The sequence below is a fragment of the Arachis ipaensis genome, chromosome B9 (genome assembly GCF_059453495.1).
Source record: "Arachis ipaensis isolate K30076 ecotype BB chromosome B9, ASM5945349v1, whole genome shotgun sequence".
Taxonomy (NCBI): Eukaryota; Viridiplantae; Streptophyta; class Magnoliopsida; order Fabales; family Fabaceae; genus Arachis; species Arachis ipaensis.
Window position 1 is genome coordinate 126545110 of NC_142444.1, and position 72089 is coordinate 126617198.

The following is a 72089-nucleotide window of genomic DNA, read 5'->3' on the forward strand; positions in this document are numbered from 1 at the left end:
CATAACTTGGCTTTGGTACTTTTGAATTCTACAATAATTGGTTTAAACCAGGCCAATTCATGGATGAATGGGCTAGCATTTCTACTCATTCTGGTTCCCTTCTTAGTCAAATCGCATTATTGATGATTTTATTCATTTTACACTTCTTTTATTTATATGATTAATCATCATTACTCTGCATTCTCTGCTTGAATGTGAGTTGCTTGTTCTTCAAGTTTGTGCAATTTTTGTTAATTAGGAACTCTAACACCATGCCACTCACTTTAACTTCACTTTTTAACTCTTAACTGCATTAACTTTCTAACTGCTCTCTTAGTTTTCAACTAACTACTTTTATCCCATTTTAAGGCATGATTGTTGTTGTTCCTGATAAACAAGCATTCCGCATATCATAGAACTTGGATTGTGATTTTTATTTCAATTCTTTGACTTTTAGCTTGCATACAGTCCAAAATTCTACATCTATCTAACTCACTTCATGCTTATATTGCTATTTTATTCCTCTTTGGTCCATTTATGCTTATATTGCTGAAATCCTATTTGCTTACCTGTTTTCCTGCTTTAGTTTAATAAACTGTATCCTGGAACTTTTGCTTTTCAGGATGTCTGACCCAAAGGGCAAAGGAAAAGCCAAAACAGGCACAGGCAAAAGGAAAAGAGGAGAGTCCTCTATGGCTATCCTGGATATCCTCCATGATGATTCCTAGCGGGAGAAGAATTTTACTCCGCAGGAAAAGGCTGATCAGTTAGTGCCTGCAACTGACCCAGTCAAGTTTGCAAACCGATACTGTGAACTGAAGTATCCAGTTTTTGCAACTTCAAGGAACCTATATCTAGAAAAGACCCTCCAAATTCCAGCCGAATTACTAGAGTACACCACAGACCAAATCAAACAAAGAGGCTGGTACTTTCTGGAGAGGAACTTGACTAAGGTAAATGCATCCTGGGTTAGAGAATTTTACTGTAACTACTTTAAAACGACCCTGGATGCCGTGCAGCTCAGAGGCAAATAAATTCTAGTTACTGAGGAGGCAATTGAAGATATCCTCCAAGTCCAGCCCAAATCTGATCAGCCAGATGGTTACCAGAAGGCTGAAGAGGATATGAGATTTATGCGTTTTGATTGGGACGCAGTGAAGCGCACTATAGCTCTCGATCCTACTGTCCCATGGGTCATGAGTAAATCAACAGTGACACCAAAAGGCATCAAAATTATTTATATGAATGATGAGGCTCGGCTATGGCAGCAAATTCTTAGCAATTATGTGATGCCGAGCACTCACGAGATTGAGGTGCCAGCTGTCATGATTACCCTTATCTGGTGCGTGATGGAGGGCAAGGACCTGTACCTTTCCAGATTTATCTGGTATTCCATATCTAGGGTCCATGTCCGAGGCACTCTGCCCTTCTCCTACTTGATTACTCAGCTGTGCCGCCGAGCTGAGGTACCCTGGGAGCTTGCGGATGAGAAGCCACCTGCCGTCGACTGCAAGAAGATTATCCCACATGGCAGGAAGTTCCAGGCTCTGGGCTACAGACCGCCCTTTCTCACTGCCTCCGCTGATGCAGCCACATCTTCTGCTGCTCCTTCAGCACCTGTTGCACCAGCCACCACCACAACACCTTCACCTGCTCCCGAGCCCATTTACCACCTTGTGCACCACCTCTTTGAGCGACTCGACCAGATGGAGCGCCACAACCAGCGGCGATATGAGAGGTCTGAGCATCGCAGTAAGCGACGCTATGAGTATTTAAAGTTGATGATTCGATCGGGCCACCATGACATCCCCTCCGAGCTTGACACACCATCAAAGCCATCTGAGGAGGAGGCAGATGACCATGAGGAGGATGATCGAGCAGTGGCTGAGCAGGCAGGACCCAAGCAGGCTGCGCCACATCATGAAGAGCACCAACAGATACAGCCAGCCGATCCACATGTCCCTTTATAGACAGAGTCCCCGCTTCAGCAGGCAGATCCCCAGCCACCCATACAGACTGCAGCACCTCAGGCCACCATTGAGACACCAGCAGAGCACCCTTCTAGAGATGCCACTTCTTCACACCCTGCTTGATTGAGCATCGGGGACGATGCTATTATTTAAGTGTGGGGAGGTCACCATCTCCAACGAATTCTATTTTGGTGAACTACTTTCAGACTCTTTATCCTATTTTATTTCTTTCTCTGTATTTTTATTTTATTTTATTTTATTTTCCTTTTTCAGTACTTGCACATTTTCTTTTGCTGTATTTCTGTTTATTTCGACATTATTATATTTTGCATTTTGGGCTGTATATATATCTTAGATATTTAGCTTAATTTGCATTCTTAGCTTATTAGTTGTGATATAGAAAATATGGATTATTTAGTTTAGTTTACCCTTTTAGCATATGAGAATTTGGTTTAAAAGAAAAGAGTAAACTAGAAATTTTAGTTTTTCTGAATCACAACAATCCACCCACCATATATATATAGCAATAAATGTTGGTAAATTGACAACATTTTTTTAAAGAAAATACCTATTTTTATAAGAGCCATTCAAAAATTCATATTGAGTTGAATGGAAACTCTTAATTTCTACTTGCATGATATACATAACTGATATATGGTTTTTGAGCCAAAGAACACACAACCCGTGAGTTTTTGAGCTTAATTGCATGGTTACATTATTTAACCATAGTTTTCATTCCTGTGTGTTTCGCCCTTCTTCACTATAATTGCAAACTTTACTTTGTTTCATTCTATATGTCCAATATTTAATGTATTTACATTCATGCATATGATTGAGGCCATTACTTGTTCTTTGCTCACTTTTTTCAAAAATAAACCTACCCTTTTATGTCACCCTTGTTAGCCCCCTTGAGCCTTTTAACTCCCTTCTATTCTATAATCACATCACTAGCCTTAAGCAGAAAAACAAATTAAAAAAAAAATCCCAAATTGGATCTTTGGTTAGCTTAAGATAGAGATTGTGTAACAATTAAGTGTGGGGAACTGTGGGAACATGGGCTGATAGAAAAGGATTAAATGGATAAAATAATCAGAATTTGGGAGCATACTCATGCAAAACTTAAATAATTAAAAGAATCCATGTGCATTGATAATGTTATGTTTTCTAAAAAAAAATTTTCTAAGTAAATAAATAAATAAGGGGACAAAATTACCCCAATAATAAGTTTAGTAAAAAGATCAATGCACATAGGATAAAATTAAAAATAATTTGATGCATGAGTATGTGAACAAGGAAGTGGGAAAATCATGGGAAGCTAGGCATAATTTTAAAATTATAGAAAGTATGTATATGTTAGGTGAGATCTTACACTAATTAAGGATTCAATTTATAGCTCACTTAACCTTATATATATGCCCTCACATTTACCTTAGCCCCATTACAACCTTGAAAAGACCTCATGATGTTTGCATGTATACATTGAATATTTGTTGATTGGTTAGATGAAGAACAAAGTTTTAGAAAGCATGACTAGAGAAGAATAGAGTGATTAAACCCCAAACACTGAGTGACTAGAGTGTATACACAAATCCAGTGAGGGTTCAATAGCTCAATTTCCATATATCCATATTTAATCATTGATTGTCTTGCAAGTTTGTGAACTCCTTTAATTAACTCAACTCAATTGTGAATGTATTTTAATATGATTTGGCCCTTAGTTATGCATATGTGATTCTTTGAAAATATGAATCAATTTAACCACATGTAAGCTCTATATATATAGGTGGATAATAATTAGAATTGCATGATTCATTTAGGTAGCTTGCATTTAGATAGATTGTATTGCATAAGATTCTACCATTCTACCTTCACTCTTTTCTCTTGGATTTAGCATGAGGACATGCTAATGTTTAAGTGTGGGGAGGTTGATAAACCCCTATTTTATGATTTATCTTGTGCTCAATTAAGTGTTTTTATCAATTCTTCACCCACTTATTCATAAGATTTGCATGGTTTTACAATTCCTTCCTTATTCCATGATATATGTGAAAACATGTTTCCTATGCCTTAAAAATATTAATTTTAATTATCCTTTATTACCATTCGATGCTGTGATCTGTGTGTTAAGTAATTTCAGGCTTCATAGGGTAGGAATGGCTTAGAGGACAGAAAAGAAACACGCAAAAATGGAAGGAACGCACAAAATAGAGTTTTGAAGAAAATGGCAGCGACGCGCACGCATGGATGACGTGGACGCGTGCCTAGGCGTAGAGCACAAATGACGCGAATGCGTGACTGACGCGTACGCGTGGCAAGGAAAAACTCCAAATGACGCGCACGCATGACCTACACGCACGCGTGACCCACGCACACGCGTGACGGACGCTACGTGCAGAAAATTGCAGAAGTCGCCCCCAGTGATTTCTGGGCCCTTTTTCAGCCCAAATCCAAGCCCAGAAACACAGAATAGAGGCTGGAGAATACGGAAATTAATTCATTCATTCATTATTCAATTGGAGAAAGACAATTTGAGGTTTTAGATGTAGTTTTAGAGAGAGAGAGGCTCTCTCCTCTCTCTTAGGTTTTAGAATTAGGATTTCTCTTAGTTTATGGTTATTTCTTCATTCCAAGTTCAATGTTCCTATACTTTAGTTTCTCTTCTACTTTTATTCATTCTATTACTTTAGTTGATTACTTGATGTTGTGAATTTGGTTTATGAATTCCTATGTTTAATTTGATTTTCTTATTTAATACACATTGAGGTATTTCAGATTTAAGATTGCTTTGTTCTATTTATGATATAAAAAATTTGGATTTTTCTCCTTTTGGCATCCGGTTGAGTAATTGGTGACACGTGAGTTGTCAAACTCAGCTGTTGATTGAAAATTGGAATTTGCTGATTAATTTGGATCCCTCTAAAGCTAGTCTTTCCATAGGAGTTGACTAGGACTTGAGGAATCAAGTTGATTAGTCCACTTGACTTTCCTTTATTTAATTAGTAAGGGTTAACTAAGTGGGAGTAATAACAATTTTTCACACCTGATAAGGATAACTAGGATGGGATTTCCAGTTCTCATACCTTGCCAAGAGTTTTTCTAGTTATTAATTTACTTCCTTGCCAATTTATTTTCTTGTTCCTTATTTCAAAAAACCCAAAAATGTACCTTTTTTCGTAACCAATAATAATTCATACTACCCTGCAATTCCTTGAGAGACGACCCGGGGTTTAAATACTTCGGTTATAAATTTTATTGGGTTTTGTTACTTGTGACAACCAAACTTTTGTACGAAAAGATTCTCTGTTGGTTTAGAAACTATACTTACAACGAGAACTTATTTGTTAATTCTTTACTGACAGGAAATCCGTTCGTCAATTATCTATTAGTTATTATTAGGGTAAAGTATATTTTTTGTCCTTGAAGTTTGGAAAAAATTTTAAAAATACCCCTAAGTTTTATTTTGTTTCAATTTTGTCCCAAAAGTTTTCGATTTGCATCAAATATACTTTCGACGGCTAAATTTTCAAAAAAACTAAGACCAATCTAACAATAATGCATGAAAATTATGCTTGATTTGCTTGTATTGAGGGTTGTTCTTGTGAAATTGTTGCTGAATTGGTCTTAAATTTTTTGAAAAATTAGCCGTCGGTGGTATATTTGATACAAATCGAAAACTTTTGGGATAAAATTGAAACAAAATAAAACTTAGGAGTATTTTTGAAACTTTTGTCAAACTTCAGGGACAAAAGATATACTTTACCTGTTATTATTACTATTCGGGAGTTTAGTAAATTAGATTTAGTAAAATTATTTGTTTTAATTGGATTTAGTAAAATTATCTATGATAGTTGTGTGATTTCAATTAATATGTGTTGTTTAGTTAATTGTGAAAATTTTTTAATAATAAGAGTTAATTAATTGGTAGGTTAGTCATATATGGTAATTACTAAATTTGGTAATTAACAAAAAGTTTAGCATGAGTTTAATGAATTAGTTTCTCTAGTTAGAAAATTATTATTTTTTAGTAGTAAATTAGTACTTGTTAATGATTTGACTAATAATTTGCTATGTTTTTGTAGAGTTCACTGATGTTGACATGTGATCATCCAGTCCCTCCAGATCGGTACAATGATAGGGTGGAGGGGCATTTACGGTTGACTGGTTTTTATCATGTTTCCCAGATTGGAATAGTTCAATGTTAGAAAGTACTGATAAATGCTCTGGTCGAAAGGTGGCACCCAGACACACATACCTTTCACCTTCCAGTTGGTGAATGTGCTGTGACACTGGAAGATGTGGCTGTTATTCTTGGTCTTCTGACGGACGGCCTTCCAGTTATAGGGATGACTATGAGTAGTTTTAAAGCTTTAGAGGCGGAGTGTTTGCACCAATTTGGGGTGTCACCGAGAAAGTCGGACTATAGAGGAAGTTGCATAAAACTGACATGGCTTCGAGATCTAAAAGAACGTTTACAGTTGACTAATGAAAATAACATGCAGAGGTACGTGAAGTGTCACATTATGTTGTTATTCGATATGATCTTGTTTGGAGACAAGTATGGGGCATTTGTGCACTGGAAGTTTCTGCCTTTGCTTCGTGATTTTGGCAGTATCAGACAGTACAGTTGGGGATCGGCATGCCTAGCAAACTTGTACAGGGCATTATGTAGGGCATCTCATTTTGACTGTAAGGAAATCGATGATCTACTAACACTTCTGCTCAATTGGGCTTGGATCCGCCTACCATATCTAGCGCCGGTTCCTAGGGAATCCTGCAGTTTTTCGCTTGCAAACAGGTAACCTTATCTTACATTTACATCATATCTTCATATTTAGAATCCAATTGCGTTAATGAAATAAGTCATATTAGGTGGCGTAACTGGGAGTGTGGAGACCGATGCTATAGATATCTTACGCTTGCTCACTTTAAGAAGGCCTTAGATGATCTTCAGGAAGGCCATGTGTGTTTTCATTAAAGAAGTATTTGTTTCGGGTTTAGTGTTATTATTATTTGGATTGTAATCATATGTTTCCTTTATTTTCCCCAATTTGTGTGGGTTGCTTATGCTGTTGATCATGTTGATCCGGACATAATTCCTGCAGACATCTATATGCACTCGGTTGTGTCGAGCGTGACGGTGTTGTTGGTGTCTTTTGAATGCATTGAGTGGCATGCAACCGATAGGTTTAGGCGACAGTTCGGTTTTGTTAAGGGAGTTTCTCATCAGGAACAGAATCTAGACAAGGCACACGGAGAAGTCCTAATTGGTCCTAAGAATCATAACTAGGCCACAGCCACGACTCATTCATTTTGGGGAATGCAGTGGATAAACAGGTATAGTCACGTTTTTACTGAACTTCCCATGCCTCCACAACATCCCTTAGATATTTACATGTACTGATACCGTACAAAATATGGCAACCACTTGAACTTGTCGGATCTTGTGGTTCAAGAGAATGATGAAAGTAATCAGGTTATGGATGATGACAATCAAGAGCAGGAGCCACAGTCACCGCCACCTCCACCTCCACAAGAACAATCTCAGTCCTCAAGCCAATACGTACCTCAAACACAGTTTACCCTTTCATACCCAATACATCAGCAGTATTGGAGTACACCACAGTTTGACTCAGGAGACAGAGCTTCTTTTAGCCAGTTGCTTGGATTCATGGTTGCAGATGCAGGCAAGCACAATATGGCCATCAGCCTGATTTCATGGTGGTAGGTATTCCTTGGACGCGAGGCATCCATGCCGCACTTCCTTGGGTGCTTCTGGAGGGTTAGTATCTGGTGACTCTAGTAGGAGTGACGGTGGTCGATGAATTCTTAATAGTTAAAACCATAACCGTGTTTTAATGGGTCTAATTGAAGAAAATTCTAAGACACTTGAGCAAGAGACTGATGAGTATCTAGTAGATAAACCAGATGACAGGGAGGATGAAGATAAGGACATGGACGAGGATGAAGAATCCCGTATTGATGCTTTTGATGATGGTGATGATGAAAGTCCTATTATTGCTTTACCCATTGGTCATATGATTATATTATATACTTGTTTGGTCAATTGTTTTTATTATATTGATGTTAGGATGGTCTATTTAATTAAATTGTATACAGTTGAGGCACATACTCCAGATGAAACAGGCAAAGGCTACAATCTCAGGGTTGATCCGTCATGTCATAGCGCTAATTGATTCACTCTGTCTGTGTTCAAAAAGGCCGTCAAGAAATGCAAGATTCTTGTGAAAGATGCAAAGTGGGCAATGAGAAAGTAGTTGTTGTGTAGTTAACATTTTCTATGTATCAGTTAACTTTTTTATGTATCAATTAACTGCTCTATGTATCATTACTATGCATGTCATGGAGTACTTGGACAAGTTATAATGTTTTGAATATCGTAAAATGTTTAGACAAAATCTAAAGTCGCATATGTCATAAAGTAGTTTGATATAAGTTACAATTTTTCAAATATCATAATTTATAATTCTACTCCTGATTATTGTCGGCACTTGCACCAACAGACTGATGGCATCTATTACGGCTGTGTCCCTCAGCCTCACATTGTGTACATCACCTAGGACGACGTAATATTCGCGTGTCCATCTCGTTCAAGAAGTATGTCATCCTTGGGCGACCTTTAGTAACGCGTCTCAGGTACGGATTCGTACGAATCGAGGCCCGTTGTAAGCAGGCCATGTAGTAGGATCCCCAGTAGCCTAAACCTAGCTCAGTAAACCCTTCGAACTTAGTCCATTTATAAACATCATAAACATACACTTGCCAATCTAGTGGTTGATTTGCACAACATGCAAACACATGTTGACAAGGAATTTTGTCCACCTGAAACTCACCACAGTCGCATCGTTGATAACGGAGGTCGACATCATACTCCAGTCCACTTGACATCTCACGCACTTCAAATACCTCATTCTGCCTGTCGAAACAATTAACCTGGATGTTTCCTGATGCAAGTTAATTTGCATACAATTTTGAGGTCACAAGCTCAGAAAAAAATGGCCAGCATTAATCCGAGCCTCTGCCTCGGCTCTTTTTCAGGTGAACAACTCATTAAGCCTGTAGAATGTTGCTTTGACAAGTACAGTGATGGGGAGATTGCATGCACCCTTCAAGACTGAGTTGATGCATTCCACTAGGTTCGTCGTAAACACCATCAAATGCCACATGGGGATTCAGTTTAACCAGTTACTGTAAGCCTCGCCATGTTCTCGTAAACGCTGGTAACTCACCTCGTACTCGCAAATCGTCCTCGAATATCCTGCACAATAACAAAAAACAAACAGAAAAAAAGGATGACAAACACTTATTGAAGGTAACTCTGTTAATAACGAACTTCGAATGACTCAATGTTACCTATATTGACGAAAAGTTTTTGCAGGTATAGTGCCTTGAATTTTCTCAGAAAATTTGACTCTATATGCCTGATGCAAAACATGTGAAAAGCTCTAGGAGGTGACAAGCTCCGTTACTACGAGTCACAACATGTTGTTGCAGGTTACTAAGAAAAAAGTGCTACGCATCAGAAGTCTCTCCCTCCACAATAGCAAATGCAATTGGGACGATATTGTTGTTACCATCCTATGAAACTGCCACTAACAGACAACCCTTATACTTTCCGTACAAGTGATTCCCATCCACCTGGACAACTGGCTTACAATGTCTGAATACTCTAATGCAGAGGTAGTAACTCCAGAAGACTCGATGCAATACCTGGATATCAGTTACCAAGTCATCGTCTTGATATGCAAGAATAATCTCAAAATGGATGACAGTTGATGGCTCCTTATGACACATGGCCTCAAACCATATGGGCAAAGCTTCATACGACGCTTTCCAACCTCCAAATATTTTTTCTAATGACTTTTGCTTAGCCAACCATGCTTTTCGATAGCTGATGGTGTAATTAAACTTTGATTGCACTTCTGCAATAACTGATTTTACCTTTAACGAGGGGTCAGCCTCAACCAATGGCTTTATTACTTTTGCAATTGTGTTTGAATCCAGCTTCGAATGATCCTGAGAAATTGTGGCTCTGGTACAAGTGTGACTACCATTATACCTCCTTATAACCCAACAGTACTTTCTGCTGATCATGCTAGCCATGATAAGCTAATCACACCCTGACCCATACTATGTACACTTGGCATAAAATGTCAACGGTTCCGACTTATACACCCGGTAGTCTACACCTCTTCGGATGGTATAATCTTTCATCGCCATAATAACAGTTTTTCTGGAACTGAATTCCATTCCCACGGCAAATTCACCATCTGCGACAATAGGAATTTCTGCCATGACGGCAGCCATACGATAAATATTTAATACACAAATATTTAATAACCGAAATTAAAAGTAAATCATTACTCACTACATCAATATTGATATAAATAAACTTTACATTAGGTTATTATCTTAATCTTAACAAAATAAAAACATAAACACATAAATAAATACTGATTAATAAATACTAATTAATATTTAACTAAATTAATAACTCACTAAAAATATTATTATCTTAATTTTAACTAAATAAACACATAAACAAATGCTAATTGAGTATATTTTTAGATGTCACTTAACTATTTGGTCCATCGATCAATATAAATTATTACAAAGTTCTAATCCTTCTTATAAATATAGGCAATTACGTACCTACACTCATATATTCCGGAAACTCTGGAGCATGCATGGCTTCCAAATCCAAAACTTGCATGAAAGATGGAACCTCAAACGGCACTTCGTTTGCGAGTGCATTTGCCACGTCTGTCACATTTGGAGCCATAGTGTTGTCACCTTGATCTTCATCTCCGTCTGGACCAATAACTTCGTAATTGCTTTCGAACTCTTCCTCATTGTCACTATTGTAATCTTCCCGTACAATATTTCGGTCGGCCTCAGATTGTTCGAATTCAATGTACAGCTCGATGAAGGAGATCTAAGCACGACTTTCAATATACATTGAAAACATCTCTTGCATACTCGCTTTGTCAGTTATATATTTGGTTTGAAATTGAATGAATCCACCAAATACTGGTATGGGATATCTGTATAAAATACATGATAGTTTTCTTGACATCTCATAATCTATCTTCTCACAAATCACACCTTTGAGCTCTTCAAATGAGATTGTGAAGGGAATAACAATATTTAACGGATTTTCACAAGTAAATTTTACTCCTTCAGATGTTTGTACCAAAATTTGACCAAAATAATATACTTTTAAAAGAATTCTATCATCCATTTCTCTTACTCACATACATAAAAACTTCACTATTTTTTTAGTTCATATGAAAGAAGAGAGACATAGCAGCTGAGGGAAGAAGAAGAACAAGCAGAAAAAGAAGGGGAGATATGAGAAGTGGTTTACGAGTTACACACACTTATCTATTACTTGTATAATAGCCGTGGCTCATTCAGCCACACGTCAGTCTCACATTCATTTGAGTTAAAAAAAAACAATAAAACGTAGTAACGCTTAACGCGTTTCTCTATCATCTCAGCTTCCCCCTTTCTCTTCTCTCTTCTTTAGTTGACGCGCCCCTCTTCCGCCCACTACATCTCAAAAAAACCCAAACTCTTTTCTTCCCTTGGTTCTCTCTCGATGGGGTTTGCTGTCCATCTGAGTCGGATCTCCTCTCTAGTGGTGGTTGATGTAGCTCTCTGGATTACGATGTATATGTGGTCGGGTGCGCTCTGCTTGTCTCTGCGCTTTGGGTAGCTGGAGTTTAAAGCACTGGGGTGGTGGTAGGTAAGGGTTTATAAAGATGATATTCCATTTCTGGGAGTGGATTCTGAGAGAAGAGAATAGATGTCTTGATCTCTGAGCGTGGTCATCTCTGTCGCTGTGTCTCTGAAACCCTAGGTTTTCAAATTTGATCTCCACAATCTGGTTTGTATGTTGTTTTCAATGGTTGCTACTTCTTCTTCATTTTTGTTGTTTCATTCAATTTAATGCCAAGGAAACTAACCTAATTTCATTGGTTGCAGCTCAGGTTGTCAAAGTCGAAAATTGAAAAGGCGAGTTGAATATACCCGATTAGCCGATTCGGGTAAGTAGCGTGGGTTGTTGTTCTGTTGTAGCTTATTCATGCTTATTGTGTTACTTGAGTCATGTATTAGGGCAAAGAGCTTAATTTGTATTTGTTCTTATTCTGTTTCTCTAATTCTTTGGTTTTTTATTCTTTGCAAGTGCTTTCGTTTTATTTAATTTAAGTTTTTTATGGATTGGTTATGTCTAAGTGTCATATTGCATTTTTGACCCCGGAAGGAAGGATCTTTGGATTTTTGGCTCAGATTTTGTGTTGATGACCAAAGATAGTTGACTTTCTGATTTTTACAACTGCAGATGTTAGTGGAAAATGGTTGAAATGGCAAAGTCTAAATTGGAGTCGTTTAAATTGGCATTCAGGGAAGGAGAAACTGTTGAGAGCACAAAATGCACTTGAACAAGGTACTCTTTATCCTGTAATTTGGACCGACGTTGTGTGGGAAAAAAAAAAGAAATAATGGTGTCACATGATAAATTCTTTATCCTGAAGATAAAGGTTATCATCGTGTTTTCTAGGATTTATTTGATTGTCTTTCAAATAAATGTGAATTTAGTATTATTTTTTATTGTGATATGTTGGTATATGAAGGTGTTTAAAAGATCAATTGAGGATCCTTGCTAGATTATGATATGAGATTGCAGCACAGTTCTTCTGGACACGAAAATGGGCTCAAAAAGTTTGTAAGTTAAGTTAAATAATTTTTCTTTCTGCCTTTTTTTTCATAGAAATTATGTTTAATTTGTTCCTTTTTTGTGGTTTTAATTTATTATTTGAGATAATATATATTTTAATATACATATTTATTATTGCAAAAATGTAATTAGTCTGAGCAAAATATGAACCCAACTTGCTTAATTAAGAGGCCTGCTTAAAGTAAAAATATAATATGGGAGCTCACAAACTAGATACCTCATGCATCCATCCGAGGGGCCATTTTTGGCAAACTAGACCCTTTTAAGTGTGGTTCAACTCTTTCATCCCTCTTTTTTTATTTTCCAATAATATCTTTTGAAGTCGTTTTAATCATAGATAAAGCTGGTATGGAATCTTGCATCATATTTGCCCTTTTATATTTGAAATTGATTAAGTAAAGAATCTAATTTCCTTTAACTTATGCTAAACATATCCTAGGAAAAATATGACAATACAGTTAAAGAATGCACAAAAGCATTAGATCTGAATCCAGCGTACATTAAAGCTTTAGTAAGAAGAGGAGAAGCTCATGAAAAGCTTGAACATTTTGAAGAAGCCATTGCTGGTAAGTTCAGATCTTATATTAGGGGTTATTATACTTTAAGCAGGACTTGACTTTATTCTCTTTTGCACAGTAAGGGGGTAAGTGTAGTTTCTCAAACTGGAAAGGTGCCACTGTTATGTGGTATTTGCCAACCTAGGGAAAGCCAGTATGAGTATCATTAGGCATTCCTTATTGTTGGATCTTAATGAAGAAGTACATGTTTTGCATACTGATGCCATTCTGATTTTTTTTCTTTTCGCATCATTGAGTTCATTCATACCATAATTTTTTCACTTCACTAATTTTAGTTATTTTTTCAAATATCAATTGACAGATATGAAAAAGATCTTAGAAATTGATCCCTCAAATGATCAAGCTAGGAAGGCCATCAGGCGACTTGAGCCGCTTGCTGTAGAAAATCGGGAAATGATGAAGAGATGATTGGCAAGTTTTTGTTATCATGTTTATCTTGGATTTCAATTATAGTTGCTATTGTATTATGTACTTTGCGTAGAATAGTGCATGGACATTATTTCCTTACATTACCTTGATTCTTCATGCATACATTTATAATTTGTTACCCAATATGATGCTCTTTTCTTTATTTCTTCTTGCTGCTGCAAAACTACCATCAATGATGGAAAAACATCTTGTCTTAATTTCTGTGTATTTATTGGCACATTCATCTAGCTTTTTCGTCCATCCTTAAAATTTATTTGCAATCTTGTGGTTGAAATTGGCTAAGTCCATATGTTTGTTTAGTCAGATGAAACCTTTTTGAAAGAAATTATTTTATCAAAGGAATTTATGGATGCCTTATTATGATATTTCTAAGCATGGGATACCTAGGTGATAGAAAGATATACTATTATTTTAAGTGATGTATGCAACTTTGGGTTTTCAGAGATTGCTTCGTTTTCACTTATGTTGTTGGAGCTCTTGGTGGCTCTCTTTTTGGTTATGTTCTTGGTGTTTTAGGTCTCTTTCTTTTCCTCACCCTTATTTTTCTGTTTAATAGTTCTGTTTTTATTGAATTATCGTCTCTGAATTGTATCTTCTAATTTTCTTTCTTTGTCACGCAAGGGGCCACCTTCAAATGTTGGTTTTTTTTGCCTCTCATTTTGGAATCGATTTTTATGTTGATTTTCTTTGGCCAAGGCACGTTTATTTCTCATGATAGTACAAAGAATTCCAAACTGTATCATTTTCTTTCTTTGCAAAATATAGTCGCCAAATTAATCGTCAATGTTTCTTCAAGAAATGGTTTTGGTATTATTTAGACCGATAATGATAATAATACAACAACTCTATCTTTTTATTCCAAATTGTATATACCTTTAAGGTGAATCATTTTGATCCTGTTTATGTATGTGTAAATTATTTTTTGCCTGTTATTTTTTTGTGTGTTTGTAATAAACCCTCTTTTGATTCAATGCGGTCCAAGAGTTGGAATGGCTCCGTCCCATCAGATTCTAGAGCTGAAAGGTACAATTTTTGGGGATTTCCTTTCTCCTTTCTTGATTTCACGTCTTGAGTGACTAGGATTTCTTATGCTTTCTTTAATATTAATATTGCAAGATAAATTAGGCTTTAAGATCTCAGATGTTCTTATTTATTTGAATTCTTCTGTATAATTTACTTTGGCTTTTCTTTGCTAAAAGATTTAATCTCTAGAATAGAATTATTTTCCTGGTTGGATTAAAAAAAGAATAATATTTTAGAATTTTGATCTTACTTGATGAATAATTTTGGATTAAATTGACTGGTTTTTCATTTGTGATGTGTTAAATGTGTATTTTTTTTGTTGGTGTCCTGCATTTTTTTTTCACACTTTGGTTTGCACTAGAGCTCTCAACTCTTATTATTCTAAAATGATATACTTTTATGCATTTAATTGTAAAAAGCTTATGTGGTAAAAAGTAAGAAATTCTATAAAGGTCAACCCAATGCACTTCTCTCTGTTGCATCTGTAACCATCAAAGATCTCATATGTCTTTTCATCGTCTCCTTTCATATCACTTACTTTTTTATCCTTTACTTTGTTATTATTATTAATTTTTTTAACCTTTGGTTTGTTTTTTTGTGTGTTAATTGGTAGATGGAAAACAACAACGCATTGTTGGAGATTGAGGTGAGTTTCATTATTTCTCAGTTTTGTGTTTTACCCAAAATTTTATTCTGCTTAGATGGGAGCAAATTTTTTATTTAGGAATTCTACATCTCTCTGAGAGTTTTATTTTATTATGTAGATAAATAAAATCTCGTGAGAGTTTGATGTTATTGATTTTTGGTATGGTGTTGTTGGTTGACTCGTGTGCAGTGAGATGATGGATCTTATGAGTTTAGTTTTTTAGTGTTGTTTTTAAATCTTTTTGAGACGTTAGTTTTGTTGTTGGATTTCTTTCTGTTGTGCTGGTTTTGGAGTTAAAACTTGCCCTTATGAGAAAAGAAGTGTCCCTATCCAGCAATAGCAACAGCATCTACTCCTCAATGGGAAGGAGATTAGGAACTCTGACGAGTTAAGAGCGATAGGCGTGAAGAATGACAATTTGCTTGTGATGGTCCGCTCTGGTGTTGGTAGTAGCGGCGGTGGCGCTGCTAGGTATGACTCTTCATTTATATTACTCTGTTGTTATTTTTGTTTTACTTTGTGTTTTTATGGAAAGACAAATTAGATAGAGGTTGCTATGTAATATTATATGTCTATGAAATTTCTGGACAAATTGTAACTGTGGTTGATTGATTGGCTTTTGAGCTGGGTATAGGATTCAGAGAGATGGCCCCCCAACTCTTACCATCTTTCCGAATCCTATAACCAGTTGAGAAGCCAAATAATCCATTTTGAGTTTGTTTCAAATAATTAATAATTTATTGTATTTTGAATTGTCATCAAGTGTATGGAAATAATGAATCATCCACCTATTTTTTGGGTATTTTTTGTTTGTAATGATTTTTCAGCTGTCTTGTAGATGAAGAACTCTCTAAGAAAGTTAAGGTAAACAATATTCCTTTTTTATTATATTTTATATAAACTATATTAAATAATCTTCCTTTTTTATTATGTTTTATATGGGTATGTGTATTTGCGTATTTTGAAAATAATTTTTGAGATTAGAGATACATTTTAAATTTGCATAACAAATTCTTCCTGAATTTGAAGTCTTAATTCTCATATTGGCCAATTCTCATATTTGCCAGATAAATTAGTCTTTAAGATCTGACAAATGTTATTACTTTTTTTAATTTTTTTGTGTAATTGACTTTAGCTTTACTTTGCTTAAGGATTTTATCTTTAAAATAAAAATATTTGATTGCTTAATTTTTTTAAAAAAAAGGAAGAATAATATTTTGGAATACTGAAGTTGATGAATATTTTTGGATAAAATTTACTTTTTTTTTTGTCACATTTGATGTGTTAAACGTGCATTTTTGTTGGTATCATTGCTATTGTTTATTAATTTTATAGGTGTCTTTTTATTTTCTTTTAAATTCATATGAATTTATTGTTATTTTAGTTGTAATCTTTTAGTGTATAGCTATGTTTATTGATCAATTTGTTAAAACTTAATTTTTATTTAATATATATTTCAATCTAACTAATTCATATATTTTGTTAGTTAAAACTATATTTTTAGTTAATATAATATATATTTCAATTTAAATATTTTAAAAAAATGCATTCTCTTACTTTTATTTTTTACTAATTTATAGTATGAGGTATATCTATTTTGTTTTAAATTTGTGTCTTTTTGTATTCTTTTATTTATTTATAAAAAAAATAGAAAGAAATATATGATGTGATAGAACAAATCTCTCTTGGATCCTTTCTCAGAGAAACACTTTACCCCCACCTCCCTCATGTTCTTCACTCCCTATATCATTCCATCAACAATCTTATGGCTCTGACTAATCTCATTTTCCAAGCACAATCTAGGCCTCCATGCATTTTATTTTGCAGAGCTATTCTATTTTTCATATTCTTGCCCCATATCCATTAAACCCTTTTTCATTCTACTTCGTATTGCAGGGTTCACATCCTTTTGAATTAGTAGTCTGGTTTTTGAGTTCTTCTTTCCAGTCTTTGGGTTCCATATTTCTGGATAATTGTACTATAAACCCCGGAAAGGTTATGAATAATAGAGAAGATGGAACTATTGAGCCCTATACTTTTCACCTCTGGCTGCCATAGTTCTGTGGTGCAGCGCTCTCTTCAATCTGATTATGGCGGCGATGAGAGTTTGTTTGGATTGATTTTTGTCATGGTTGTGTTATTTATTTTAATTTCAGTTATGATACTATATTAGGTTTTAATCTTATAATTATTGATGCATTATTTCTTCTTGGATATTGAACTAAATAAATAATTAGTGTTGCTGTTCTGCTTTTTTTTTCACTATTTGCTTCGCACTGGAACTCTTTTAACTCTTATTTTTTTTTAATTCTTAGGTGTTTCATTTTTATGCATTTAATTTTAAAAAATTTTGTCGTAAAAAGTGGGAAGTTGTATAAAATTCCATCTGGTGCAATTCCAGTGATTTTTTTGTTATTTATCTTGAGTATTTATTTTGTGAATGCATATTTTGTTGGCCTGTTTTTTGAAATAAGATTAGTAAGTGCTTCTCTTTTTTTTTGTATTATTCTATAGTGCTTGAATTGTACTTGAGTTATTCACATATTCATTTTTCTGAATTCTTGCACAAAAAAGAATTGAGAGTCAAATTTACCTTTGTGCCTTTATTTTTTCCTTGGGTGTTGTTAGTAACTAAACTTCATTTGTATAATAAGCACTATGGTTGTGAATGTGATAATCTACATAATCTTATTTATATATAAGTGTACACCACTTGAGTTTTATTTAGAAGTTATTTTAAATTCTTTTTTAATTGTTGCTCCCCCTTCTTCAATTGTCAAACAGCTTTTAGCTTGGAAAAATAAAAGCTTCTTGATGAAGTTAAGTCAAATAATAATAATACTATTATTACATTTTAATAATTTACATTTGACTCACAAGAACATCTCTCAGAATCATAAATTTCAAACAATTGGACTTGGTATGTTTGGAAGGCTATATCATCGTATAACAAAATGAATGTTATATTTATGTATATCATGGAAGTGATGTTCACTTTCCCATATCAGCAGCTTTTGTACTTCTTCCTTGTGTTACTCTACATCTCTAATCCTTATTTCAGTGTTAATGGTACTTTTCTTGTGGCAGGTTGGGCATTTACTGATTCTGTTCTACATAGATTGGTACCTCTTTGGGTGGGTACTAGAGGATTATAATTTACTTGAGATTACATTCTACAGGGCCTAGAGGCTAATACAAATTTGGTACGTTATTTATCTTAATACTATAACTTCGGATAGGTCAAGCTGAAAAATGTAGTCAATATTCTCCATGTAGTCAATATTCCTGTTCTCTTGAATCTTAGATTGGATTTTCATATCAGATTATGGTTCCAAATTGTGTGTGTGTTGCTATTTTATGATACAAAATTATGTGTTTGTCTATAGCTTTGCTTTGCTTAAAAATTTTATTTTTATAATAAAAATATTTTATTTCTTGATTTAAAAAAAAGGAAGAATAATATTTTAGAATTCTGAACTTATTTGATGAATAGTTTTGAAATATTTTAGAGTTGTCACTTAGATGATGATCAAATGAAGATGTTTGCTTATGAAAAATGATGCTTTTAGTTTTATGGGCTAAAGTGATTTGTGATAGTATATATATAATAGATTACGGTTATTGAGATATTTGTAAGTTTATTCTGTTTCATATTTACTCTCTGAGCTTGAGATCAAGATTTAATATATATATATATATATATATATATATATATATTTATAGTTTTTAGGCAGTTAAGTATAATAAAAAGTAGTAGAATATAGCTGCTGATTCAGTCTTTTATTAATGGTAAAACATATTGGTTTCGGATGATTGTCATTATACATGTAAATCCCTCCAGTTTATTTATTCTATTATTTTTCTCATTATACAATGATTCAATCAAAATGACAGGATGCCAAATTCATTAATTGAATGTTTATATTTTGTTTCATTATTTTTTTACTTTTCATGAGTTCAGTTTTTTTATTGTTTCATTGTGTGGAAAACTATAAATGCATATGTATTTAATGTTTGGCTATTTGTAGTTTATCTTTTGTTTTGTAGTTAGAGGTTCTTTAATTTTGGAAAAAAATTTTTGATTTCAATTACAATAAAAGAGTGATATGTGGTATATTTTGGTTTAAAAATTAGTAATATATAATCGAATATATAATAGATAGATTCTATTTTTAAAGTGATCAAAGGTTTATTTCTCTCCTAATATATTCATGTATAATATTTAATTTGCATTAATAGTTTCAAAAATATATATTTTATTTATTTTGTAATCATTTACATATATGCTTACTTAGAAAATGATTTATATATAGTTTTCAACTTTAAAGCTCTAAAATAGCACAAAGTATGTTTTTTGTTGAAGAAAAATTTTCGCATTTAACTATATTTTGTATGTGCTTATCCGTGACTGTTATTTCATTTAATGTGTATAAATTATACATTTTCTTTTCTTGGTCGGTGATACCAAATTTGATACAAATTGTCTTGTGTATTTTTAGGGTTGCAAGATACAAGTTACTATTCGCAGGCCTATGATTCATACGTTCAAGAACTTTTGTCCGAGGTCAAGTATATGTGTTGAAACTCTTCTTTATTGTTCCAAATCAAGGATCTTATAGGCCAATAAGTACCAGTTCAAATCTTTGATTCCATAGTTTAGGTTAACTATTACATACAAATAGAAATTTATCTCTGTAGTTGCATTACTGCTTAATAATAGGGTTTTTTCTTATATTTTGATTTTGTGATTTCGAATAACTATTTGTATGGATATTAAGCCGCCTGCATAATTATATTTACTCATATTACCTTTTTTTTGAAACTATTAAAGTTATTAATTTTTTGATTTACCTGTTTCGTTTTGGAAAATGATTCGTTGTGTCATAAGTTGATCCACTAACATTCATGATTATTTTGAAAATTTAAATAATGGTTGAAAATTAACAAAGAAAATAAAGAAAGAGTATTTGTCAATTATCATCACCTCTTAAGAATTTATGCTTTTTAAATCTTGATATAGAGCTAGACTAGGAGGCTATTAGAAATGTCTATTTTTTACACAAAAATGTATTCTTGATTTTTTGTAATTGTTTCTTTAGTTGACTTCTTTTATTTTAGTACTATTTTACAACTCTATGTTGCTTCAATTTTATGTCTTTTTGGATAGGATAGATATTTTTAGTGGTAGTATAAGGTTACATAATTTATAGAATCTGATAAGTTGGAAAAAATTTAGAGGCACATTAGGAACTATTTTTAAAATACTACCTCTTTAGTTTTCAAATGGTATATTAAAAATAGACCATATTTTGTGTATTTGGAGTATTCATTCAAGCGTCACTTTCATAATGTCCTCTATAGTGAGCTCTCTCTCATTTAAGTTATCATTTAAGTTAGGATTTAGATTAAAAGGTAGTGGTTGAGAGATTTGTAGGAACGAGTTGAAATTGGATAAAAGAAGCCTTGCACTTATCTCACTATTTCTTTCTTTCGTCTTAGAAAATAACAAGTTTGATGAGAGATTTCAGACATCCATTCTTTTTCTTTTTCTTTTTCTTCAATCAGCAAATAAACAAAATCAAAGGCTAAAATAGTAGTTCAGACCCCTATTAGCATTGAAATTTGATAACTTATATTTTTGTAAAATAAATGTTTTATCTAATAAATAAATTATTTTAACACAATAAATCAAAGAAATTTTTTTATATACATAAATTGTATTGGTTATGGTTCTTAATCATATTTATCTTCTGAACTGTGTTGTTTATATTTTAAATTATATTTATTGTTACATAATTTATGAAGTTGAATAACATACAATGTACTGTGAGGCAGGATCTCTATAGCCTCATCAAATTGTATGCTGACATTCAAAGTGAATGTTTTGAAAAGCAAGAATAGAAAGAATGAGTATAAACTTGGTCGTAATTGAAAAAGTAGAAGCAAACTATGAGAAATTAAGAAAGGATCTTTATGTATTTTGAGTAGTGATAAAATAAATATATCTTTTATCTTTAATTAAAAATTGAACAATAAAAATACTTTTACTAATGTAAAAAGTGACAATCCAAAACCTTTGAAAAAAAAAGCCAAAACAAACAAACAAAAATTTTCAACCCATGCGTCACACAGGTCTTTTGCTAGTATATATATATATATATATACAAATCGGACCCAGCGATTACTTTTAACTGATTCAAAAAAATTATACAATAATCAACCCGTACCGTCCGATTTGATTTTCGCAAAATAAAAAAATTGATATATATATAGAAATCAGACAGTCCGATTAGCTAAGTCAAAATTTAAATTCTCGTTCCCACGGAAATCGAACCGTCCAATTGGTTGACAAATTTTTTAAACAAAGAAATCATTGGGTCCAATTTCTTCCTTTATTGTGTCAGCTAAAAGCTGTCCCACACTAAAGTCTAACACCCATATAATCCATATCCACGCACAACACACAAACTCTTGCAATATCAAAAAAATGAGCCAATAATTCAAAGCACAGCACATCATAAGCACAAGTGTATGTTTAAAGTAATCAAATTCAGAAAGCAAGATTTAAAAATCTAACCTCACTAACTGAGGCAAATAAGATGCAAATTTGAAGAGAAAATCTTCAAAGTACAGCTAAATCCACAAAATTCATAGAAACGAAATACCGAAAAGGAAAAATGAAGAAGGAGGCAGAGAAAAATGTCGAAATGCAAAAAGAAGAGTAAATTGAGAGGAGGAGGAGGAGGAGATAAATCTAAAAGAAGAGAAATTACTGACCAGAGCATGGGATTCGTAAAAGGAGGGACAAAGGAAACTGATGATGCGAGAAAATTGGGGGGCGCGAGAGGGAGAGAGCGACGAGGTGAATGCCGCAATTTATAGCTATTAGCTAATTGCTTCTCATGAGAGACTGAGTCATGCGCTTCCATGCGTACTGCATGTCTCTGAGTTTTTTTTTTTGAACTTGGGTAGGGACGGACAGACCCGACCTAGGAGACCACTATTCCAGATTCGAACTGATTCCCTTCTGCCCACTCCTTCCCTAAACGAAACCCCTAGTTCTACAACAACCACCGTCACTTTGTGAACATAATAAGACAACTAGACACTGGCCGGAGGCAACGAGGGACGCCAGGATGGGAATCACGGAGACAAGCTTCCCCTATTGGCGACGGTCGCGGTAGCAGAACTAGGTGACGGCGGCTCCGACAAAACCAGCACCGACGAGAAAAAGAAAGGCAAGGATCGGAGTTGATGCAGAAGTAGCCGGTGTTGATGTAGAAGCAACCTGATCCTAACGAAGAAGACCACTAACACTTGACGGGAGAGGCTGAAACCAACCGCAATCTCTTCTTCTATATGCACACAGTGGCAGCCTTCAAAGTTGACGACGTGAAGACAACTACTAGCTACTTTTAAACCTAGGAAAGCTTCAAACTTCTTTAATTCTAGAGAAGAGACGGCAGATGGCCCAATAATTTAAGTTGATGGAAGACAAATATAAATATATTAAGAACAAGAAATATAATTTTGAATGATTTTGTTAAAAGCATGTAATTTTAAATTTGATATCAAACCTAATAAGGGTGTAATCAAGCGGGGTTAATCTAAGTTTAAGAAAAAAAATTATTCAAACTGATTAAAATGTTATTGAATGAGATTAATTTTAATGGTTGTTAGAATTAAAATTGGATCGATTAATCTAAGTATTCAAATAACTTTTTTGGTATTAGAAAAAGAAAAATAAAAATAAAAAATAGTGTCACTACTTACTACGAAGAGAGAAATTAAGCACAATATAAACATTTACAAAATAAATTAGATAACATAATCATCATAATAATTTAAGCACAATATCTATATATATTATAATTTTTTAAAAAAATTTACACACCTATTTGAATAATTTGATTAATTTAAGTTGAATAATTATGAATTTGATATTTATTATGTTTGAGATTAAATTTTATTGGATTTCATTCTATTAAACCTGATTATCTAATAAATATCATAATTGAATTAATTATATTTCATCGTTCAAACTCATTTTTTTCTCCAAATTTTGATAAAAATAATAACTTGAGATTTAAATTTATTTAAAGATAATAAAATTAAGAGTTATTACTCTATAAAATGTTTGGGATGGAGAATATTAGTAGAGGACAATTATCTAAATTAAAATTCAAATGACATACATAAGGCACTAAAGAGTAGTAATTGTCAAATAAAAATGTTATTAATAAAAATAAATAGCTATTTTTATCTATTAAAGATTTGATTATGCTAGGGAGCCAAGAGGGAGTCCAGCAAAAAACCTGCCAACTTCTCTTGGGTCGGGTCCCTGATGCCCACCTCACTTCAGCAACATCCTAAAATTCATCCAGGTAAACAAAAATCACCCTAACCAAACCTTCTCCTCTCCTTTCACCGTTTTACCGCAGCAAAATTTGAAAACCATCCACGGCCGCGCCAGAGTACAAGGATCATCGGGTAAACTTCTCCTCCGCCTTCATCGGACGCCGCGCCTCCGTCCACCACGTGCGGGCAACAGTCGACCTCTGTAGACCGCTTGAGAACACTGCGACGCTCCCATCTCCTCGACGTGCTTCTTCGCACATTAATCGGAGCTTCCACAATCTCGGCCACGGCGACGTCGTTCCACCCAGGTGCGAGGAACAAGGTGTTTCTCCTTCTCATCTAGAGCGTGCCGCTGCTGCTACATCTCGGTGTTGGCAGTGCCGTTGAAGTCTCCCTGCTCTACTCCGCTGAACGCAGTAGGACGTCCCTTGCTCCAGCCTCGAATTCACCCTTCACATACTAATTGGTAAGTATTTAATAGTTGGTTTTGATTGATGTAGGGTTTTACTTTGATTTGGGTATAATTAGGGAATTGTTAGATGTTGCTTCTGATTTCATCTGCATATTTTTATAAAAGGATTTGGACATGGTATTGTTATGTTTCTTGTGATTTTTTGTGTTCCTTAAAGATGCTACAAGTTCGATCATGCTTTTGAAAAATAAGAATCTTGAGTGAATTAGTTCTCAAGTATTCCCTGTCACTCTTTGTTTATTGTGCTATCTGATTCACCCAGTGATTAGGTTAACATAGGATACATTAATTTCCTCTCTAAGTCTATGTAGCTTTCTTATTTGCAAGGTATGTGTGGCTAGTAAGTAGGTGCATTGTTCTTTTTCTAATTGTTCAACAAAAGCGCCTTACTGATGTTGGCGGGGTGTTTTTTTTTTAATTAAAGATAAAATAATTGGTGTGGTTATTGATCAACTATGTGCACTCTTACATGGGTAGTTAGTTCAGGTTATGGTTTTGTACTTCTTAGCAAACTTTATATTCAACTCTCTCACACAATTGGAAGAATTCAACAGCATTTGTAGCATCGACCACTTGGAATGATAAACATTAATATAAAAGGCAGAAAGTGCAAAGGATCATACACTTCTTACGTTTCTTTTATGAATCAAAATGAAATAATAAGCATTGAAGTAAGTTTCAGAAATTAAACATATTCGTAAGTTGAAAGTTTTTCCTTGAGGTACAATGAGTGTTGGAGTTTCTTGAGTTGCTCCACACACTTGTTGCCATGCTTTCAAAAATGCCTTCAAACATTGCCAATTAGTTAGAATTATAAAAAGAAAAAAGATGAAAAAAAATAATGAAATAAAAAAAAGAAGAAAGAAGCAAAAGGTTCAAATAATATTATTTATATATTAATATATAAATTAAAAACATATACTTGTGAATCATCGGTTTGACCATTTTCTAAAGCACCATAGTCAACAACATTGAAGCTAGTGTTTACACCACTATAAATTCTTCGAGTGAAAAAGTATGGTAAATAAAACATGAATGTTAAAAGCAGGACAAAGATTTAGCTTTTCATTTTTGAGGCAGGGGAGAAAATCTAAGATGGTTCTATATGGCTAAGTGTATCTTGTGAATGAAGTGTATAAAAGTTGAGAATTTATAATAAGATGAAAACTAAGTCACAATATTCACATATCTATTATTTTTTTAATTTTTTAATGGTGAAAAATTGCTACTAAAATTCTTTTTTATCCGATTATATGAAGAATTAATTTGCAATAAAAAATAATTCCATTTTCTTACTAATAGATTCTCTAATTTTAGTTTAGTATCATACTGCATATAAAGATAAATTATATACATTATGGATACTTAAAAGCTTTGTTAGAAGAAAATATTTCACCCAACACACAAAAAGAAAATCCATTACAGAGATTATTTATATTATTTCCTTTAGGTTTAAGATCCGTAACGATAGATGCAATATATTTTTCTAATTAGATCCTTGTCATAGGATTTAGTTACAAATTGAACATATTCGTAGGTTGAGATTAGTTTTTATCTGAGTTCTTCAATAGATTTTCTATTATGATAACTACTTTTCTATTTACCATTTCCATGGCCATATTCTGATTTATTAATCATTACCTTTCCCATTCTTTTTTTTTTAAACCAAATCCAACTTACACTTTAATGTTTTTGATGAGTAAATAGCAAATAATGGATGATACTTGGTTAGTGTTGAATAAAGGGTGTTGATTGATGTAGGGTTTGAGTAGCATTGATCCGACTTGTTGGATGTTGCTTCTGATTTGGGTATAATTAAAGAATGGATAGATGTTTGTTGAGTTAAGAAATTAACTAAATTAATTAATGATGACAAACACTATTTTATTGGGCAAATTAACTAATTAGTGTTGATTATTTTTTATTAAATGTTGCAGGCCAAAATTCATTGTTGCAGCAACCCAATAGGATGAAAATAAAACCAATGCTAATGGGTTGTACAAACAAAGAAAGCCCAAAGAAATCAAACCAAAGAAATCAATGGGCTGAATGAAAAGAACCGATCCAAGCCCGATAGCAAGCAAATCCCTCCAATTTGCTTTCACCAAAAGCAACGTTCACCTTTTTCCCTCTTGGTCAGAAATCAGAGAAGTAAGAGAGAGCTTAGTTCCTAAGCTATTCACCAAAGAAGCAAGAAAAAGAAGGTTTAGCAAAAAGGTTGAAGTCTAATCACCCACATCAAACTGTATCAAGAGAAGTCAGAAGCTAATGGTGATTTATTTCCTTCTACATGCATCTCATTTTCTTCTCTTCAACTTTAACTCTCTGTCACTCCAATTGGGTTACATGGAAAAGTTGATCTCTATTTAACACTATTGTGAATCTATGGTCAAAATTGTGTCTTGGGGACCAAGTAGTGTTTCAATGGCCAAGATCTGGATTTACCATTGAAAATATTTGTTTCTGCTATCCTGTGACTTTCGGTCAACAAGAGAAGGTCAGAACCAAAATTCCTAATTTGAGAATTAACTGAAAAAAGGTGATGTAGTGAGTTGGTGAAGCACACAACTTGAGGGTTGACCTAGGAGAGAACAACTCAGCAACATGCAAGGAGATACAAAAGAAGATTTCTCATCATTCAGAACCCAAGGAGAGATAACCAGTGTTTTGAGGTGTATGTTCTGAGAAGAGTTCTCTGAAGAAGTTCATCAACTTGGACAATGCTTCCTAGTCAAAGGAGCATTCCGCCAGAATGAGGAACTGAATCAGAGGCAAGCAAATCTGGTTTATAACATAGCAAAGAGGCTGTTGAAGCATCAATCTCCTTCATGTTTCACAGATTGTAATTTTCTTTTTAATCTTTATCTTTCTATAATTTCTTGAGGTAAAAGGTTGAATGAGAGAGTCATTGAAAGAGCCTAAGAGTGGAAAGAGGCAGAGAGATACACATGAGTGAAAAGTCTAAAGTGATTTCAGATTTCTTTAGGTTGATTATGTATCTTGTATCTTGTACCAGTGAGATACCCCTTTCTTAGTTGGGTGAGCACTAAGAGTGAATAGTTAGGTATTAGCATAACCAAGTCAAGTTAGGTTAGAACTTGAGAGTGAAAGGATTGTGTCAATCCTGTGGAATTGGTGTATGTAATACTTTAACTATAGTGAAAATTTCACCACTGTTGTGGTGGAGACTAGATGTAGGTTGCATTGCACAAGGCAACTGAACCAGGATACATGATGGTGTCAACTTTTCTCTTCCCTGCTCTGTTCTGTTTTCTGATATTCATGAGACAAAAATAAATTGTCTCATAAATTTTCCACTGCTGAGTTCAAATAGATTCAGATTGAAAGTCTGCTTTAAAAAGGGTTATTTTAGTAACTTAAAAGAAGGTCATAGATTCAACCCCCCTTCTCTAAGCCTTCTACAACCTTCAATTGCTATCAAGAGCCTTGGTCTCAAGAATTAAGCTTCACCTCTTGGAGCAAAGGTCCAATGGCGAACAACTTGGGCATAACCACAGTTACATACACTCTAACTGAAGGCCAGTCAAACAATAGGCCTCCCTTCTTCAACAGAAAGAACTATGCCTACTGGAAAGAGAGGATGAGGATCTTCATTCAATCCATTGACTACAACATATGGAAGATTGTTGTAAGCGGTCCCAAGTCCAACAAAAATAAGTGCTGATGGAGTTGTGACTCCAAAAGAAGAAGCTGAATGGAATGATGACGACAAGAAGAAAATGGAGCTGAATGCTAAAGCCATCAACCTTCTTCACTATGCTATCAGCTTTGAAGAGTATCGAAAGGTGTCTAGATGCAAGACAACCAAAGAAATCTGGGAAAAACTCCAGGTTACACATGAAGGCACTAAACAAGTCAAAGAAACGAGGATTGATATGCTGTGAAAAGAGTACGAGATGTTTAATATGAAGGATGGAGAAAGCATTGATGAAGTGTTTGAGAGATTCTCAATCATAATCAACAACGTTGATGCTATGGGTACAAACTACTCAGAACAAATCCTAGTGAGAAAACTCCTTAGAAGCCTCACAAAGGAATGGGAAACCACTGCCACTGTCCTAGCCGAGAGCAATAACCTAAGCCCTATAACCTATGATGAGCTGAGAGGAAAACTCCTTGCTTATGAAGCCACACGCACAAACCCAGACTCAAAGAAAAAGGGAATAGCCCTCAAGTCAAAAATAGAAGTAAAAGAGAGTGAGTCTAGTGATGATATTTCAGATGATGAAATTATGTTTTTTGTTAGGAGACTTAGAAGGATGATGAAGAACAAAGGCAAGTACAAGGGTTCAAGCTCAAAGGAATGCAAGAAGGCTGGACATTTTAAGCTCAACTGTCCGAAGCTCAAGAAGGACAAAGGGAAGAAAGAAAAGAAGAGAGTGCTCATGACATCTTAGGAGGAACTTGAGAATTACTCGAATGAGGAAGAAGATTCTGAAGGTAAAGATAAAATCTGCTTCATGGCTGGTAATGATCAAATTGATGAGGTAAATTATTATGACTTGTTCATAGATGATTTACATGATATAATTGATGATCTTACACTAAATTCCTCAAAACTGTTGGATAAGTACACTAAATTCAAATCTAAAAGAGATATGTTGCAAGCTGAAAATGATTTTTTGAGAAAAAAGGTGAATGAACTGAATGTGCTTTGGATATTATTGAAGAAAACAGATTTTTAAAATCTGAACTTGAAAAATTAAAGGGAAAGTACATTGTGGATCCTTCTCAAGAGCTTATTGCTGAAAACGAAAGATTAAATGAAATGATTAAGAGGCTGAATGGTGATTTAGCAAAATTTGCTCAAAGTTCTAGTAACTTGGACAAATTACTTGCAAGTCAAAGACAATTATTTGAAAAATCTGGTTTAGGTTATGTGACCAAGGAAAGTACAGTTTTTAATGATTCCTCTATGAAATTTGTGGCTTCTTCATCAAAAATCAAATCCAATCCAACAAACCTGGTCTTGGATATGCTCCCACACATGAGGAGGAATTTGATGAATTTTACACTAGTGAAAATGAGCCATCATAAAAAACCGAACCTACATCAAATAGGTCAAGCTTGGGATACATTTCAAATAATGAGGCTGCTTTCAAAAATTCACCATTTTACAACAAAACTTCTCATTCGAAAAGTCCAAAAGATTTCAAAAATTCTGGTTGAAATGATTTTGAAAAGAGGAATAATTATAACAAAAAAATAGTTTGTCAAAAGAAAAGCACATCTTCCAAAAACCAGAAAATTTCAATCATTTAATCATTTCCAGCATAATAAATCACCTCAATTTCAGCAATATGCATCAGAAAATCATTGTTTTAACTACAAAAAATTTGGTCACTCATATTCACAATGCTTCATTGAAAAAAGAATTGTAGGGAACCAAATTTACAATGTTGTGTGTGATTTCAATGCACTTGGGCAACCAAGATGGATTAACTTCAAAGGATCCAAATTAATTTGGATACCTAAGGTTACTTGAAGTTTTTATTGCAGATTTGCCTAGCATCCAAGAACAAAAGGGACATGTGGTACTTGGATAGTGGATGCTCAAGGCACATGACTGGAAAGTCAACTTTTTTCATCAAACTAAACAACTATGATGAAGGTTTTGTGACCTTTGGAGATGATGGAAAAGGTAAAATAGTTGTTGTTAGAAAAGTAGGTAATAATCATTCTACCTACATTGATGATGTCTTTTTAGTAAATGGGTTGAGGCATAATCTTTTGAGTATAAGTCAATTGTGTGACTTAAGGTTATTTAGTAATGGTGCATAGAAATTGTGATTACACTTTGATTATGTAAAATTCATCGCTCTTTCTTTCCCTGGTAATGGCGCCAAAAAAAAAAACATGATGCCAATACCATGGTTCACAACTTCGCACAACTAACCAGCAAGTGCACTGGGTCGTCCAAGTAATACCATACGTGAGTAAGGGTCGAATCCCATGGAGATTGTTAGTATGAAGCAAGCTATGGTCACCTTGTAAATCTCAGTCAAGCGGATATAAAATAGTAATGGGGTTTTCGAAATTAATTAATAAAATAGGGATAGAAATACTTATGTAAATCATTGGTGAGAATTTCAGATAAGCGAATAGAGATGCTTTCGTTCCTCTGAACCTTAGCTTTCCTGCTATCTTCATCCAATCAGTCTTACTCCTTTCCATGGCTGGCTTTATACAAGGGCATCACCGTTGTCAGTGGCTACATCCCCTCCTCTCAGTGAAAATGGTCAACGCACTCTGTCACGGCACGGGTATTCATCTGTCGGTTCTCGATCATGCTGGAATAGGATTCACCCTCCTTTTGCGTCTGTCACTAACGCCCAGCACTCGTGAGTTTGAAGCTCGTAACAGTCATTCAATCATTGAATCCTACTCGAAATACCACAGACAAGGTTTAGACCTTCCAGATTCTCTTGAATGCCGCCATCATTCTAGCTTACACCACGAAGATTCCGATTAAGAGATCTAAGAGATACTCATTCAATCTAATGTAGAACGGAAGTGGTTGTCAGGCACGCATTCATAGGGAATGATGATGATTGTCACGTTCATCACATTCAGGTTGAAGTGCAAATGAATATCTTAGAAGCAAAATAAGATGAATTGAATCGAAAACAATAGTACTTTACATTAATCTTTGAGGAACAGCAGAGCTCCACACCTTAATCTATGGAGTGTAGAAACTCTACCGTTGAAAATACATAAGTGATAATGGAGTTCATTGGTCTCGGCCCCAGAGGGGAACCGGAGTAACCAAGACTACTATGATCCGAAGATAAAACTCAGGATGTCAAATACAATAGTGAAATGTCCTATTTATAATAAACTAGCTACTAGGGTTTACAAAAGTAAGTAATTGATGCATAAATCCACTTCCGGGACCCACTTGGTGTGTGCTTGGGCTGAGCTTTGAGTGTTGCACGTGTAGAGGTCCTTCTTGGAGTTGAACGCCAGCTTTTGTGCCAGTTTGGGCGTTCAACTCTGGTTTTGGATCCTTTTCTGGCGCTGGACGCCAGAATTGGGCAGAGAGCTGGCGTTGAACGCCAATTTGCATCGTCTAAACTTGGGCAAAGTATGGACTATTATATATTGCTGGAAAGCCCTGGATGTCTACTTTTCAACGCAATTGGAAGCGCACCATTTTGAGTTCTGTAGCTCTAGAAAATCCATTTTGAGTGCAGGGAGGTCAGAATCCAACAGCATCAGCAGTCATTCTTCAACCTCTGAATCTGATTTTTGCTCAAGTCCCTCAATTTCAGCCAGAAAATACCTGAAATCACAGAAAAACACACAAACTCATAGTAAAGTCCAGAATTGTGAATTTAACATAAAAACTAATGAAAACATCCCTAAAAGTAACTAGATCCTACTAAAAATATACTAAAAACAATGTCAAAAAGCGTATAAATTATCCGCTCATCACAACACCAAACTTAAATTGTTGCTTGTCCCCAAGCAACTGAAAATCAAATAGGATAAAAAGAAGAGAATATACTATAAATTCCAAACTATCAATGAAACAGAGCTTCAATCATATGAGCGGGACTTATAGCTTTTTGCCTCTTGAATAGTTTTGGCATCTCACTTTATCCATTGAAGTTCAGAATGATTGGCATCTATAGGAACTCAGAGTTTAGATAGTGTTATTGACTCTCCTAGTTCAGTATGATGATTCTTGAACACATCTATTTTATGAGTCTTGGCCGTGGCCCTAAGCACTTTGTTTTCCAGTATTACCACCGGATACATAAATGCCACAGACACATAATTGGGTGAACCTTTTCAGATTGTGACTCAGCTTTGCTAAAGTCCCCAATTAGAGGTGTCCAGGGTTCTTAAACACACTCTTTTTTTTGCTTTGGACCCTGACTTTAACCGCTCAGTCTCAAGTTTTCACTTGACACCTACACGCCACAAGCACATGGTTAGGGACAGCTTGGTTTAGCCGCTTAGACCAGGATTTTATTCCTGTAGGCCCTCCTATCCACTGATGCTCAAAGCCTTGGGATCTTTTTTATTTGCCCTTGCCTTTTGGTTTTAAGGGTTATTGGCTTTTTGCTCTTGCCTCTTGGTTTTAAGAGCTTTTGGCTTTTTCTGCTTGCTTTTTTTTTTCTACAAGCTTTGTTCTTTGCTGCTTTTTCTTGCTTCAAGAATCATTTTTATGATTTTTCAGATTATCAAATAACATGTCTCCTAGTCATCATTCTTTCAAGAGCCAACATATTTAACATTCTTAAACAACAACTTCAAAAGACATATGCACTGTTCAAGCATTCATTCAGAAAACAAGAAGCATTGTCACCACATCAATATAATTAAACTAAGTTCAAGGATAAATTCGAAACTCATGTACTTCTTGTTCTTTTGAATTAAAACATTTTTCATTTAAGAGAGGTGATGGATTCCTAGGACATTCATAACTTTAAGACAAAGTTACTAACTACTAATGATCATGTAATGAAGACACAAACATAGATAAGCACATAACATAGAAAACGAAAAACAGAAGAAATAAGAACAAGGAATGAATCCACCTTAGTGATGGTGGCGTTTCTTTCTTGAGGAACCAATGATGTCCTTGAGCTCTTCTATGTCTCTTCCTTGTTTTTGTTGCTCCTCCCTCATTGCTTTTTGATCTTCTCTTATTTCATGAAGGATGATGGAGTGCTCTTGATGTTCCACCCTTAGTTGTCCCATATTGGAACTCAATTCTCCTAGGGAGGTGTTAATTTGCTCCCAATAGTTTTGTGGAGGAAAATGCATTTGAGGCACCTCCGGGATCTCATTGTGATGAGCTTCATACGTCTCTTGAGCTCCATGAATGGGCTCTCTTGCTTGCTCCATCTTTTTCTTAGTGATGGGCTTGTCCTCTTTAATGAGGATATCTCCCTCTATGTCAATCCCAGCCGAATTGCATAGGTGGCAAATGAGGTGAGGAAAGGCTAACCTTGCCATAGTGGAGGACTTGTCAGCCACCTTGTAGAGTTCTTGAGGTATAATCTCATGAACTTCCACCTCCTCTCCAATCATGATGCTATGGATCATGATGGCCCGGTCTATAGTAACTTCAGACCGGTTGCTAGTGGGAATGATTGAGCATTGAATGAACTCCAACCATCCTCTAGCTACAGGCTTAAGGTCCAGTCTTCTTAGTTGAACCGGTTTGCCTTTTGAGTCAATTTTCCATTGAGCTCCTTCTACACATATGTCCATAAGGACTTGGTCCAACCTTTGATCAAAGTTGACTCTCCTTGTGTAGGGGCGTGCGTTCTCTTCCATGTTTGGCAAGTTGAACGCCAACCTCACATTTTCCGGACTAAAATCTAAGTATTTCCCTCGAACCATTGTAACATAGTTCTTTGGATCCGGGTTCTTACTTTGATCATGGTTCTTGGTGATCCATGCATTAGCATAGAACTTTTGAACCATTAGGATGCCGACTTGTTGGATGGGATTTGTTAGAACTTCCCAACCTCTTCTTTGAATTTCATGTCGGATCTCCGGATACTCATTTCTTTTGAGTTTGAAAGGGACCTCAGGGATCACCTTCTTCTTGGCCACAACATCATAGAAGTGGTCTTGACGGGCTTTGGAGATGAACCTTTCCATCTCCCATGACTCGGAGGTGGAAGCTTTTGTCTTCCCTTTTCCTTTTCTAGAGGATTCTCCGGTCTTAGGTGCCATCAATGGTAATGGAAAAACAAAAAGCTTATGCTTTTACCACACCAAACTTAGAATATTGCTCGCCCTCGAGCAATAAAAGAAAGAATAGAGGAAGAAGAAGAAGATATGGAGGAGTGGGAGAAGGGGTTGTGTTTCGGCCAAGAAGAGAAGAGAGTGTTGTGTTGTGTGAATTTGAAGAAGAATGGAGGGCGTTATATAGGGAAGGGAGGGGGGGTTAAGGTTTGGCCATTTAGGGTGGGTTTGGGTGGGAAATTGATTTTGAATTTTGAAGGTAGGTGGAGTTTATGAGGTAGGTTTATAGGGAAGAGTGGATGGATGTGAGTGGTGAAGAGGTGATGGGAAAGAGAGATTGAGGTGATTGGTGAAGGGTTTTGGGGAAGAGTGTTTATGGGATTGTGTGAAAGAGGGGTGAGAAGAAGTGAGTGGAGGTAGGTGGGGATCCTGTGGGGTCCACAGATCCTGAGATGATCCTGTGGGGTCCACAGATCCTGAGATGATCCTGTGGGATCCACAGATCCTGAGGTGATCCTGTGGGGTCCACAGATCCTGAGGTGTTCAAGGATTTACAACCTTGCACCAACTTAGGCATGTAAAATGCCCTTGCACACAACTCTGGGCGTTCAGCGCCAGGTTGGTGCCCATTTTGGGCGTTCAACGCCCATTTACTGGCCATTTCTGGCGTTGAACGCCAGAACCATGCTTGTTCTGGGCGTTCAGCGCCAGCTCCTCTCCAGGGTGCAATTCTGGCGTTCAGCGCCCAAATGATGCCCATTTTGGGCGTTCAGCGCCCAAATACTGCCCATTTTGGGCGTTCAGTGCCAGAACAATGCTCTGTTCTAGCGTTGAATGCCAGGCAGATGCTTCCTCCAGGGTGTGATTTTTCTTCTGCTGTTTTTGATTCCGTTTTCAATTTTTATATTTATTTTGTGACTCTACATGATTATGAACCTGTAGAGACATATAACCAAGAAAAATATAGTTAGATAAAAATTGGGTTGCCTCCCAACAAGCGCTTCTTTAATGTCAATAGCTTGACAGTGGGCTCTCATGGAGCCTCACAGATGTGCAGAGCTTTGTTGAGACCTCCCAACACCAAACTTAGAGTTTGGATATGGGGGTTTGACACCAAACTTAGAGTGTGGTTGTGGCCTCCCAACACCAAACTTAGAGTTTGACTGTGGGGGCTTTGGTTGACTCTGCTTTGAGAGAAGCTTTTTCTGCTTCCTCTCCATGGATGTAGAGAGAGATCCTTGAGTTGTAAACACAAGGTTGTCCTTATTTAATTGAAGGATCAATTCTCCTCTGTCCACATCAATCACAGCTCTTGCTGTGGCTAGGAAAGGTCTTCCTAGGATGATGGATTCATCCTCTTCCTTTCCAGTATCCAGGACTATGAAATCAGCAGGGATGTAAAGACCTTCAACCTTTACTAACACATCCTCTACTTGTCCATAAGCCTGTTTTCTGGAATTATCTGCCATCTCTAATGAGATTTTAGCAGCTTGTACCCCATAGATTCCCAGTTTCTCTATTACAGAGAGGGGCATGAGGTTTATCCCTGAACCAAGGTCACACAGAGCCTTAAAGATCATGGTGCCTATAGTACAAGGTATTATAAACTTTCCAGGATCCTGTCTCTTCTGAGGCAATGTCAGTTGATCCAGATCACTTAGTTCATTGATGAACAAGGGAGGTTCATCTTCCCAAGTATCAATGCCAAATAATTTGGCATTTAGCTTCATGATTGCACCAAGAAACTTGGCAGCTTGCTCTTCAGTAACATCCTCATTCTCTTCAGAAGAGGAATACTCATCAGAGCTCATGAATGGCATAAGGAGGTTCAATGGAATCTCTATGGTCTCTAGATGAGCCTCAGAGTCCTTTGGTTCCTCAGAGGGAAGCTCCTTATTGATCACTGGACATCCCAGGGGGTCTTCCCCCTTGGGATTCACGTCCTCTCCTTCCCTTACAGGTTCGGCCATGGTGCTTATGTCAATGGCCTTGCACTCTCCTTTTGGATTCTCTTCTGTATTGCTTGGGAGAGTACTGGGAGGGATTTCAGTGATCCTTTTACTCAGCTGGCCCACTTGTGCTTTCAAATTTCTAATGGAAGACCTTGTTTCATTCATGAAACTCACAGTGGCCTTAGATAGATCAGAGACTAAATTTGCTAAGCTAGATGGATTCTGCTCAGAATTCTCTGTCTGTTGCTGAGTGGATGATGGAAAAAGCTTGCTATTGCTAAACCTGTTTCTTCCACCATTATTAAAGCCTTGTTGAGGCTTTTGATCCTTCCATGAGAAATTTGGATGATTTTTCCATGATGAGTTATAGGTGTTTCCATAAGGTTCACCTAAGTAATTCACCTCTGCTATTGCAGGGCTCTCAGGATCATAAGCTTCTTCTTTAGAAGATGCCTCTTGAGTACTGTTGGATGCAGCTTGCATTCCATTCAGACTCTGAGAAATCATATTGACTTGCTGAGTCAATATTTTTTTCTGAGCCAATATGGCATTCAGAGTATCAACCTCAAGAACTCCCTTCTTCATAGGCGTCCCATTATTCACAGGATTCCTTTCAGAAGTGTACATGAACTGGTTATTAGCAACCATGTCAATGAGTTCTTGAGCTTCTGCAGGCATTTTCTTTAGGTGAATGGATCCACCTGCAGAAGTATCCAATGACATCTTTGATATCTCAGATAAACCATCATAGAAGATATCCAGGATGGTCCATTCTGAAAGCATGTCAGAAGGACACTTTTTGGTCAGCTGCTTGTATCTTTCCCAAGCTTCATAGAGGGATTCACCTTCTTTCTGTCTGAAGGTTTGAACATCCACTCTAAGCTTGCTCAGCTTTTGAAGAAGAAAGAACTTGGCTAAGAAAGCCGTGACCAGCTTATCCCAAGAGTTCAGGCTGTCTTTGGGTTGAGAGTCCAACCAGATTCTAGCTCTGTCTCTTACAGCAAATGGGAAAAGCATGAGCCTGTAGACTTCAGGATCTACTCCATTAGTCTTAACAGTATCACAGATCTGCAAGAATTCAGTTAAGAACTGAAAAGGATCTTCAGATGGAAGTCCATGAAACTTATAGTTCTGCTGCATCAGAGAAACTAGCTGAGGTTTCAGCTCAAAGTTGTTTGCTCCAATGGCAGGAATGGAGATGCTTCTTCCATGTAAATTGGAATTAGGTGCAGTAAAGTCACCAAGCATTCTCCTTGCATTATTATTATTTTCGGCTGCCATCTCCTCTTCCTGTTCGAAAATTTCTGAAAGGTTCTCTCTGGATTGTTGTAATTTAGCTTCTCTTAATTTCCTCTTCAGAGTCCTTTCAGGTTCTGGATCTGCTTCAATAAGAATGTTCTTGTCCTTGCTCCTGCTCATATGAAAAAGAGAGAACAGAAAAATAATAATAATAGGGGTCCTTTTTACCACAGTATAGAGGTCCCAGTGTGAGTAGAAGAAAAGAAGAAGAAGAAATTCGAACACAGATGGAAGAGGGGGTTCGAATTTGGGTGGGATGAAGTGTTAGTAGATGAATAAATAAATAGAAGGAGATGAGAGAGAAGGAGAATTTTCGAAAATAATTTTTGAAAAAGAGTTAGTGATTTTCGAAAATAGTTTTTGAAAAATGTTAGTAATTTTCGAAAATGAAAATCAAAAAATTAAAATAATTAGTTAATTAAAAAGAAATTTTTTGAAAAAAAGGGGAGATATTTTCGAAAAATAGAGAGAGAGAGTTAGTTAGGTGGTTTTGAAAAAGATAAGAAACAAACAAAAAGTTAGTTAGTTAGTTGAAACAAATTTTGAAAATCAATTTTGAAAAGATAAGGAGATAAGAAGTTAGAGAAGATATTTTGAAATCAAATTTTTGAAAAAAATAAGATAGGAAGATATTTTTGAAAAGATATGATTGAAATTAGTTTTGAAAAAGATTTGATTTTTAAAATCACAATTAATGACCTGATTCACAAGAAATCACAAGATATGATTCTAGAACTTAAAGTTTGAATCTTTCTTAACAAGTAAGTAACAAACTTGAAATTTTTGAATCAAAACATTAATTAGTGATGTTATTTTCGAAAATTTGATATAAAAAAATAAGAAAAAGATTTTTGAAAAATATTTTTGGAATTTTCGAAAATAACTAAGAAAAATGAAAAAGATTTTATTTTTGGAAAAGATTTTGAAAAAGATAAGATTTTTAAATTGAAAATTTGATTTGACACATAAGAAACAACTTGATTTTAAAAATTTTTGAAAAAGTCAAATCTAATTTTCAAAATTTTAAGAGAGAAAAAGGGAAAGATATTTTTTTAATTTTTGGAATTTTTATGATGAGAGAGAAAAACAAGAAAAATGATGCAATGCATGAGAATTTTAGATCAAAACATGTGATGCATGCAAGAATGCTATGAATGTCAAGATGAACACCAAGAACACTATGAAGATCATGATGAACACCAAGAACATATTTTTGAAAAATTTTTTATGCAAAGAAAACATGCAAGACACCAAACTTAGAATTCTTTAATGCTTAGACACTAAGAATTCAAGAATGCATATGAAAAACAAGAAAAGACACAAAACATGCAAATGCAAAGATCAAACAAGGAGACTTACCAAGAACAACTTGAAGATCATGAAGAACACTATGAATGCATGAATTTTCGAAAAATGCAAGATGAATATGCAATTGACACCAAACTTATAACATGACTCAAGACTCAAACAAGAACACAAAAATATTTTTGATTTTTATGATTTTATAATTTTTTTGTATTTTCTTTTAATTTTTTTTTCGAAAATCATTTTGAAAAAGAAAAATAAGGATTCCAAAATTTTTAATATGAATTCCAGGAATCTTATGCTCTTTAGTCTAAAGCTCCAATCAAAGGGCCAGGCATGGCTTAATAGCCAGCCAAGATTTAGTATGTACTCAGACATGACACGTGTAACATGCCGTATAGTCGTGGCTTTACAGCCAACCAGGCTTCAACATGCTTTATGAAACACTAGAATTCATTCTTAAAAATTCTGAAGAAAAATATATTTTTGAAAACATTTTTATTTTTTTTTAAATTTTTTCGAATATAAAGGAGAAATTTTTGAAAGATTTTTGAAAAAACAATTTTTTGAAAACTTTTTGAAAAGAAAACGAAAAGAAAGTTACCTAATCTGAGCAACAAGATGAACCGTCAGTTGTCCAAACTCGAACAATCCCCGGCAACGGCGCCAAAAACTTGGTACGCAGAAACTGTGATTACACTTTGATTATGTAAAATTCATCGCTCTTTCTTTCCTTGGTAATGGCACAAAAAAAAAAACATGATGCCAATACCATGGTTCACAACTTCGCACAACTAACCAGCAAGTGCACTAGGTCGTCCAAGTAATACCTTACGTGAGTAAGGGTCGAATCCCATGGAGATTGTTGGTATGAAGCAAGCTATGGTCACCTTGTAAATCTCAGTCAGGCGGATATAAAATAGTAATGGGTTTTTCGAAATTAATTAATAAAATAGGGATAGAAATACTTATGTAAATCATTGGTGAGAATTTCAGATAAGCGAATAGAGATGCTTTCGTTCCTCTGAACCTTTGCTTTCCTGCTATCTTCATCCAATCAGTCTTACTCCTTTCCATGGCTGGCTTTATGCAAGGGCATCATCGTTGTCAGTGGCTACATCCCCTCCTCTCAGTGAAAATGGTCATCGCACCCTGTCACGGCACGGCTATTCATCTGTCGGTTCTCGATCATGCTGGAATAGGATTCACCCTCCTTTTGCGTCTGTCACTAACGCCCAGCACTCGCGAGTTTGAAGCTCGTCACAGTCATTCAATCATTAAATCCTACTCGGAATACCACAGACAAGGTTTAGACCTTCCGGATTCTCTTGAATGCCGCCATCATTCTAGCTTACACCACGAAGATTCCGATTAAGAGATCTAAGAGATACTCATTCAATCTAATGTAGAACGGAAGTGGTTGTCAGGCACGCGTTCATAGGGAATGATGATGATTGTCACGTTCATCACATTCAGGTTGAAGTGCAAATGAATATCTTAGAAGCGAAATAAGATGAATTGAATAGAAAACAGTAGTACTTTGCATTAATCTTTGAGGAACAGCAGAGCTCCACACCTTAATCTATGGAGTGTAGAAACTCTACCGTTGAAAATACATAAGTGATAATGGAGTTCATTGGTCTCGGCCCCAGAGGGGAACCGGAGTAACCAAGACTACTATGATCCGAAGATAAAACTCAGGATGTCAAATACAATAGTGAAATGTCCTATTTATAATAAACTAGCTACTAGGGTTTACAGAAGTAAGTAATTGATGCATAAATCCACTTCCGGGGCCCACTTGGTGTGTGCTTGGGCTGAGCTTTGAGTGTTGCACGTGTAGAGGTCCTTCTTGGAGTTGAACTCCAGCTTTTGTACCAGTTTGGGCGTTCAACTCTAGTTTTGGATCCTTTTCTGGCGCTGGACGCCAGAATTGGGCAGAGAGCTGGCGTTGAACGCCAGTTTGCATCGTCTAAACTTGGGCAAAGTATAAACTATTATATATTGCTGGAAATCCCTGGATGTCTACTTTCCAACGCAATTGAAAGCGCACCATTTTGAGTTTTTTAGCTCCAGAAAATCCATTTTGAGTGCAGGGAGGTCAGAATCCAACAGCATCAGCAGTCCTTCTTCAACCTCTGAATCTGATTTTTGCTCAAGTCCCTCAATTTCAGCCAGAAAATACCTGAAATCACAGAAAAACACACAAACTCATAGTAAAGTCTAGAATTGTGAATTTAACATAAAAACTAATGAAAACATCCCTAAAAGTAACTAGATCCTACTAAAAATATACTAAAAACAATGTCAAAAAGCGTATAAATTATCTGCTCATCAAGTAACTTTCAAAAGGTTAGAATGTTGTGTTGTAAATGAAAAGACAAATGAAGTTTTGTTTGTTGCCAAGCGTTGTAATAATGTGTATAGACTTACCCTTGATGAACTAAAGGATCAAAATGTACCTTGTTTTCATTCCAAAGAATATGAAAAGTGGCTATGGCACAAGAGATTGGGTCATGCAAGTATGTTTCAAATAAACAAACTTGTTAAGAAATGATTAGTAAGAGGTCTTCCTTTGATAAGGTTTGACAAGGACATCACTTGTGATGCTTGTCAAATGGGAAAACAAACAAAGAGTTCATTTAAATCAAAGGAAGACATCTCTACTAAAAGACCACTTGAATTGCTACATATTGATTTATTTGGTCCAACAAGAACTCAAAGTTTAGGTGGTAAACATTATGGTTTAGTGATTGTGGATGACTACTCTAGGTTTGGTTTGGTTGGGTTTTATTTCTTGCACACAAAAATGAAGCCTTTTCGGCCTTTGAAATCTTTTGCAAGAAAGTTCAAAATGAAAAGGATTTAAAAATCTCTTCTATAAGAAGTGACTATAGAACTGAATTTGAAAACCAATTATTTGAATCCTTTTGTGAAGAATTTGGAATATCTCACAACTTCTCTTGTCCAAGGACACCACAACAAAATGGTGTTGTGGAAAGAAGAAATAAAAGCATTCAAGAAATGGCAAGAACTATGCTTTGTGAGAGCAATGTTCCAAAATTCCTTTGGGCTGAAGCGGTTAATACAGCTTGTCACATTTTGAATAGAACCATCATAAGGAAATTTTTGTAGAAAACCCCTTATGAACTTTGGAAAGGCCACCCACCAAACTTAAACTAATTGCATATCTTTGGATGTAAATATTTTGTTCTAAATAACAAAGACAATTTGGGAAAATTTGATTCAAAGGCATATGAGTGCTTATTTGTAGGATATTCCACAACTAGTAAAGCATATAGAGTTTATCATCAAGATGCTAGAATAATTGAGGAGTCCATACCTGTTACTTTTTGTGATACAAACTTGGTTCAAAGTATTTTGGAAGACTGTGATGTAGGGAATCAAGTTCAAAAGGATGATGAAACTGCACAAAATCATGAAAATGAAAATTCTGGACAAGCTGAACCAGAAGCTACATTTGCTAAAAATTTAAGAGACAATTCCATTTTCTCTCATGAATCTGAAGGAGATCCTGAAACCACCAGTTCCCTTAATCCCTTGGTGACTGAATCTGCCTCCAAGTCCACCAGACCTTGTGAATAGAGATTCTTGAATAATTATCCTGAGGAATTTGTCATTGGGAACGTATCTCATTGTGTTAAGACTTGGTCTTCAACTAGAAAGGCAAATGAAGAATCAAACATGGCTCTTCTCTCTCAAATGGAGCCTTAGAATGTTAAAGAAGCCCTTAATAACCTTTCTTGGGTAAAGGCAATGGAAGATAAGCTTCTTGAATTTGAGAAGAACCAAGTGTGGACATTAGTTCCAAGGCCAAATGGAAAGAAAGTGACTGGCACCAAGTGGATATTTCAGAACAAGCTAGGAGAGGATGGTAGCATTGTAAAAAATAAAGCAAGGCTAGTGGCACAAGGATATGACCAAGAAGAAGGAATAGACTTTGATGAATCCTTTGCCCCTGTTGCCCGAATGGAAGCTATAAGACTCCTCTTAGCTTATACTGCTTTTGTGGTTTTAAATTATATCAAATGGATGTGAAATGTGCTTTCTTGAATGGTGTGATAGATAGAGAAGTGTATGTGGAGCAGCCACCTGGTTTTGAAACTAAAGAACTTCCTAACCATGTTTTAAAATTATCAAAAGCTCTCTATGGTTTGAGACAAGCTCCTAGAGCTTGGTATGAGAGACTTAGCTCTTTTCTTTTGAAAAATGGTTTTCAAAGAGGCACCACAGGCACAACTCTATTTATCAAGAATTCTAATGATTCTTTCATTCTAGTCCAAATCTATGTTGATGACATTATTTTTGGATCAGCCAATGAATCCCTTTGTTCTGAATTTGGAAAACTCATGACAAGTGAATTTGACATGAGTATAATGGGTGAACTTAATTTTTTTCTTGGACTTCAAATTAAGCAAACAGAAAATGGTATTTTTATTCATCAAGAGAAGTATGCCAAGGAACTAGTTAAGAAATTTGGTATGAAAAATGCCAAACCCATGGGAACTCCTATGCACCCTAATTCAAAATTAGATAAGGGAAAAACTGAGAAAGATGTAGATGAGACTAGGTATAGAGGAATGATTGGCTCTCTTATATACTTAACTTTCTCTAGACCTAATATTGTGCAAAGTGTTGGAATATGTTCAAGATTCCAATCAAAACCAAAAGAGTCTCATCTTTCTACAGTTAAGAGGATCATTAGATATGTTCATGGCACATCCAATTTTGGTCTATGGTATCCTAAGATTGATGATTTTTTTGCAATTGGTTATTGTGATGCAGATTTTGCCGGTGATAGAGTTGGTAGAAGAAGCACATCAGGCTTATGTTACTTCCTTGGAAAGTCCTTAAACGTTTGGTCAAGTAAGAAGCAGTCAACAGTGGCTTTATCCACTGCAGAGGCTGAGTGTATAGCTGCTTCTTCTTGTTGTTGTCAACTTATGTGGTTAAAAACATAACTTGCTGATTACAAATTAAATGTTAAAAATATTTCCTTGTTGTGTGATAATATGAGTGTCATTAATATTTCTAAAAATCCAGTTTTGCACTCTAGGACTAAACATATTGAAGTGAGATTTACTCAATAAGAGAACATCTTCAAAAAGGGAATATTAGCATTCAATTTGTCAAATCAGAGGAGCAATTAGCTGATATTTTCACTAAACCACTAGCTAAGGACATATTTTGCATGCTTAGGACTAGTCTAGGGATTTTGAGCTATGATTCATTGTTTAAAAACTGCTGATGTGTTTGTTGGAGTTTGTCTCATAAACAGGTATGAGACAATTTTGGGCATATGAAGAACCTTCTCTTATCAGCGCTCTCCAGGCCCCACTGCACATGTTGAATCATCTGGGCCAACCTCAAAAATCAGAACATGGGTGGTCCTATATGTTTCCTTAATTCAAACCACCTCTGGGCCCAATATGGATGCTACACATTTTTTGTTGTTTTTGTTGGCTTGTGTGTTTCAGTTTATTTCTTTTTGTCTTTAAGTCCAAAAAGGTTTCAAATTTTAAAATTAATTTCCATTTTAATTCTTTTAATAAAATCAAATCTTTCTCTTTGTGATGTCAAATCCTTTCAAGTCAAATCAGAGGTGATGCAGTTGCATGTTTTGAGAAAAACTTTTTTGGTATGGTTAACAACACTTCTTCTCCTGTCATAACTCCTCCACAAACTCTTCAGTTTCCTCCACTACCTTTATTGCTTCTCTTTGTTCAAAACCAGAAACCACCTAAATGAGGAAGAAAATTGTTTCACAAAAGCCTCCACGAAAAAAGATCTTCAAACTTCCTGCAAAATAAAAACCTTCTACCCGCTCTCAAGACCGAACCTTCACTCCCTCTCCTTCTCCTCCTACCTCACTTCCTCGGTCGGATCCAATGGCTCGCACTAAGAACCCCTCAAGGTTTCCTCCTTCAGCCAAGTAAACACCACCACCAAAGGAACCTCCTTTTAAACATGGTTCGTCGAAGCCAAGCTCTTCGAAGGGGAAGCGCCTAGCAGCCGAACCTACTTCTGAGCCTACTCAACCTAAGATAAGGTCCATTCCCTTGCGTTCTCAAAGAGGTAAACCTCGAATCTCCCTTAAATCAGTTAGAGAACCAGACATTGATCCCTTTGCACATAAATCCCATTTCATGACATCTCACTCCAACTATAACTCTTATAGATTTAAGTCTGCCATGAATAATGAGTTTTATGAATGATGGTTATCAGTGGCTAAGAGAAGGGGGATTGAATCTTAGCCCCCTTTTTGCTTATTAACACTTGCTGGCCTTTGAAATAACTTCTGGAGACTTTTTGCTTTTTGTCTCATACCTAGCCATGAGATGTTTTCTTTTTATCTCGTAACCAGACAAGAGATATTTTTTTAGTTTTATCTCCTATGCAGCAGAAACAGAAATGGAGTAGAAGAGAGAGAGAGAATCACACCAAGAAGTATCCTAGTTCAGCTGCCAAGTGCAATGCAGCCTACATCTAGTCTCCATCACAACAATGATGGAATTTCACTATAATCACCATGATTATATACACCAATTCTCCCTAGGAACTACCCTTCCTACCCGGGACAAGTCCAGAATCTAACCCCAATCCTGAATTTGACTTGGTTACCTACCAAGGTTTCAACTGCTAAGTGCTAACCTAACTTGCAAGGGGATTCCCACAGAATCATGAAACACAACACAGATGTACAAAGGACCTCTAGGACATCTATGGCTTTTTCTTTTAATTTTGTATACTCTGTGATGAGTGGATAATTTATACGCTTTTCGGCACTGTTTTTAGTATATTTTAATTAGTTTTTATTATATTTTTATTAGTTTTTATTTAAAATTCACTTTTCTGGACTTTACTATGAGTTTGTGTGTTTTTCTGTGATTTCAGGTATTTTCTGACTGAAATTGAGGGACCTGAGCAAAAATCTGATTCAGAGGTTGAAAAAGGACTGCAGATGCTGTTGGATTCTGACCTCTCTACACTCAAAGTAGATTTTCTGGAGCTACAGAAGCCCAATTGGTTTGATCTCAATTGCGTTGGAAAGTAGACATCCTGGGCTTTCTAGCAATATATAATAGTTCATACTTTTCCCGAGATTTGATGGCCCAAACAAGCGTTCCAAGTCAGCTCAAGAATTCTGGCGTTTAATGCCAGAACTGGCATAAAAACTGGAGTTAAACGCCCAAACTGGCACAAAAGCTGGCGTTTAACTCCAAGAAAAGTCTCTACACATGAAAGCTTCAATGCTCAGCCCAAGAACACACCAAGTGGGCCCCGGAAGTGGATTTTTACACTAAACACCCTAGCTTACTCATTTTCTGTAACCCTAGGTCACCAGTTTACTATAAAAACAACTTTTAGTGATTCATCTTGTACCTCATGACACTTTACACGTTTCATATTGTATTCTCTATGGCATGAGTCTCTTAACCCCATTGTTGGGGGTGAGGAGCTCTGCTGTTCTTCATGAATTAATGCAATTACTACTGTTTTTCATTCTATTACGCTTGCTTCTATTCTAAGATATTCATTCGCACTTCAACCTGATGAATGTGATGATCCGTGACACTTATCATCATTCTCACCCATGAGCGCGTGCCTGACAACCACCTCCGTTCTACCTTAGATTGAATGCATATCTCTTAGCCTCATGATTCAGATCAGAGTCTTCGTGGTATAAGCTAGAATTATTGGCGGCCATTCCTGAGATCCGGAACGTCTAAACCTTGTCTGTGGTATTCTGAGTAGGATCTGGGAAGGGATGACTGTGATGAGCTTCAAACTCGCGAGTGTTGGGCGTAGTGGCAGAAGCAAAAGGATCAATGGATCCTATTCTGATATGATCGAGAACTGACAGATGATTAGCCGTGTGGTGACAGCGCATTTGGAACATTTTCACTAAGAGGACAGGAAGTATCCATTGACAACGGTGATGCCCAACATAAAGCTTGCATTGGAAGGAGCCTTGCGTGCATGAAGAAGAAGATAGTAGGAAAGCAGAGATTCAGAAGACAAAGCATCTCCAAAGCCTCAACCTGTTCTTCATTACTGCATAACAAGTATTTATTTCATGTTCTTTTACTTTTTACAATTAAATCTGAGAATTATTTATATCCTGACTAAGAGTTACAAGATAACCATAGCTTGCTTCAAGCCGACAATCTCCATGGGATCGACCCTTACTCACGTAAGGTATTACTTGGACGACCTAGTGCACTTGCTGGTTAGTTGTGCGGAGTTGCAAAAGTGTGATTGTAATTTCGTGCACCAAGTTTTTGGCGCCGTTGCCGGGGATTGTTCGAGTTTGGACAACTGAAGGTTTATCTTGTTGCTTAGATTAGGAATATTTTATTTTTGTTGGTTTAGAGTCTTTTATTTGAGTTTAGTTTCATATTTTAAGTTTGGTGTCAATTGCATACTTTTATTTTCTTTTAATTTTTCGAATTTGCTTGTTCCTAGTCCTTTCTTGATCTTTAAAAATTCTAAGTTTGGTGTCTTCTTTGTGTTTTCCTTTAAATTTTCGAAAATTTGTGTTTTATTTTCTAAAAATTTTAAGTTTGGTGTTTTTGTGCTTTTATTTACTTAAAAATTTTTCAAAAATTTGTTCTTAGTGTTCATCTTGATCTTCAAAGTGTTCTTGGTGTTCATCTTAACATTCAAAGTTTTCTTGTTTGTTCTCTTTGTTTTGATCTAAATTTTCCAAGTTTAGTGTCGTTATCTTATTTTTCTCTTTCCTCATTAAAATTCAAAAATTAAAAAAATATCTTTTCCTTATTTTACTCATAAATTTCGAAATTTTGCATTAAATTAGTCAAAGATTTTCAAAATCATATCTTTTTTTAGTAAAGTCAAAATTCGAATTTCAAAAATTGATTTTTCAAATCTTTTTCAAAAATCAAATCTTTTTAATTTCTTCAATCATATCTTTTTTTATATATTGCAATCATATCTTCTCAATCATATCTTTTTCAAAATAATTTTCAATCATATTTTTTTTAATAAATTGCAATCATATCTTCTAAATCATATCTTTTTCAAAATAATTTTCAATCATATCTTTTTGATTGCTAATTTCAAAATCTTTTTAATTAATTAATTAATTTATTTTTCAATTTGCTTTTATTTCATTATTCTTCTAATTTTCGAAAATCATATATAGAATTTTTCAAATCTTTTTAATTAATTAGCCATTTTAGCATTCGAGTAATTTATTTATCTTTTTACTTTTTCTTAAATTTTCGAAACTTTTATTTTATTTTTCATTTATTTTGTTTTATTTTTTTCGGTTACTTTTAATTAAATAAAATATAAAAAAAAGAAATTTTCATATCAATTCCCTTTTCTCCACCATGGACATAAGTGGAAATGGACAGTCCAGAAGGACTCTGGGGTCATATGCTAACCCCATTACAGCTGCATATGGGAGTAGCATCTGTATACCTCCCATCAAAGCAAGCAGTTTTGAGCTAAATCCTCAGCTCATTATCATGGTGCAGCAAAATTGCCAGTATTCCGGTCTTCCACAAGAAGAACCTACTGAGTTTCTGGCACAGTTCTTACAAATTGCTGACACAGTACGTGATAAAGAAGTGGATCAGGATGTCTACAGATTACTACTATTTCCATTTGCTGTAAAAGATCAAGCTAAGAGGTGGTTAAATAACCAACCCACAGCAAGCATAAAAACATGGAGACAGTTAACAGACAAATTCCTGAATCAATTCTACCCTCCAAAAAGGATGACACAGCTAAAGCTGGACATCCAAGGCTTTAAACAAGAGGATCATGAATCCCTTTATAATTCCTGGGAGAGGTACAGAGGGATGCTAAGGAAATGCCCCTCTGAAATGTTTTCAGAGTGGGTACAGTTGGACATCTTCTACTATGGGCTTACAGAAAAAGCTCAGATGTCTCTAGACCACTCAGCTAGTGGATCTATACACATGAGGAAGACGATTGAAGAGGCTTAAGAACTCATAGATACGGTTGCTAGAAATTAATATCTATACTCAAGCAGTGAGTCCTCCATAAGAGAAGAGGCTAGGACAGTAACTACTGATCCTAATCCTCAAGAACAAATTGTTGAACTTAATCAGCAATTACTCCTTGTGACAAAACAATTAGCAGAATTTAAAGAGATACTCCAGGACACTAAAAATGCTAACAAGAATATGGAAGCACAATTGAATCAGACAAGACAACAGCTATCTAAACAGATAACAGAAGAATGCCAAGCTGTCCAATTAAGGAGCGGGAAGACATTGAATAAATCAGCTCAAAGTAGCAGAAAGCCACGAAAGAAACAACTGACAGAGGATGACCAAGCCACTGCCCAAAATCCCTCTGAGGACAGCAAGAGCCCAGAGAGGAATAATTCTGGCGTTCAAACGCCAGAAAAGGGTGAAAGACTGGCGTTAAACGCCCAGTGGATGCCCAATCCTGGCGTTCAAACGCCAATGAGGGATCAGACACCTGCAAGTGCTGATAGTAACCCCTCTAAGAAGGCTTCTCCAACCACCTCTGTAGGAACTAAACCTGTAGCAACTAAGGTTGAAGAATATAAAGCCAAAATGCCTTACCCTCAGAAACTCCGCCAAGCGGAGTGTAACAACCTAACTACCAAAGCTCACGCTTCCGGCTGCGCAACTCTGGTAGCTCGGACATTACGACGACACTTATACTATTTAATATTAAAATATGAGCCTGTTTGAAACTTTAAACCGCAATACCGCTCCCAAAATAGTTTCGTTATACATCATACATTTGTACATACAACACACTTACAACAACTCACAAAGAGTACATCCATATATATACATATATATATAATATTACAAGCATTAACCAATACAATTCCTATCCCTCTTACAGAATATATCAAGATAAAGGCGAGGGTACAATAAACCATAACTAAAACAATACAGAGTATCTCAACAACAACTAAATAAACCCTTCGTAACTTCTGCGCCCATATCCTGAAAGGGGAAAAATGTAGGGGGGTGAGAACATCATCCTCGAAAGGGTTCTCAGTAGAGGGTTTTTAGGAATTACTGTAATAGGATACGTGAAGATAAACCGTACCAGTGATTAATAACCGTCTTATGCCTCTTTTCAAAAACAACGGTTTACAATAAAAGTAAAATCGAAAATCTTTTCTGAAAGAGGAACCATTCAATTCTCAAAAACTCAAAAGCCTTTCAAAACGGTTTATCTATGCTGAAACAAAATAGCCTTTCATATTTTATTCCAAACCAGAAACACAAAACCGAAATCAACCATCGGTTCATCTCATTCCAACCACGGCCCTAGGCCCAAACAATCCAACCATCAACCAATCACCACAGTCCAACAGAGTCCCAGTAGCAAACACAAATAGGAAGATGCAAGCACAAACAAACAGTTATTGCAAGAAGAATAATTAGCAATTAATCACATAGGCAAACCAAGTATAATATGCACGCCCAAGCAATGTCACATAGATGCATATGATGCATGCCTGTCCCTAGTGGCTGATGATATCATCTGTCGGTTATAAAGCCAACCCGACAAGTCCTGGTAGCTAACCATTGGACTGTCCCTCTGTCGCGCATCCCCAACTCGAGTTATACTCAATATAAACTTGATCATAATCATGATCCATATCCAACACCCTCACTGGTGTATATTCACGGGGGCGAGCTCATCCGGGACTTTCACGGTGCCCGGCCACACTTACGACATAGGGTCAAAAGAGCTTCGAGTCTCAACCTGGAGCACGTGGTGGCTAGCCACTGCTTCCTCCCAGGGAAACTCTCATCTCCGATAGTGGAAGTGCAAACATTCACAATTATCAATATCTCAGCATATATGCATTCATTCTCAGCCATGAATCAACATCCATCTCAGCCATCTGGCTCACGGTTCAATCCAGAACCAGCCAATATTGATAATCATACACAGCCATTCCGGCTCACGGTTCAATCCAGAACCAGCCAATATTCATAATCATACACAGCCATTCCGGCCCATAATAAAAACAGCACTTCCACCATTCAAAATCATCAAATTCATAAAACCGGCATTTAAGCCATAAATCACTTTTCTCAAGTCATTTCACTTTGAAGTCAAATTTCAACTCTTTTCAGCCTTGGCTTTAAAGATCTCATTTCTCAAATCATCTCAGGCTCATAAGCCACTTTTTCTCAAGGTAAATTCTCCTTTTAAAAATAATGCCACTCTCGGCACCCTCTTTCCAAAACTTCCATAATCATGGCAAGTTAAAAATCTCTTTGAGACATTCAAAATCACCCATCTAACAATGGGATTTTATAACAAAAGTTTCTCGGCAGAGTCCCAAGTCTTTAGGGGGGAATAACATAACTCATTTCGTTAAATTCATTTAAAGTCATTAAAACCTTGGCTTTCCGATTTGAGTAATAAAATAGGATCTAAGCCAAACCGAGTCACGTAATCATTTACTTCTTTCAAAGCCGTTTCCTTTACTTAGGCAAAACCAACTTCAACCCCCATGATAAATTCTAAAGCATTTCAACTGTTCAAAATTTCCTTAGTCTCGCAAGAATTCAGAATTCAAAAAGTACTTAAAACCTTTCTCAAAACATTTCAAAATGAAATTTGTCAATAGACATTCAGGTTCTTTCAAAATCATTAAAACTTCTTTAATTGAAACCCCAAGTCAAATTCAAAGGCATAAACCCTTTTCACATTCAAACAGCTTTAAAACACAAGTTTCATCTAAATAACTTTCTCCTGAAAGAGATACAATGCCTTTCTTAAGAAGCAAGACTAAATCACAATTTCCTCTTTAATAATTCATTTCGAAAGCATGAATCATCCTTTTCTCGATAATTCAAATAAAATTGTAGAAGTTTTTAACTCATCATTTGCCCGACAACATTTCAATAAGGACTTGGATTTTATAAAAATTTCGGCAGCACCTCCCCTAAAACTTGTACTTTGCCACCCGGTTCGGGTCCCAACTAAACCGTTTCTCATTCCTTTTTAACGGCTCAAAACCAGAAATCAATTCAAAGCAAGTTAAATCCAACAGTCGCCTCAGTGGCATATCTCAAGAAAATCATTTCAAAGTCAACTCAATATCAACCGATTTAACTCATTTCCAAAGCTTTAAAGAAACGGTTCAGTAACAAATCATTTATCCAAGATCAAGTCAATTAAAATAAACCAGGCTGAATTCAAAAGTGCATTCGACTTTTCACATCATCAAATAATTGACTCAAATCAAATCAATCCTCAACGGATTAAACTCAGATTTCAAATCTTTAAAGAATCACTTCAAAACATTACATTTCACAAAGCCGCACAACAATTCAGCCAAACAAACATCCATAATCATTCAACTCAATCAAATAATACATAAGGCAGACACAATCACTAAATACACCATATCTCATATCAGTATCTATATGTAATAATTCCAATAATAAACTATAGTTTTCGGAAAGCGCCCCTACCTCAAAACGCAATTCCATAACCCAAACGCCTCATCAAGTCCTTTCCGCCTCAACCCGAACTGACGGCAACCAAAGCTTCAGCTCCTAGTCACGTTCGCAATAACCATAGCAACACTAATCGCAACATACAATAATCAGGATTCGACCCCACGTTATCAAAACTCATATTCATTAACCAAACACAACCGAAAACTAACGCGAGGCTTCTCGAAACATAATTTCTTACCGGAATAACAACACAAAGCAGCTGCGACTTCGAACCGGCCCCAGCAACAGCTCCGGCGGCGGCCAGAATCTCTGATGGATCAACTATAAAAACCACGCAGTATTAAAAACCTTCTTCAAATCCAAAATGGCAGAAACCTCAATAAAACCCTTACCGGAAATTTCTCCGGCGACGACAGAAGTAGCCAGAAGCTCCGGCGGTGGTTCCGGCGGCCACAACAACTTCTCTGGCAGCCATACACGACAGGAGACAACTTCTGCAGCTGCTGGTTAGGCGACAGCAGCTTTCGACGGCGGTGCTCCTCACGTGAGGCAGTCCGGCGGTGCCAAGACCTTTCTCAGCGGACCGAAGCAGCAGACACGGAGGGGGTTTCATCTCACTTCTTCCTCGCTGCTGGTAAGGACGTGATGTCAGGGCATCTTGGCCAGTTTCACTGACCTTTTCTTTACTGTTTTTAGGTTAGTTTCATGCATTTCCTTAGGAAATAAGCTAGTTTTGGGTAGATATTCACTTACACCTTGATTCAAGCATACATTGTGTATTTTACATTATTTCATGAGGATTTTGCATGAATTTAGTGACAAATTGTATGCTGCATTACCCATGACTTGGACTAGAACTTTGATGCACTCTGTTGCTTGATTTCAGGACCAAAGGAAGCAAGGAAAGAGAGGTAGCTTGCAAGGTTAAATGAGAAAAGTGATTGCCAATGACACTCTCAAAGCCATCATTGCCCACGTTAAGAGTCACGTTAACTGAGTTAACGTGAACTCTAACGTGGAAAAGGGAAGTTGAGCCAACGTTAGTGACACTTAACATTGTCACGAACGTTGGCAAACACTCATGAGTGGCCACGTTAGAGCCCACGTTAACCTAGTTAACGTGGCCTCTAACGTTAAAGGGGGAAGAGAAGCCAACGTTAGTGACATTCAACATTGTCACTAACGTTGGCCTAAGGATGCAACACACCACGTTAACTCCCACGTTAACTTGGTTAACGTGGGAGCTAACGTAAGAAGTGAGAGTTGTCGACAACGTTAGTGACACTCAACATTGTTACTAACGTTGGAAGCAACCACACAACCCCCCAAGGAGCCACGTTAACTTCCATGTTAACTTAGTTAATGTGGAAGCTAACGATGAGGAATGAATGATGAGCCAACGTTAGTGACACTCAACATTGTCACTAACGTTGGGATGGCTAAGAATGGCCACGTTAGAAGCCATGTTAACCTAGTTAACGTGGACTCTAACGTGAGATCTAGGGGCACATTGGAACGTTAGTGACAATGTTGAGTGTCACTAACGTTCTCGAAGTTTGGCAAGGCCACGTTAGAAGCCACGTTAACATAGTTAACGTGGGATCTAACGTGAGGCAAATGGGCACACTGAAACGTTAGTGACAATGTTAAGTGTCACTAACGTTCTCGAAGTTTGGCAAGGCCACGTTAGAAGCCACGTTAACATAGTTAACGTGGGCTCTAACGTGAGGCAAAGGGGTACATTGGAACGTTAGTGAAAATGTTAAGTGTCACTAACGTTATCAAACTTATACTTTCACTAAATGATTAACACCCCTTATGCCCTGAGCTAAAGTCTCTGCCCACTTAACACTTTCTCTCTGCAAGTAAAACCAAGCCCAAATGAAGAAAAGAACTGCTTCAAACTCAAGATCCAAAGGCCCAAGACTTGAAGAGCAAACTAGAAGCTGAGAAGAGTAGTATATATAGGAGTAGCTTTGAATTGTAAAAGGGAGTTCTAGAGGCTGGAAAAAGAGAACTACTCTCTGTATTTTACTTTCTCTGCATTTTCTAGTTTTATGATGTATTCTCCATCTTTGTTTTCATTTTCAAGAGCTATGAACAACTAAACCCCTTTCATTGGGTTAGGGAGCTCTGTTGTAATTTGATGGATCAATACTAATTTTCATTATTCTTCTTCTATCTTTTCTCTCGATTTTACTTGAAAGCTTTCGATCTTCATCCAATTGAGTAGTTATCTTGGAAGAGAAGCTATTCAAACTTGGATCTCTTTTGAACCTTGAAAGAGGAATGAAGAGATCAAGCTAGAAATGCTTTCTCATGCTAGACCAAATTGGGTTTGGATGGGTATGTGACTATAACCCTCTCAATACTTGATTTGAGAAATGCATGTGGTATAATCAGTGACCATACTTCATCTCTTCTCATGAGCAATTGACCAAGGAATTGGCTATTGATCAAGATTTGAGAGATTGAATTGTAAGAAATTGTAATCCAATCACTTAAGATTGCCAAGGAGATCAATGAGTGCATTGATTGAGGAAGAGATGAAAATGAACTTGATCCGGAGAATTGCAACATCTCCTAAGCCCAATGAACTCCCCATCTCTGATCTTACCCATTCTCTTTAATTTCTGCCATTTACTTTTATGAGCAAATCCCCCATTCCCATTTATAATTCTGCAATTTATTTTCATTCATTTACTTCCAGTCCTTTAATTCTAGCATTTACTTTTCTGTTATTTACATTCCTGCCATTTTATTTTCTGCAACTCTCAACCCAAATTCTGGATTCGCTCAACTAGAACATTCTTCTAATTAAAGTTGCTTGATCAATCAATCCCTGTGGGATTCGACCTCACTCTATTGTGAGTTTCTACTTGACGACAAATTCGGTACACTTGCCGAAGGGAGATTTGTTGTGAGACAAGTTTTTCGTGCATCAGGACGACTACCCAGCTCCGGCGACGGCGAACACGCAGAAGTAACGGCGGTATTCAGGTGCGATGGCGGCGCGCAAGACAGCGCCCCTCTCTGCGCGATGCCTCCCTCTAGGTCTCCCACTCCCCTCTGGTCGCGATACGAACGGCGGCGGCACGGAAGGTTCGACGGTCCCGAGCAGCGCGGCGGGGATGCGACGGTGGCAGTGCAGCCTCTCTCTTCCTTCGACTCGGACCTGACGGCAGACTCCAAGGTGGCGCGACGCGGTGAGCTCGCAGCAGTCACGATGGATTGTGGCGGCGGCACGCTCTTTTCCCTCTTCGGTCAGACGGCGACATGGTGGTGGTGCAACCCAGTACACTGGCGCGACTTCTTCCCCTTCCCTTCCCCTTTTCCGTGACTAACAGTACTTCGTGGGTGTGTGTGTTGTGTTTTCCGATTTCCCCCTTCCTGATTCCCGTTCTTCTTTTCCCTCTGGTTCAAAGAACCATGCGTGTGTGCTTAGTTAGGGTAGGGCTGTGCAGCAAAGACAGTGAAGAAGAGGGTTTGAGGCTGCGCAGCATGAAGAGAGAATAGAAGGAAGGGTATGCCAAATTAGGGTAATGAGCAATATAGTAATTTCACATAAAATTGGGGATAATATAGTAATTGAAACCCAAATTAAATCCAACACTAATTGTATATAGAAAATACAATTTGTTCATCCATTTTACAAATTATTTTCAATAAAATGCTCAAGTCAAATAATTAGAAATAATATACTTAATTTCTTCATTTTCCAAAATAGCAGTATTAATATTTTAAATATTACTTATCCAATCCAAATCATATAAAATCCTTATTATTTTATAACTATCAACTTTATAATTCAAATATAGAAAATAATCCAATAATTGTAAAATTGGATAATAATCATAACTCGTCTCAAATTCAATAAATCAAAACTTGCTTTAATTTTCTTTAATAGAGAAATTTCCGAAATTAAAGCTACAGAGATACTGAATTTGAAATTAGCTAATGATAGCTATTTTTCAAAGGTTTTGGGTCATACATTCTACCCACCTTATAAAAATTTTCGCCCTCGAAAATTGATGCAAAACGAAAGAAATTTCATAACAGTTCACCCTTGAACACATTTAAGGAAGAAGCAAAAATATCTCATCATATAAATATATATACGATTTTCAAATACTTTGATTGTCATATGCATAAGGGTGCAAAGGTTGGAGTGTGATTGCAAAGCAAACGTTACAAGGTAGGCTCAATGCAAAAGATAACATGGGTCAATCATGCGATAGTAGGGCAAAGCATCAAGGCTATAAAACAGGATGGGGTTTAAATGGCGTGCTTAACATTCGCACACTAATCTCATATCAACCTCAAAGTTTCAACTTTCCAACTCCATCAAGCACTTTACAATCCCCATACTCGATCACAAGCCTGACAACCGCAAACCCATTCGCAAGGAACAAAACACCCACAACTCATACGTTACACACCTACCGCTTCAACTTCCGTATACACATATCACGTCTTAAAGAACTAACGCATCGCGTTACTACGTCTACAAGTCGCACGTGATATCAAAATAATTCTCGAGTCTACTCAGAAGGATACAAGATTTAGAACGGAGAGACAATTGTCAAGGGTAATACTCATAAATTTAAGGGAATGTATCCAATTTCCAGACAAACAAAGACGCGCAAGCAATAAAGTTTGCTAGAAATAAATCAATTGACAACTTCAAAGATAACCCTTGGATCAAAGAAGTTCAACAAGATCAATAGGAAGAAAACCAGCGCATCAGTTTGAAACAAACTCAAGCTGAGCCGAGGAAGCATGAGGTTTACCGAAGAGGATCTTTCAAACCCAAGACAAAGCTCACAGAACTCAAAAGCACGATTAAAATACTTCCGAATACTTTGTTTATGAAAGAGTCGAAAACTTGCGAAAAACCACTTTGCAGTCTAGAAGAAAAGTTGAGCAACAAACATTCTTCAAGAGAGTAGCAAAAGCATAAACGTGGCTTTACTCCAATACAATTTCATGTTGAAGCAGATCATGTAGAATTTTAAAAACAAACTGTAGACAGGTTTGGCTAAGAGCAAAAATATTTCCTCAACTATTTTAGAAAGATAGTTAGGTGCACAATCTTAACCAAAAGTAGTTCAGAAGACTCGGAAGAAAATCAAATGCTTGTTCAAAAATTCTCACAGTCCATATTCAAACAAGCGTGTATAACATTTATAGCAAGGACGAAAGAGGAAGTTAAACTCATTTTAGAAAAGAAATTCCGAGGTAAAAATTTACTTACAATCTGGTAAGGAAATAAGTGGTGCGTTACAAACAAACCGGTTTCCACTAAACAAGGAAGCTTTTCAAAACTTCATTTAAAATAGTGCATGCCAACTTTAAATTAACTTCGTCAAAATTGAACAATGGTTTCAATCTAAATCAAGCAACAGAAAATAAATTCCGTTTAAAACTTCTTACAAGAGAATTCAAAACTTCTTTAAAAAGTTCAAAATAAGACTCCAAAAGTGTTCTTGAAATCACCATCTCAGAAGAACATTCAAGAAGTTTAAGATGTACTAAATAGGAGTCAAGCCATACTAGAAAGGATCTTAAATCAAAGTAGTTCAAACAAGATTCACTAGGCATGAGTCATCAAACAAGCTTTCAATTGATCCAAAAGAATACAAAAGTCATAGAAAAAGATAACTCAATCATTAGTAATTTCTCAAGGATAATCCTTTGACTAAAAACTCTTGTAGAGATAATGAGTGAATAAGCGATGCACTAATTTTGAAACGAATCAAACTGACTCACATAAGGATGGGATTCACAAGAGAGGGCGAACCAAGATCAGTGGTAATGTTCACAAGACGTAAAAGATTAGTTAAAAATAGAATCACGTATGACATTCATAGAGGTGAAAAGCTTAAAAAGAGACTTTAGTCCGCTCATAAGAAGAAAGCCATGAGTCCAACATTTTTAAAAGAATCACAATAGCATCAACAATGTAGTATGCTAAACCGAACTCAAGTTAAAAATAATTTAGGTAAAGTTTATCAACAAAAATCAACCGGAATAAAAGCGAAGAATCCCCTTTCCTTCCAGAATTTTGAAAAATACCCCAAATACATAATCAATTGAAGATGTGCATTGGAACTATAGTAAAATTACTAGAAAGTCAAATTGTAATTTAAAGTAAATGCAGTTCCATAAACCAGAAAAGTACAGGTGAGGCATTAGAAATAAATATTTGTTAAACTGTATAAGAAATCTTCAAAGTTCCACATATAGATAAGTGTATATCTAGTCAACAGCAATTTTTATAAAAATCTTGAAATTGGTTGTGATCACTGTCAAATAAGAGAAAAACTGAATCAACAATTTCTCAAAGAATGGACTTGGAATCCAGAGTTAAAAGCACAGCGCATTAAGACAAGTTCAAAGCTATATCAAAGAATACCTGAATCAAGAAGAACTCAAACAGAGGAAAATAGACGCAACAAGGATTCCAAACAAGCATATGCAATTAAGATCAAACAAGAATGCATATGAATGGAGGAATAGAGTTGAAAAATCAAGCTACTTTTCAAAAGGATTAGCAAACAAGAACTTCAAATTAGGACATGAAGGAACAGGTCGACTCAAACAGAATTCAAGACACACAACTGAATAGCCTCGAGAAACAGTTTCCAACGTACCCAAAACCCGCGACTTCGCTTTACTCAAAACTCGTGGATCATCTATGATAACCCATTAGTGCTCTCATATACATAATTCACTAGTATTAAGCCGGCCAAACTTAATACCAAGAATCATGCAATGCAAGACTAACAGCGTTAATCAATAGACCGTCATGTGCATAAAGCTCTAATTCTCGTCATTCGATAAGACCTAATACATGACAAACACTCAGAGTATGTAACTAAAGCATAGTCGGTCCATTCCTCAGGCTCTACAGGAAGGACTACTCTGATACCATAATGTAACACCCTAACTACCAAAGCTCACGCTTCCGGCTGCGCAACTCTGGTAGCTCGGACATTACGACGACACTTATACTATTTAATATTAAAATATGATCCTGTTTGAAACTTTAAACCGCAATACCGCTCCCAAAATAGTTTCGTTATACATCATACATTTGTACATACAACACACTTACAACAACTCACAAAGAGTACATCCATATATATACATATATATATAATATTACAAGCATTAACCAATACAATTCGTATCCCTCTTACAGAATATATCAAGATAAAGGCGAGGGTACAATAAACCATAACTAAAACAATACAGAGTATCTCAACAATAACTAAATAAACCCTTCGTAACTTCTGCGCCCATATCCTGAAAGGGGAAAAATGTAGGGGGGGTGAGAACATCATCCTCGAAAGGGTTCTCAGTAGAGGGTTTTTAGGAATTACTGTAATAGGATACGTGAAGATAAACCGTACCAGTGATTAATAACCATCTTATGCCTCTTTTCAAAAACAATGGTTTACAATAAAAGTAAAATCGAAAATCTTTTCTGAAAGAGGAACCATTCAATTCTCAAAAACTCAAAAGCCTTTCAAAATGGTTTATCTATGCTGAAACAAAATAGCCTTTCATATTTTATTCCAAACCAGAAACACAAAACCGAAATCAACCATCGGTTCGTCTCATTCCAACCACGGCCCTAGGCCCAAACAATCCAACCATCAACCAATCACCACAGTCCAACAGAGTCCCAGTAGCAAACACAAATAGGAAGATGCAAGCACAAACAAACAGTTATTGCAAGTAGAACAATTAGCAATTAATCACATAGGCAAACCAAGTATAATATGCACGTCCAAGCAATGTCACATAGATGCATATGATGCATGCCTGTCCCTAGTGGCTGATGATATCATCTGTCGGTTATAAAGCCAACCCGACAAGTCCTGGTAGCTAACCATTGGACTGTCCCTCTGTCGCGCATCCCCAACTCAAGTTATACTCAATATAAACTTGATCATAATCATGATCCATATCCAACACCCTCACTGGTGTATATTCACGGGGGCAAGCTCATCCGGGACTTTCACAGTGCCCGGCCACACTTACGACATAGGGTCAAAAGAGCTTCGAGTCTCAACCTGGAGCACGTGGTGGCTAGCCACTGCTTCCTCCCAGGGAAACTCTCATCTCTGATAGTGGAAGTGCAAACATTCACAATTATCAATATCTCAGCATATATGCATTCATTCTCAGCCATGGATCAACATCCATCTCAGCCATCCGGCTCACGGTTCAATCCAGAACCAGCCAATATTGATAATCATACACAGCCATTCTGGCTCACAGTTCAATCCAGAACCAGCCAATATTCATAATCATACACATCCATTCCGGCCCATAATAAAAACAGCAGTTCCACCATTCAAAATCATCAAATTCATAAAACCGGCATTTAAGCCATAAATCACTTTTCTCAAGTCATTTCACTTTGAAGTCAAATTTCAACTCTTTTCAGCCTTGGCTTTAAAGATCTCATTTCTCAAATCATCTCAGGCTCATAAGCCACTTTTTCTCAAGGTAAATTCCCCTTTTAAAAACAATGCCACTCTCGGCACCCTCTTTCCAAAACTTCCATAATCATGGCAAGTTAAAAATCTCTTTGAGACATTCAAAATCACCCATCCAACAATGGGATTTTATAACAAAAGTTTCTCGACAGAGTCCCAAGTCTTTAGGGGGAATAACATAACTCATTTCGTCAAATTCATTTAAAGTCATTAAAACCTTGGCTTTCCGATTTGAGTAATAAAATAGGATCTAAGCCAAACCGAGTCACGTAATCATTTACTTCTTTCAAAGCCGTTTCCTTTACTTAGGCAAAACCAACTTCAACCCCCATGATAAATTCTAAAGCATTTCAACTGTTCAAAATTGCCTTAGTCTTGCAAGAATTCAGAATTCAAAAAGTACTTAAAACCTTTCTCAAAACATTTCAAAATGAAATTTGTCAATAGACATTCAGGTTCTTTCAAAATCATTAAAACTTCTTTAATTGAAACCCCAAGTCAAATTCAAAGGCATAAACCCTTTTCACATTCAAACAGCTTTAAAACACAAGTTTCATCTAAATAACTTTCTCCTGAAAGAGATACAATGCCTTTCTTAAGAAGCAAGACTAAATCACAATTTCCTCTTTAATAATTCATTTCGAAAGCATGAATCATCCTTTTCTCGATAATTCAAATAAAATTGTAGAAGTTTTTAACTCATCATTTGCCCAACAACATTTCAATAAGGACTCGGATTTTATAAAAATTTCGGCAGCATCTCCCTTAAAACTTGGACCTTGCCACCCGGTTCGGGTCCCAACTAAACTGTTTCTCATTCCTTTTTAACGGCTCAAAACCAGAAATCAATTCAAAGCAAGTTAAATCCAACAGTCGCCTCAGTGGCATATCTCAAGAAAACCATTTCAAAGTCAACTCAATATCAACCGATTTAACTCATTTCCAAAGCTTTAAAGAAACGGTTCAGTAACAAATCATTTATCCAAGATCAAGTCAATTAAAATAAACCAGGCTGAATTCAAAAGTGCATTTGACTTTTCACATCATCAAATAATTGACTCAAATCAAATCAATCCTCAACGGATTAAACTCAAATTTCAAATCTTTAAAGAATCACTTCAAAACATTACATTTCACAAAGCCGCACAACAATTCAGCCAAACAAACATCCATAATCATTCGACTCAATCAAATAATACATAAGGCAGATACAATCACTAAATACACTATATCTCATATCAGTATCCATATGTAATAATTCCAATAATAAACTATAGTCTTCGGAAAGTGCCCCTACCTCAAAACGCAATTCCATAACCCAAGCGCCTCATCAAGTCCTTTCTGCCTCAACCCGAACTGACGGCAACCAAAGCCTCAACTCCCAGTCACGTTCGCAATAACCATAGCAACACTAATCGCAACATACAATAATCAGGACTCGACCCCACGTTATCAAAACTCATATTCATTAACCAAACACAACCGAAAACTAACGCGAGGCTTCTTGAAACATAATTTCTTACCGGAATAACAACACGAAGCAGCTGCGACTTTGAACCGGCCCCGGCAACAGCTCCGGCGGCTGCCAGAATCTCCGATGGATCAACTATAAAAACCACGCAATATTAAAAACCTTTTTCAAATCCAAAATGGCAGAAACCTCAATAAAACCCTTACCGGCAATTTCTCCGGCGACGACAGAAGTAGCCAGAAGCTCCGGCGGTGGTTCCGGCGGCCACAACAACTTCTCCGGCAGCCATACACGACAGGAGACAACTTCTGCAGCCGCTGGTTAGGCGACGACAGCTTTCGACGGTGGTGCTCCTCACGTGAGGCAGTCTGGCGGCGCCAAGACCTTTCTCAGCGGACCGAAGCAGTAGACACGGAGGGGGTTTCATCTCACTTCTTCCTCGCTGCTGGTAAGGACGACTACCCAGCTCCGGCGACGGCGAACACGTAGAAGCAACGGCGGTATTCAGGTGCGACGGCGGCGTGCAAGACAGCGCCCCTCTCTGTGCGACGCCTCCCTCTAGGTCTCCTGCTCCCCTCTGGTCGCGATACGAACGGCGGCGGCACGGAGGGTTCGACAGTCCCGAGCAGCGCGGTGGGGATGCGACGGTGGCAGTGTGGCCTCTCTCTTCCTTCAACTCTGACCTGACGGCAGACTCCAAGGCGGCGCGACGCGGTGAGCTCGCAGCAGTCACGATGGATTGTGGCGGCGGCACGCTCTTCTCCATCTTCGGTTAGACAGCGACATGGTGGTGGTGCAACCCAGTACACCGGCGCGACTTCTTCCCCTTCCCTTCCCCTTCTCCGCGACTAACAGTACTTCGTGCGTGTGTGTGTTGTGTTTTCTGATTTCCCCCTTCCTGATTCCCGTTCTTCTTTTTCCTCTGGTTCAAAGAACCATGCGTGTGTGCTTAGTTAGGGTAGGGCTGCGTAGCAAAGATAGTGAAGAAGAAGGTTGAGGCTGCGCAGCATGATGAGAGAATAGAGGGAAGGGTATGCCAAATTAGGGTAAGGGGCAATATAGTAATTTCGTATAAAATTGGGGATAATATAGTAATTGAAACCCAAATTAAATCCAACACTAATTGTATATAAAAAATACAATTTGTTCATCCATTTTACAAATTATTTTCAATAAAATGCTCAAGTCAAATAATTAAAAATAATATACTTAATTTCTTCATTTTCTAAAATAGCAGTATTAATATTTAAAATATTACTTATCCAATCCAAATCATATAAAATCCTTATTATTTTATAACTATCAACTTTATAATTCAAATATAGAAAATAATCCAATAATTGTAATAATGGATAATAATCATAACTCGTCTCAAATTCAATAAATCAAAACTTGCTTTAATTTTCTTTAATAGAGAAATTTCCAAAATTAAAGCTACAGAGATACTGAATTTGAAATTAGCTAATGATAGCCATTTTTCAAAGGTTTTGGGTCTTACACGGAGCAGGATAAAAATTTGACCGCTTTGCAGACTATCTCAGGACTCTTGAGATAAAGATCCCATTTGTAGAGGCACTTGAGCAAATACCCTCTTATGCTAAGTTCATGAAAGAGATCTTAAGTCATAAGAAGGATTGGAGAGAAACTGAAAAAGTGTTTCTCACTCAAGAATGCAGTGCAGTCATTCTGAAAAGCTTACCAGTGAAGCTTCAAGATCCAGGGAGCTTTATGATACCATGCACAATAGAGGGTGCTTGTACTAAGACAGCTCTATGTGACCTTGGAGCAAGTATCAATCTAATACCTGCATCCACCATCAGAAAGCTTGGCTTGACTGAAGAAGTCAAACTAACCCGGATATGTCTTCAACTTGCTGATGGCTCCATTTAATACCCATCAGGCATAATTGAGGACATGATTGTCAAGGTTGGGCCATTTGCCTTTCCCACTGACTTTGTAGTACTGGAAATGGAGGAGCACAAGAGTGCAACTCTGATTCTAGGAAGACCTTTCCTAGCAACTGGACGAACTCTCATTGATGTCCAAAAAGGGAAAGTGACCCTGAGAGTCAATGAGGATGAGTTCAAGTTAAATGTTGTCAAAGCTATGCATCATCCAGACACGTCAAATGACTGCATGAGCGTTGATATTATTGACTCCCTGGTGGAAGAGGTCAATATGACTGAAAGTCTTGAATCAGAGCTAGAGGACATCTTTAAAAATGTTCAGCCTGATCTGGAGGAATCAGAGGAAATAAAAGAACCTCTGAAAATCCCTCAGGAAGAGGAGAAACCTCCTAAACCCGAGCTCAAACCACTACCACCATCCCTGAAATATGCATTTCTGGGAGAGGGTGACACTTTTTCAGTGATCATAAGCTCTGCTTTAAATCCACAGGAAGAGAAAGCCCTAATTCAAGTGCTAAGGACACACAAGACAACTCTTGGGTGGTCCATAAGTGATCTTAAGGGCATTAGCCCAGCAAGATGCATGCACAAAATCCTATTGGAGGATGATGCTAAGCCAGTGGTTCAACCACAGAGGCGGCTAAATCCAGCCATGAAGGAAGTGGTACAGAAAGAGGTCACTAAGTTACTAGAGGTTGGGATTATTTATCCTATTTCTGATAGCCCCTGGGTAAGCCCTGTCCAAGTTGTCCCCAAGAAGGGAGGCATGACAGTGGTTCATAATGAAAAGAATGAACTGGTTCCCACAAGAACAGTTACAGGGTGGCGTATGTGTATTGACTACAGAAGGCTCAATACAGCCACCAGAAAGGATCATTTTCCTTTACCATTCATAGACCAGATGCTAGAGAGACTAGCAGGCCATGAATACTACTGCTTTTTGGATGGCTATTCAGGCTACAACCAAATTGCAGTGGATCCTCAAGACCAAGAGAAAACAGCATTCATATGTCCATCTGGAGTATTTGCTTACAGAAGAATGCCTTTTGGTCTATGCAATGCACCTGCAACCTTTCAGAGGTGCATGTTCTCTATCTTTTCTGATATGGTAGAGAAGTTCCTGGAAGTCTTCATGGATGACTTCTCAGTATTTGGAGACTCATTCAGCTCCTGTCTTGATCATCTAGCACTTGTCCTAAAAAGGTGCCAAGAGACTAACCTGGTCTTAAACTAGGAAAAATGTCACTTTATGATGACTGAAGGAATTGTCCTTGGGCACAAAATTTCAAGCAAGGGGATAGAGGTGGATCAAGCCAAGGTAGAAGTAATTGAGAAATTACCACCACTTGCCAATGTTAAGGCAATCAGAAGCTTTCTGGGGCATGTAGGATTCTATAGGAGGTTCATAAAGGATTTTTCAAAAATTGCAAAACCTCTAAGTAACCTGCTAGCTGCTGACACGCCATTTGTGTTTGATACAGAGTGTCTGCAGGCGTTTGAGACCCTGAAAGCCAAGCTGGTCACAGCACCAGTCATCTCTGCACCTGACTGGACATTACCATTCGAATTAATGTGTGATGCCAGTGACCATGCCATTGGTGCAGTGTTGGGACAAAGGCATAACAAGCTTCTTCACGTTATTTACTATGCCAGTCGTGTTCTAAATGACGCACAGAAGAATTACACAACCACAGAAAAGGAGTTACTTGTGGTGGTTTATGCCATTGACAAGTTTAGATCCTATTTAGTAGGTTCAAAAGTGATTGTGTATACTGACCATGCTGCTCTTAAATATCTACTCACAAAGCAGGATTCAAAACCCAGGCTCATAAGATGGGTGTTGCTTCTGCAAGAGTTTGATATAGAAATAAGAGACAGAAAAGGGACGGAGAACCAGGTAGCTGATCACCTGTCCCGGATAGAACCAGTAGCTGGGACGTCCCTCCCTTCTACTGAGATCTCTGAGACCTTTTCAGATGAGCAACTCTTTGCCATTCAGGAAGCACCATGGTTTGCAGACATTGCAAATTATAAAGCTATGAGGTTCATACCCCAGGAGTATAGCAGGTTGCAAAAGAAAAAACTAATTTCTGATGCAAAGTACTACTTATGGAATGAACCATATCTCTTTAAGAGATGCGCAGACGGAATAATCCGCAGATGCGTCCCTAGAGAGGAGGCACAGAAGATCCTGTGGCATTGCCATGGATCACAGTATGGAGGACATTTTGGAAGTGAGCGAACAGCCACTAAAGTCCTCCAATGTGGCTTCTATTGGCCTACTCTCTATAGAGATACCCGAGAGTTTGTGTGTAACAGTGACAGTTGCCAAAGAGCTGGTAACTTGCCTCATGGTTATGCCATGCCTCAACAAGGGATCTTAGAGATTGAGTTGTTTGATGTATGGGGTATTGACTTCATGGGTCCTTTCCCGCCATCACACTCAAACACTTACATTCTGGTGGCAGTAGACTACGTATCTAAATGGGTGGAAGCAATTGCCACACCCACTAATGATACCAAGAATGTGCTGAAGTTCCTCCAGAAACATATTTTCAGCAGATTTGGTGTTCCCAGAGTACTAATCAGTGATGGGGGCACCCATTTCTGCAATAAACAGCTTTACTCTGCTATGGTCCGATATGGAATTAGCCACAAAGTAGCAACTCCATATCATCCACAGACAAATGGGCAGGTTGAAGTCTCTAATAGAGAACTAAAAAGAATCCTGGAACGGACTGTAATTGCCCGTAGAAAGGATTGGGTAAAAAGCTTGGATGATGCTCTGTGGGCATACAGAACAGCATTCAAGACTCCTATAGGAACCTCTCCATACCAGCTTGTGTATGGCAAGGCCTGTCATCTGCCCATGGAACTAGAACATAAAGCCTAGTGGGCAACCAGATTCCTAAACCTAGATGCTAAGTTAGTTGGAGAGAAAAGATTGCTCCAACTAAATGAGCTAGAGGAATTCAGACTCAATGCTTTTGAAAATGCAAAAATTTATAAGGAAAAAGCAAAAAAGTGGCATGACAAGAAATTTTCATCTAGAGTCTTTGAGCCAGGACAAAAAGTTCTGCTGTTCAACTCTAGACTGAGATTATTCCCCGGGAAATTAAAATCCCGGTGGAGGGGACCATATGTGATTACAGGTGTGTCACCATATGGATATGTTGAGCTTCAGGATATTGATTCTGACAAAAAGTTCATTGTTAATGGACAGAGAATCAAACATTATCTTGAAAGTAATTTTGAGCAAGAATGCTCAAAACTGAGACTAGAATAAAACTCAGTCAAGGTCCAGCTAAAGACAATAAAGAAGTGCTTGTTGGGAGGCAACCCAATTTTATTATATCTATTTATTTTCTATTGTTATTTTATATTTTCTGTAGGTTGATGATCATGTGGAGTCACAAAAACAACTGAAAAAGAAAAAACAGAATGAAAAACAGCATTAAAAATAGCACACCCTAGAGGAGAAACTTACTGCCGTTTAAACACCAGTAAGGGCAGCAGAATGGGCGTTAAACGCCCAGTCTGGCACCATTCTAGGCGTTTAACGCCAGAAATGGGCACAGAGCTGGCGTTTAACGCCAGAAAAGGCCAAGAAGCTGGTGTTAAATGCCAGAAATGGGCAGCAACCTGGCGTTTAAAGCCAGGATTAGCAGCAATGGGCGTTTTGCACGCCTAACAGGTGCAGGGATGAGAAATCCTTGACACCTCAGGATCTGTGGACCCCACAGGATCCCCACCAACCTCAACTCACTCTCTTCCTTCACCAAACCACTTTCCCTCCCAAACCCACCCATACATGGCCAAAACCCAACCCTCTCTCCACCCCTATATAAACCCATCTTCACTCCTTCATTTTCACACTTCCTACACACTACTCCACCCACCTTGGCCGAAACCTTCACTACCCTCCATCTCCTCCATTTCTTCTTCTTCTTCTCTTTTATTTCTTCTTTTTCTCGAGGACGAGAAAACCTTCTAAGTTTGGTGTGGTAAAAGCGTTGCTTTTTATTTTTCCATAACCATTTATGGCACCAAAGGCCGGAGAAACCTCTAGAAAGAGGAAAGAGAAGGCAAAAGCTTCCACCTTTGAGTCATAGAAGATGGAGAGATTCATCTCAAAGGTCCATCAAGACCACTTCTATGAAGTTGTGGCCAAGACTCTTCATTGAAGAGGACAAGCCCATCACTAAAAAAAGGATGGAGCAAACAAGAGAGCCCACTCATGGACCTCACCAAGAGCATGAGGAAATTCCTCATCATGAAATCCCTGAGATGCCTCAAGGGATGCATTTTCCTCCACAAAACTAATGGGAGCAAATCAACACCTCCTAGGAGAATTAATTTCCAACATGAGACAACTAAGGGTGGAGCACCAAGAACATTCCATCCTCCTCCATAAAATTAGAGAAGACCAAAGAACCATGAGAGAGGAGCAACAAAGGCAAGGAAGAGACATTGAGGAGCTCAAGCACTCCATAAGATCTTCAAGAGGAAGAACAAGCCGCCATCACTAAGGTGGACCCGTTCTTTAATTTTCTTGTTCTTTATTTTCTGTTTTTCGAATTTTTATGCTTTATGTTTATTTATGTTTGTGTCTTTATTACATGATCACTAGTGTCTAAGTGTCTATGCCTTAAAGTTATGAAAATAAATCCATCACCTTTCTTAAATGGAAAATGTTTTTAATTGAAAAGGAAAAAGAAGTACATGAATTTCAAATTTTAAAACAGTTTAATTATTTTTATGTGGTGGCAATACTCTTGTTTTCTGAATGAATGCTTGAACAGTGCATATTTTTGAATTTGATTGTTTATGAATGTTAAAATTGTTGGCTCTTGAAAGAATGATAGAAAAAGGAAAAATGTTATGTGGTAATCTGAAAAATCATAAAATTGATTCTTGAAGCAAGAAAAAGCAGTGAATAGAAAGCTTGCAAAAAAATGCGAAAAAAAAAGAGAAAAAAAAAGAAAAAAGAAAGAAAAAAAAGCAAGCAGAAAAAGCCAATAGCCCTTTAAACCAAAAGGCAAGGGTAATAAAAAGGATCCAAGGCTTTGAGCATCAGTGGATAGGAGGGCCCACAGGAATAAAATCCTGGCCTAAGCGGCTAAACCAAGTTGTCCCTAACCATGTGCTTGTGGCGTGAAGGTGTCAAGTGAAAACTTGAGACTGAGTGGTTAAAGTCGTGGTCCAAAGCAAAAAGAGTGTGCTTAAGAGCTCTGGACACCTCTAATTGGGGGCTCTAGCAAAGCTGAGTCACAATCTGAAAAGGTTCACCCAGTTATATGTCTGTGGCATTTATGTATCTGGTGGTAATACTGGAAAACAAAATGCTTAGGGTCACGGCCAAGACTCATAAAGTAGCTGTGTTCAAGAATCAACATACTTAACTAGGAGAATCAATAACACTATCTGGATTCTGAGTTCCTATAGAAGCCAATCATTCTGAACTTCAAAGGATAAAGTGAGATGCCAAAACTGTTCAGAGGCAAAAAGCTAAAAGCCCCGCTCATCTAATTAATACTGATCTTCATAGATATTTTTGGAATTCATTGTATATTCTCTTTTTTTATCCTATTTGATTTTCAGTTGCTTGGGGACAATCAACAATTTAAGTTTGGTGTTGTGATGACCAGATAATTTATACGCTTTTTGGCACTGTTTTTAGTATATTTTAATTAGTTTTTATTATATTTTTATTAGTTTTTATTTAAAATTCACTTTTCTGGACTTTACTATGAGTTTGTGTGTTTTTCTGTGATTTCAGGTATTTTCTGGCTGAAATTGAGGGACCTGAGCAAAAATTTGATTCAGAGGCTGAAAAAGGACTGCAGATGTTGTTGGATTCTGACCTCCCTGCACTCAAAGTGGATTTTCTGAAGCTACAGAAACTCGATTGGTGCGCTCTTAATTGCGTTGGAAAGTAGACATCCTGGGCTTTCCATCAATATACAATAGTCCATACTTTGCCCGAGATTTGATGGCCCAAACAGGCGTTCCAACTCAGCTTAAGAATTCTGGCGTTTAACGCCAGAACTGGCATAAAAACAGGAGTTAAACGCCCAAACTGGCACAAAAGCTGGCGTTTAACTCCAAGAAAAGTCTCTACACATGAAAGCTTCAATGTTCAGTCCAAGCACACACCAAGTGGGCCCCGGAAGTGGATTTTTACGCTAAACACCCTAGCTTACTCATTTTCTGTAACCCTAGGTCACCAGTTTACTATAAAAACTACTTTTAGTGATTCATCTTGTACCTCATGACACTTTACACGTTTCATATTGTATTCTCTACGGCATGAGTCTCTAAACCACATTGTTGGGGGTGAGAAGCTCTGCTGTTTTTCATGAATTAATGCAATTACTACTGTTTTCCATTCTATCACGCTTGCTTCTATTCTAAGATATTCATTCGCACTTCAACCTGATGAATGTGATGATCTGTGACACTCATCATCATTCTCACCCATGAACGCGTGCCTGACAACCACCTCCGTTCTACCTTAGATTGAATGCATATCTCTTAGCCTCATGATTCAGATCAGAGTCTTCGCAGTATAAGCTAGAATTATTGGCAGCCATTCCTGAGATCCGGAACGTCTAAACCTTGTCTGTGGTATTCTGAGTAGGATCTGGGAAGGGATGACTATGACGAGCTTCAAACTTGCTAGTGTTGGGCGTAGTAACAGACGCAAAAGGATCAATGGATCCTATTCTGACATGATCGAGAACCGACAGATGATTAGCCGTGCGGTGACAGCGCATTTGGAACATTTTCACTGAGAGGACAGGAAGTAGCCATTGACAACGGTGATGCCCAACATAAAGCTTGCCATGGAAGGAGCCTTGCGTGCATGAAGAAGAAGATAGTAGGAAAGCAGAGATTCAGAAGACAAAGCATCTCCAAAGCCTCAACCTATTCTTCATTACTGCATAACAAGTATTTATTTCATGTTCTTTTACTTTTTACAATTAAATCTGAGAATTATTGATATCCTGACTAAGAGTTACAAGATAACCATAGCTTGCTTCAAGCCGACAATCTCCGTGGGATCGACCCTTACTCACGTAAGGTATTACTTGGACGACCCAGTGCACTTGCTGGTTAGTTGTGCGGAGTTGCAAAAGTGTGATTGTAATTTCGTGCACCACTCTGTCTTTTTCCGCTCTATGGATTTTTCTTACAAACCTCACTGTTTGCCTTTTTTCATGAGACTGAAGACAGACAAAACTAAACAGAAAAATTACAAAATAAAGAACATTGAAGGAGAAGAACTTCTGTTAGCTTGGATAGCTATGAGAACTCTGTGCTTTTCACTCTTTTCTCCTTGCTTCAAGCCCTGGCTGTTCTCCCTTATTTATAGAAGGAGAATCCTCCAAGGTTGAAACTGTTGAACCGAGCCAACTTCTTCTTCTTCATGCAACAATCGGTTCAGCCAAAGAGAGTAGAGAGGAAATCAAATGCTATAACCAACATGCAATTACCTCTGTGTCATCCCTTCTCACTAAGATCTATCAATCCGAGCCTTCCATCTTGACTTGCTCTCCAAGAAGGATTCCTAGCCGTTGATGAGTCCTTGATTGCTTGACAGCTCCTCCTGCTCTGATCTTCTGCTTTTTCCTCCACGTAGCTACAGTAGCTACTTCCTGTATTGGTTGAGCAAAAGTAGAGATGAGCTATGCTTCCAAGGGATCTTCTTCCTCTGGCCGAAATGGATTTCTTCCATTTTTGGTTATGGGAGGCTTGAGACTTCTTCACCACATCTTACCTTTAATGGCAAAGATCTCAGCCACACCATACTGTAGATTTTCTTTTTCTTACCGCCATCATTACACTGGCTTCATGCTTGAGCCTAGCTTCTTCTACCTGCTTCTAATAGCTTGTGCTTTCTTCCATTTTTCCTGTGAAGTGACCGAAACTGATGAGAGCAAGGAGAGATAAGAGAGAAAACTTTCAATGTGATTTGAATAAGGAGATTAAAATGAATTAATTTCCACTTCCCTTTTGCTTAGAAAACGTGCAGTACATTAAAGGCTATCAAATCAATTTTCACTTTTTCTTTTCTATTTTCAATGTCTGTATTAAGTGCATTTAATCAAAATTTGAAATCCATCAAATGATGAAAGTGGGTAACCAAACTAAGCATGCAAAGTTCCCTCCTTTTCCTTTTTTAATTCGGACCAAGCCTTTTGGTCTTGCA

At 36.9% G+C, this 72089-nt stretch overlaps 1 non-coding gene and 1 pseudogene across 1 annotated transcript; one reads left to right on the forward strand and one right to left on the reverse strand.

Annotated features, from left to right (window-relative positions):
- Positions 1-10097: 10097 nt before the first annotated feature.
- Positions 10098-11208, reverse strand: LOC148546235 (uncharacterized; annotated as a pseudogene).
- Positions 11209-36672: 25464 nt separating this feature from the next.
- On the forward strand, positions 36673-36780 carry LOC148546236 (small nucleolar RNA R71). Its single transcript, XR_015901453.1, has one exon. It is a non-coding gene; the product is annotated as a small nucleolar RNA R71 (small nucleolar RNA).
- Positions 36781-72089: the final 35309 nt, after the last annotated feature.